A 72089-nucleotide genomic window follows, 5' to 3' on the forward strand; every position below is an offset into this window, starting at 1 on the left:
CAAACCGGACATGGTGCCTAATAAAAAAGAGGCCTCAAAATCCACTATTTTATTGCTTCGGAGGCCGGTGCTTCAGTCCATTACCACCCGAGGGCCACATGTGGGATATTTCTCAAAACTGCAGAATCTGGGCAATAAATATTGAGGTTTCTCTGGTAAAACCTTTTGTGTTATAGAAAAAAAAGGTATAAAAATGATTTTCTGACAAAAATAAATATGTCAATTTCACCTCTACTTTGCTCTAAATTCCTGTGAAACACCTAAAGTGTTCATAAACTTTCTATATGCTGTTGTGAATACTTTGAGGGGTCTAGTTTCTAAAATGGGGTGTCTAATATATAGGCCCCTCAAAGCAACATCAGAACTGAACTGGAACCTAAAAAAAATAAAATCCTAATGAGCATTGGCTACTCCAAGATGACCCCAGTTTTGACCGTTTGTATAAACGGAGACCCCTATTAGACCGTTTCAGTGCCCGGTTTTCCCAAGCATACACCCCCGAGAAGTGTATTTCTATTGATGAGTCCTTGGTACATTTTAAAGGGAGGCTTCAATTCCTCGAGTACCTGCCGGGTAAGAGGGCAAGGTATGGCGTGAAGATGTGTAAGCTGTGTGAGTGCATCAGGGTATACCTACAGATTTAGGATACATGAAGGGAAGGGCACCAGTATTCAGCCCCCAGAATGCCCCCCCCCCCCCCTTACTGGGAGTTATGCAAAAATTGTGTGGGATTTGGTGCACCCACTGCTGGACCAGGGTTACCACCTCTACCTGGATAATTTTTATACCAGCGTCCCACTCTTCAAGTGCCTCGCTTCCAGAAGTCCGGCGGCATGCGGCACTGCTAGAACAAATCTGAGAGGCCTCCCTAAGACTCTGCAGGGCAAACACTCAGAAGGGGTGAGAGCAGGGCACAATCTAGCAGCAACAGATTGTGTGTCAAGTACAAGACAAGAGAGATGCCACACCAGTACCCATGTACCTGTACGAGGTACCAGTACAGAGACCCCCAAACCAGACTGCATCCTGGACTACAATAGGTACATGGGAGGGGTGGACTTGTCAGATCAAGTCCTGAAGCCCTACTGCGCCATGCGGTGTGGTATGAGAAGCTGGCCGTGCACATCATACAGATGGCATTGTACAATGCGTACGTGCTACATCCATGTACAGGCCAGACGGGAACTTTCCTGGAATTTCAAGAGGTGGTTATCAAGAAACTAATTTTTAGGGACCAAGAAGGGGGGACACCCAGTACTTCTGGAAGCAAGGCCACACGCATCGTACCAGGGCAACACTTTCCAGGAGAAGTTCCCCAAACTGGCAAGAAAGGAAAAAGTCAAAAGAGGTACAAAGTCTGCTATAAGAGGGGGATAAGGGATGACACAATATATCAATGTGACGTGTCCCGAAAAACTAAGGCTCCGTATGAAAGAGTGCTTCAAAATGTATCATAGATCACTTGATTTTTAATCTACCCCAGTTTTACTTACCCTGATGCACTCCGCACAGATTATCCCCCTTATCTTTCCCTTCTGAGCCCTGCCGTGTGCCCAGGCAGCTGATAACAGCCACATTGAGGGTATTGCCATATCCGTGAGAACCCACATTACAGTTTATGGGGTGTATGTCCCGGTAAAAATGCTCACTACACCTCTAGATGAATGCCTTAAGGGTGTAGTTTTTAAAATTGGGTCACTTCTCAGAGGTTTCAACTGTACTGGTACCTCAGGGGCTTCTGCATACATGACTTTGCACCAGAAAATCCCCAGTTGACCAAATGGTGGTCCTTTCCTTCTGAGCCCTCCCATGAGCCCAAATGTCAGTTTATCACCACAAATTGGGCATTGCCGCACTCAGGACAAATTGGGCAACAAAATTGGGTATTTTATTTCTTGTGAAAATAATATATTTTGAGCTAAAAAAAACATATTATTGGAAAAAATTATATTTTTTTAAATTCCGAGCCCAATTCAAATAAGTTCTGTGAAGAAACTATGGGGGTCTAAATGGTCACATAACCCATCATTTAATTCCTTGAGGGGTGTAGTTTCCAAAATGGGGTCACTTCTGGTGGGTTTCCATTGCTTTGATACCTCTGGGGCTCTGCAAATGCGACATGGCACCCAAAAACCAAACCAGCAAAATCTGGACTCCAAAGAACACACAGCGCTCCTTCCCTTCTGAGGCCTCCCATGGGCTCAAACGGCAGTTTATCTCCACAAATGGGGTATTGCTGCACTTAGTAGAAATTGGGCAACAAAATGGTGTATTTTGTTCCCTGTGAAAATAAGAAATTATGATAAAAAATTACATGTTATTGGAAAAAAATTCATTTTTTTTATTTCACAGCCCAATTCAAATAGGTGCTGTGAAAAAACTGTGCAGTCTAAATGGTAAAAACAACCATAAATGAATTCCTTGAGAGGTGTAGTTTCCAAAATGGGGTCACTTCTGGTGGTTTTCCATTGCTTTGATACCTCTGGGGCCAGGGCCGATTCTAGCTTTTCTGCTGCCTGAGGCGAAAATGGAAATGGCGCCCCCCCCCCCCCCTCCACACAAAAAAAAAAAAAATTGTAAGTAAGAAACAACTTGTAAAACGAAACAAAAAAATTAAAGCTGTGTGAACAAAAAAATACATTAGGGCCTGTTCACATCACCGTTCGCTTCTGTTCCGAGGTTCTGTCGGGTGAACCCCGCAACGGAAAGTGAAAGTGACAGCACAGCTTCCGTTTCAGTCACCATTGATCTCAATGTTGATGGAAACATCGCTAATGGCTTCCGTTCGTCACCATTCCGGCTGGTTTCCGGTTTTCTGACGGAATCAATAGCGGAGTCGACTACGGAACGGAATCGAACGGTGATGTGAACAGGCCCTTATTGAACATCATTGTTATAAACTGCAAGGTCTCATAATGCTACAGGCAATTGTGTAGTAAATATCCCTATATTGCCCCAGCTATAAATACTAGTAAAATGACCAGGGCAACGTGTATCCAAAATTCAAACACAAAAATGAAAGAACAATGTCAGTGTTCAAACTTGTGTCAGGGCTCCTTTAATGGCTCTTTACAGTCAGTATAGTAACACATGCGGCACTTTACAGTCAGTATAGTAACACATGCGGCACTTTACAGTCAGTATAGTAACACATGCGGCACTTTACAGTCAGTATAGTAACACATGCGGCACTTTACAGTCAGTATAGTAACACATGCGGCACTTTACAGTCAGTATAGTAACACATGCGGCACTTTAGAGTCAGTATAGTAACGCACGCTGCACTTTACAGTCAGTATAGTAACACATGCGGCACTTTACAGTCAGTATAGTAACACATGCGCCACTTTACAGTCAGTATAGTAACACATGCGGCACTTTACAGTCAGTATAGTAACACATGCGGCACTTTACAGTCAGTATAGTAACACATGCGGCACTTTACAGTCAGTATAGTAACACATGCAGCACTTTACAGTCAGTATAGTAACACATGCTGCACTTTACAGTCAGTATAGTAACACATGCGGCACTTTACAGTCAGTATAGTAACACATGCGGCACTTTACAGTCAGTATAGTAACACATGCGGCACTTTACAGTCAGTATAGTAACACACGCGGCACTTTACAGTCAGTATAGTAACACACGCGGCACTTTACAGTAAGTATAGTAATACATGCGGCACTTTACAGTCAGTATTGTAACACATGCTGCTCTTTACAGTCAGTATAGTAACACATGCGGCACTTTACAGTCAGTATAGTAACACATGCGGCACTTTACAGTCAGTATAGTAACACATGCGGCACTTTACAGTCAGTATAGTAACACATGCGGCACTTTACAGTCAGTATAGTAATACATGCAGCACTTTACAGTAAGTATAGTAACACATGCGGCACTTTACAGTCAGTATAGTAACGCACGCTGCACTTTACAGTCAGTATAGTAACACATGCGGCACTTTACAGTCAGTATAGTAACACATGCGGCACTTTACAGTCAGTATAGTAACACATGCTGCTCTTTACAGTCAGTATAGTAATACATGCGGCACTTTACAGTCAGTATAGTAACACATGCTGCTCTTTACAGTCAGTATAGTAACACATGCGGCAGTTTACAGTCAGTATAGTAACACATGCGGCACTTTACAGTCAGTATAGTAACACATGCGGCACTTTACAGTCAGTATAGTAACACATGCGGCACTTTACAGTAAGTATAGTAATACATGCGGCACTTTACAGTCAGTATTGTAACACATGCTGCTCTTTACAGTCAGTATAGTAACACATGCGGCACTTTACAGTCAGTATAGTAACACATGCGCCACTTTACAGTCAGTATAGTAACACATGCGGCACTTTACAGTCAGTATAGTAACACATGCGGCACTTTACAGTCAGTATAGTAACACATGCGGCACTTTACAGTCAGTATAGTAACACATGCGGCACTTTACAGTCAGTATAGTAACACATGCGGCACTTTACAGTCAGTATAGTAACACATGCGGCACTTTACAGTCAGTATAGTACAGCACGCTGCACTTTACAGTCAGTATAGTAACACACGCGCCACTTTACAGTCAGTATAGTAACACACGCAGCACTTTACAGTCAGTATAGTAACACATGCGGCACTTTACAGTCAGTATAGTAACACATGCGGCACTTTACAGTCAGTATAGTAACACATGCGGCACTTTACAATCAGTATAGTAACACATGCGGCACTTTACAGTCAGTATAGTAACACATGCGGCACTTTACAGTCAGTATAGTAACACATGCGGCTCTTTACAGTCAGTATAGTAACACATGCGGCACTTTACAGTCAGTATAGTAACACATGCTGCTCTTTACAGTCAGTATAGTAACACATGCGGCAGTTTACAGTCAGTATAGTAACACATGCGGCACTTTACAGTCAGTATAGTAACACATGCGTCACTTTACAGTCAGTATAGTAACACATGCGGCACTTTACAGTAAGTATAGTAACACATGCGGCACTTTACAGTCAGTATTGTAACACATGCTGCTCTTTACTTTCAGTATAGTAACACATGCGGCACTTTACAGTCAGTATAGTAACACATGCGGCACTTTACAGTCAGTATAGTAACACATGCGGCACTTTACAGTCAGTATAGTAACACATGCAGCACTTTACAGTCAGTATAGTAACACATGCGGCACTTTACAGTCAGTATAATAACACATGCGGCACTTTACAGTCAGTATAGTAACACATGCGGCACTTTACAGTCAGTATAGTAACACATGCGGCACTTTACAGTCAGTATAGTAACACACGCGGCACTTTACAGTCAGTATAGTAACACACGCGGCACTTTACAGTCAGTATAGTAACACACGCGGCACTTTACAGTCAGTATAGTAACACACGCGGCACTTTACAGTCAGTATTGTAACACATGCTGCTCTTTACAGTCAGTATAGTAACACATGCAGCACTTTACAGTCAGTATAGTAATACATGCGACACTTTACAGTCAGTATAGTAACACATGCAGCACTTTACAGTCAGTATAGTAACACATGCGGCACTTTACAGTCAGTATAGTAACACATGCGGCACTTTACAGTCAGTATAGTAACACATGCGGCACTTTACAGTCAGTATAGTAACACATGCGGCACTTTACAGTCAGTATAGTAACACATGCGCCACTTTACAGTCAGTATTGTAACACATGCTGCTCTTTACAGTCAGTATAGTAACACATGCGGCACTTTACAGTCAGTATAGTAACACATGCGGCACTTTACAGTCAGTATAGTAACACATGCGGCACTTTACAGTCAGTATAGTAACACATGCGGCACTTTACAGTCAGTATAGTAACACATGCTGCTCTTTACAGTCAGTATAGTAACACATGCGGCACTTTACAGTCAGTATAGTAACACATGCGGCACTTTACAGTCAGTATAGTAACACATGCGGCACTTTACAGTCAGTATAGTAACACATGCGGCACTTTACAGTCAGTATAGTAATACATGCGGCACTTTACAGTCAGTATAGTAACACATGCTGCTCTTTACAGTCAGTATAGTAACACATGCGGCACTTTACAGTCAGTATAGTAACACATGCGGCACTTTACAGTCAGTATAGTAACACATGCGGCACTTTACAGTCAGTATAGTAACACATGCGGCACTTTACAGTCAGTATAGTAACACATGCGGCACTTTACAGTCAGTATAGTAACACATGCGGCACTTTACAGTCAGTATAGTAACACATGCGGCACTTTACAGTCAGTATAGTAACACATGCTGCTCTTTACAGTCAGTATAGTAACACATGCGGCACTTTACAGTCAGTATAGTAACACATGCGCCACTTTACAGTCAGTATAGTAACACATGCGGCACTTTACAGTAAGTATAGTAATACATGCGGCACTTTACAGTCAGTATTGTAACACATGCTGCTCTTTACAGTCAGTATAGTAACACATGCGGCACTTTACAGTCAGTATAGTAACACATGCGGCACTTTACAGTCAGTATAGTAACACATGCGGCACTTTACAGTCAGTATAGTAACACATGCGGCACTTTACAGTCAGTATAGTAACACATGCAGCACTTTACAGTCAGTATAGTAACACATGCGGCACTTTACAGTCAGTATAGTAACACATGCGGCACTTTACAGTCAGTATAGTAACACATGCGGCACTTTACAGTCAGTATAGTAACACATGCGGCACTTTACAGTCAGTATAGTAACACATGCGGCACTTTACAGTCAGTATAGTAACACATGCGGCACTTTACAGTCAGTATAGTAACGCACGCTGCACTTTACAGTCAGTATAGTAACACACGCGGCACTTTACAGTCAGTATAGTAACACACGCGGCACTTTACAGTCAGTATAGTAACACACGCGGCACTTTACAGTCAGTATAGTAACACACGCGGCACTTTACAGTCAGTATTGTAACACACGCTGCTCTTTACAGTCAGTATAGTAACACATGCAGCACTTTACAGTCAGTATAGTAATACATGCGACACTTTACAGTCAGTATAGTAACACATGCAGCACTTTACAGTCAGTATAGTAACACATGCGGCACTTTACAGTCAGTATAGTAACACATGCGGCACTTTACAGTCAGTATAGTAACACATGCGGCACTTTACAGTCAGTATAGTAACACATGCGGCACTTTACAGTCAGTATAGTAACACATGTGGCACTTTACAGTCAGTACAGTAACACATGCGCCACTTTACAGTCAGTATTGTAACACATGCTGCTCTTTACAGTCAGTATAGTAACACATGCGGCACTTTACAGTCAGTATAGTAACACATGCGGCACTTTACAGTCAGTATAGTAACACATGCGGCACTTTACAGTCAGTATAGTAACACATGCGGCACTTTACAGTCAGTATAGTAACACATGCAGCACTTTACAGTCAGTATAGTAATACATGCGGCACTTTACAGTCAGTATAGTAACACAATGCTGCTCTTTACAGTCAGTATAGTAACACAATGCTGCTCTTTACAGTCAGTATATTAACACATGCGGCACTTTACAGTCAGTATAGTAACACATGCGGCACTTTACAGTCAGTATAGTAACACATGCGGCACTTTACAGTCAGTATAGTAATACATGCGGCACTTTACAGTCAGTATAGTAACACATGCGGCTCTTTACAGTCAGTATAGTAACACATGCGGCACTTTACAGTCAGTATAGTAACACATGCGGCACTTTACAGTCAGTATAGTAACACATGCGGCACTTTACAGTCAGTATAGTAACACATGCGGCACTTTACAGTCAGTATAGTAACACATGCGGCACTTTACAGTCAGTATAGTAACACATGCGGCACTTTACAGTAAGTATAGTAACACATGCGGCACTTTACAGTCAGTATTGTAACACATGCTGCTCTTTACAGTCAGTATAGTAACACATGCGGCACTTTACAGTCAGTATAGTAACACATGCGGCACTTTACAGTCAGTATAGTAACACATGCGGCACTTTACAGTCAGTATAGTAACACATGCTGCTCTTTAGTCAGTATAGTAATACATGCGGCACTTTACAGTCAGTATAGTAACACATGCTGCTCTTTACAGTCAGTATAGTAACACATGCGGCACTTTACAGTCAGTATAGTAACACATGCGGCACTTTACAGTCAGTATAGTAACACATGCGGCACTTTACAGTCAGTATAGTAACACATGCAGCACTTTACAGTCAGTATAGTAACACATGCGGCACTTTACAGTCAGTATAGTAACACATGCGGCACTTTACAGTCAGTATAGTAACACATGCGGCACTTTACAGTCAGTATAGTAACACATGCAGCACTTTACAGTCAGTATAGTAACACATGCGGCACTTTACAGTCAGTATAGTAACACATGCGGCACTTTACAGTCAGTATAGTAACACATGCGGCACTTTACAGTCAGTATAGTAACGCACGCTGCACTTTACAGTCAGTATAGTAACACACGCGGCACTTTACAGTCAGTATAGTAACACACGCGGCACTTTACAGTCAGTATAGTAACACACGCGGCACTTTACAGTCAGTATTGTAACACATGCTGCTCTTTACAGTCAGTATAGTAACACATGCAGCACTTTACAGTCAGTATAGTAATACATGCGACACTTTACAGTCAGTATAGTAACACATGCAGCACTTTACAGTCAGTATAGTAACACATGCGGCACTTTACAGTCAGTATAGTAACACATGCGGCACTTTACAGTCAGTATAGTAACACATGCGGCACTTTACAGTCAGTATAGTAACACATGCGGCACTTTACAGTCAGTATAGTAACACATGCGGCACTTTACAGTCAGTATAGTAACACATGCGGCACTTTACAGTCAGTACAGTAACACATGCGCCACTTTACAGTCAGTATTGTAACACATGCTGCTCTTTACAGTCAGTATAGTAACACATGCGGCACTTTACAGTCAGTATAGTAACACATGCGGCACTTTACAGTCAGTATAGTAACACATGCGGCACTTTACAGTCAGTATAGTAACACATGCGGCACTTTACAGTCAGTATAGTAACACATGCAGCACTTTACAGTCAGTATAGTAATACATGCGGCACTTTACAGTCAGTATAGTAACACATGCTGCTCTTTACAGTCAGTATATTAACACATGCGGCACTTTACAGTCAGTATAGTAACACATGCGGCACTTTACAGTCAGTATAGTAACACATGCGGCACTTTACAGTCAGTATAGTAATACATGCGGCACTTTACAGTCAGTATAGTAACACATGCTGCTCTTTACAGTCAGTATAGTAACACATGCGGCACTTTACAGTCAGTATAGTAACACATGCGGCACTTTACAGTCAGTATAGTAACACATGCGGCACTTTACAGTCAGTATAGTAACACATGCGGCACTTTACAGTCAGTATAGTAACACATGCGGCACTTTACAGTCAGTATAGTAACACATGCGGCACTTTACAGTAAGTATAGTAACACATGCGGCTCTTTACAGTCAGTATAGTAACACATGCGGCACTTTACAGTCAGTATAGTAACACATGCGGCACTTTACAGTCAGTATAGTAACACATGCGGCACTTTACAGTCAGTATAGTAACACATGCGGCACTTTACAGTAAGTATAGTAATACATGCGGCACTTTACAGTCAGTATTGTAACACATGCTGCTCTTTACAGTCAGTATAGTAACACATGCGGCACTTTACAGTCAGTATAGTAACACATGCGGCACTTTACAGTCAGTATAGTAACACATGCGGCACTTTACAGTCAGTATAGTAACACATGCGGCACTTTACAGTCAGTATAGTAACACATGCGGCACTTTACAGTCAGTATAGTAACACATGCGGCACTTTACAGTCAGTATAGTAACACATGCGGCTCTTTACAGTCAGTATAGTAACACATGCTGCTCTTTACAGTCAGTATAGTAACACATGCGGCAGTTTACAGTCAGTATAGTAACACATGCGGCACTTTTCAGTCAGTATAGTAACACATGCGGCACTTTACAGTCAGTATAGTAACACATGCGGCACTTTACAGTAAGTATAGTAATACATGCGGCACTTTACAGTCAGTATTGTAACACATGCTGCTCTTTACAGTCAGTATAGTAACACATGCGGCACTTTACAGTCAGTATAGTAACACATGCAGCACTTTACAGTCAGTATAGTAACACATGCGGCACTTTACAGTCAGTATAGTAACACATGCAGCACTTTACAGTCAGTATAGTAACACATGCGGCACTTTACAGTCAGTATAGTAACACATGCGGCACTTTACAGTCAGTATAGTAACACATGCGGCACTTTACAGTCAGTATAGTAACACATGCGGCACTTTACAGTCAGTATAGTAACGCACGCTGCACTTTACAGTCAGTATAGTAACACACGCGGCACTTTACAGTCAGTATAGTAACACACGCGGCACTTTACAGTCAGTATAGTAACACACGCGGCACTTTACAGTCAGTATTGTAACACATGCTGCTCTTTACAGTCAGTATAGTAACACATGCAGCACTTTACAGTCAGTATAGTAATACATGCGACACTTTACAGTCAGTATAGTAACACATGCAGCACTTTACAGTCAGTATAGTAACACATGCGGCACTTTACAGTCAGTATAGTAACACATGCGGCACTTTACAGTCAGTATAGTAACACATGCGGCACTTTACAGTCAGTATAGTAACACATGTGGCACTTTACAGTCAGTACAGTAACACATGCGCCACTTTACAGTCAGTATTGTAACACATGCTGCTCTTTACAGTCAGTATAGTAACACATGCGGCACTTTACAGTCAGTATAGTAACACATGCGGCACTTTACAGTCAGTATAGTAACACATGCGCCACTTTACAGTCAGTATAGTAACACATGCGGCACTTTACAGTCAGTATAGTAACACATGCAGCACTTTACAGTCAGTATAGTAATACATGCGGCACTTTACAGTCAGTATAGTAACACATGCTGCTCTTTACAGTCAGTATATTAACACATGCGGCACTTTACAGTCAGTATAGTAACACATGCGGCACTTTACAGTCAGTATAGTAACACATGCGGCACTTTACAGTCAGTATAGTAATACATGCGGCACTTTACAGTCAGTATAGTAACACATGCTGCTCTTTACAGTCAGTATAGTAACACATGCGGCACTTTACAGTCAGTATAGTAACACATGCGGCACTTTACAGTCAGTATAGTAACACATGCGGCACTTTACAGTCAGTATAGTAACACATGCGGCACTTTACAGTCAGTATAGTAACACATGCGGCACTTTACAGTCAGTATAGTAACACATGCGGCACTTTACAGTAAGTATAGTAACACATGCGGCACTTTACAGTCAGTATTGTAACACATGCTGCTCTTTACAGTCAGTATAGTAACACATGCGGCACTTTACAGTCAGTATAGTAACACATGCGGCACTTTACAGTCAGTATAGTAACACATGCGGCACTTTACAGTCAGTATAGTAACACATGCTGCTCTTTAGTCAGTATAGTAATACATGCGGCACTTTACAGTCAGTATAGTAACACATGCTGCTCTTTACAGTCAGTATAGTAACACATGCGGCACTTTACAGTCAGTATAGTAACACATGCGGCACTTTACAGTCAGTATAGTAACACATGCGGCACTTTACAGTCAGTATAGTAACACATGCAGCACTTTACAGTCAGTATAGTAACACATGCGGCACTTTACAGTCAGTATAGTAACACATGCGGCACTTTACAGTCAGTATAGTAACACATGCGGCACTTTACAGTCAGTATAGTAACACATGCAGCACTTTACAGTCAGTATAGTAACACATGCGGCACTTTACAGTCAGTATAGTAACACATGCGGCACTTTACAGTCAGTATAGTAACACATGCGGCACTTTACAGTCAGTATAGTAACGCACGCTGCACTTTACAGTCAGTATAGTAACACACGCGGCACTTTACAGTCAGTATAGTAACACACGCGGCACTTTACAGTCAGTATAGTAACACACGCGGCACTTTACAGTCAGTATTGTAACACATGCTGCTCTTTACAGTCAGTATAGTAACACATGCAGCACTTTACAGTCAGTATAGTAATACATGCGACACTTTACAGTCAGTATAGTAACACATGCGGCACTTTACAGTCAGTATAGTAACACATGCGGCACTTTACAGTCAGTATAGTAACACATGCGGCACTTTACAGTCAGTATAGTAACACATGCGGCACTTTACAGTCAGTATAGTAACACATGCGGCACTTTACAGTCAGTACAGTAACACATGCGCCACTTTACAGTCAGTATTGTAACACATGCTGCTCTTTACAGTCAGTATAGTAACACATGCGGCACTTTACAGTCAGTATAGTAACACATGCGGCACTTTACAGTCAGTATAGTAACACATGCGGCACTTTACAGTCAGTATAGTAACACATGCGGCACTTTACAGTCAGTATAGTAACACATGCGGCACTTTACAGTCAGTATAGTAACACATGCTGCTCTTTACAGTCAGTATAGTAACACATGCGGCACTTTACAGTCAGTATAGTAACACATGCGGCACTTTACAGTCAGTATAGTAACACATGCGGCACTTTACAGTCAGTATAGTAACACATGCGGCACTTTACAGTCAGTATAGTAACACATGCGGCACTTTACAGTCAGTATAGTAACGCACGCTGCACTTTACAGTCAGTATAGTAACGCACGCTGCACTTTACAGTCAGTATAGTAACACACGCGGCACTTTACAGTCAGTATAGTAACACATGCGGCACTTTACAGTCAGTATTGTAACACATGCGGCACTTTACAGTCAGTATTGTAACACATGCGGCACTTTACAGTAAGTATAGTAATACATGCGGCACTTTACAGTCAGTATTGTAACACATGCTGCTCTTTACAGTCAGTATAGTAACACATGCGGCACTTTACAGTCAGTATAGTAACACATGCGGCACTTTACAGTCAGTATAGTAACACATGCGGCACTTTACAGTCAGTATAGTAACACATGCGGCACTTTACAGTCAGTATAGTAATACATGCGGCACTTTACAGTCAGTATAGTAACACATGCGGCACTTTACAGTCAGTATAGTAACACATGCGGCACTTTACAGTCAGTATAGTAATACATGCGGCACTTTACAGTCAGTATAGTAACACATGCTGCTCTTTAAAGTCAGTATAGTAACACATGCGGCACTTTACAGTCAGTATAGTAACACATGCGGCACTTTACAGTCAGTATAGTAATACATGCGGCACTTTACAGTCAGTATAGTAACACATGCTGCTCTTTACAGTCAGTATAGTAACACATGCGGCACTTTACAGTCAGTATAGTAACACATGCGGCACTTTACAGTCAGTATAGTAACACATGCGTCACTTTACAGTCAGTATAGTAACACATGCGGCACTTTACAGTCAGTATAGTAATACATGCGGCACTTTACAGTCAGTATAGTAACACATGCGGCACTTTACAGTCAGTATAGTAACACATGCTGCACTTTACAGTCAGTATAGTAACACATGCGGCACTTTACAGTCAGTATAGTAACACATGCGGCACTTTACAGTCAGTATAGTAACACATGCGGCACTTTACAGTCAGTATAGTAACGCACGCTGCACTTTACAGTCAGTATAGTAACACACGCGGCACTTTACAGTCAGTATAGTAACACATGCGGCACTTTACAGTAAGTATAGTAATACATGCGGCATTTTACAGTCAGTATTGTAACACATGCTGCTCTTTACAGTCAGTATAGTAACACATGCAGCACTTTACAGTCAGTATAGTAACACATGCAGCACTTTACAGTCAGTATAGTAACACATGCGGCACTTTACAGTCAGTATAGTAACACATGCAGCACTTTACAGTCAGTATAGTAATACATGCGGCACTTTACAGTCAGTATAATAACACATGCTGCTCTTTACAGTCAGTATAGTAACACATGCGGCAGTTTACAGTCAGTATAGTAACACATGCGGCACTTTACAGTCAGTATAGTAACACATGCGGCACTTTACAGTCAGTATAGTAACACATGCGGCACTTTACAGTAAGGGCATGACCACACGTGGCAGATTTCCTCCGCAACTGTCCGCATCAATGCCGCACAGAATCTGCGTTGCAGATTCTGCTGCGGATCTGCACAAAATGTGCAGTAAATTGATGCGGACTAGCTGCTGCGGACTGCAGTAAAAGTACTTCCCTTCTCCCTATCAGTGCAGGATAGAGAGAAGGGACAGCACTTTCCCTTGTGAAAGTCAAAGAAATTCATACTTACCGCCCGTTGTCTTGGTGACGCGTCCCTCCTTCGGCATCCAGCCCGATCTCCCTGGATGACGCGGCAGTCCATGTGACCGCTGCAGCCTGTTATTAGCCTGTGATTGGCTGCAGCCGTCACTTAGACTGAAACGTCATCCTGGGAGGCCGGACTGGAGACAGAAGCAGGGAGTTCTCGGTAAGTATGAACTTCATTTTTTTTTACAGATACATGTATATTGGGATCGGTAGTCACTGTCCCGGGTGCAGAAACAGTTACTGCCGATCGCTTAACTCTTTCAGCACCCTGGACAGTGACTATTTACTGACGTCTCCTAGCAACGCTCCCGTCATTACGGGAGCCCCATTGACTTCCTCAGTCTGGCTGTAGACCTAGAAATACATAGGTCCAGCCAGAATGAAGAAATGTCAAGTTAAAAAAGCAAGACGGATCCGCAGCACACATAACATGTGCATGACAGCTGCGGACTTCATTGCGGAAATTAGAATCTCCATTGAAGTCAATGGAGAAATTCCGCCATGAGTCCGCCACTGCTCCGCAACAGACAGAGCATGCTGCGGACACCAAATTCCGCTCCGCAGCCTATGCTCCGCAGCGGAATTTTACACCTCGTCTAAACGAACACTGCTAAATTAAAGTGTAAGTCAATGGACAAACGGCTCCGCTGCGGATTAACGCTGCGGAGTGTCCGCAGCGGAATTTAAGTGAAATTCCGCCATGTGTGAACCCAGCCTAAGTATAGTAATACATGCGGCACTTTACAGTCAGTATTGTAACACATGCGGCACTTTACAGTCAGTATAGTAACACATGCGGCACTTTACAGTCAGTATAGTAACACATGCGGCACTTTACAGTTAGTATAGTAACAAATGCTGCTCTTTACAGTCAGTATAGTAACACATGCGGCACTTTACAGTCAGTATAGTAACACATGCGTCACTTTACAGTCAGTATAGTAACACATGCGGCACTTTACAGTCAGTATAGTAACACATGTGGCACTTTACAGTCAGTATAGTACAGCACGCTGCACTTTACAGTAAGTATAGTAACACATGCGGCACTTTACAGTCAGTATAGTAACACATGCGGCACTTTACAGTAAGTATAGTAATACATGCGGCACTTTACAGTCAGTATTGTAACACATGCTGCTCTTTACAGTCAGTATAGTAACACATGCGGCACTTTACAGTCAGTATAGTAACACATGCGGCACTTTACAGTCAGTATAGTAACACATGCGGCACTTTACAGTCAGTATAGTAACACATGCAGCACTTTACAGTCAGTATAGTAATACATGTGGCACTTTACAGTAAGTATAGTAACACATGCGGCACTTTACAGTCAGTATTGTAACACATGCTGCTCTTTACAGTCAGTATAGTAACACATGCGGCACTTTACAGTCAGTATAGTAACACATGCGGCACTTTACAGTCAGTATAGTAACACATGCGGCACTTTACAGTCAGTATAGTAACACATGCGGCACTTTACAGTCAGTATAGTAACACATGCTGCTCTTTACAGTCAGTATAGTAATACATGCGGCACTTTACATTCAGTATAGTAACACATGCGGCACTTTACAGTCAGTATAGTAACACATGCTGCTCTTTACAGTCAGTATAGTAAGACATGCGGCACTTTACAGTCAGTATAGTAACACATGCCGCACTTTACAGTCAGTATAGTAACACATGCTGCACTTTACAGTCAGTATAGTAACACATGCGGCACTTTACAGTCAGTATAGTAACACATGCGGCACTTTACAGTCAGTATAGTAACGCACGCTGCACTTTACAGTCAGTATAGTAACGCACGCTGCACTTTACAGTCAGTATAGTAACACATGTGGCACTTTACAGTCAGTATAGGAACACATGCGGCACTTTACAGTCAGTATAGTAACGCATGCTGCACTTTACAGTCAGTATAGTAACACATGCGGCACTTTACAGTCAGTATAGTAACACATGCGGCACTTTACAGTCAGTATAGTAACGCATGCTGCACTTTACAGTCAGTATAGTAACACATGCGGCACTTTACAGTCAGTATAGTAACGCACGCTGCACTTTACAGTCAGTATAGTAACGCATGCTGCACTTTACAGTCAGTATAGTAACACATGCGGCACTTTACAGTCAGTATAGTAACACATGCGGCACTTTACAGTCAGTATAGTAACGCACGCTGCACTTTACAGTCAGTATAGTAACACATGCGGCACTTTACAGTCAGTATAGTAACACATGCGGCACTTTACAGTCAGTATAGTAACGCATGCTGCACTTTACAGTCAGTATAGTAACACATGCGGCACTTTACAGTCAGTATAGTAACGCACGCTGCACTTTACAGTCAGTATAGTAACGCATGCTGCACTTTACAGTCAGTATAGTAACACATGCGGCACTTTACAGTCAGTATAGTAACGCATGCTGCACTTTACAGTCAGTATAGTAACACATGCTGCACTTTACAGTCAGTATAGTAATGCCTGCTGCACTTTACAGTCAGTATAGGAACACATGCGGCACTTTACAGTCAGTATAGTAACACATTCGACACTTTACAGTCAGTATAGTAACACATGCGGCACTTTACAGTCAGTATAGTAACACATTCGACACTTTACAGTCAGTATAGTAACACATGCGGCACTTTACAGTCAGTATAGGAACACATGCGGCACTTTACAGTCAGTATAGTAACGCATGCTGCACTTTACAGTCAGTATAGTAACACATGCGGCACTTTACAGTCAGTATAGTAACACATGCGGCACTTTACAGTCAGTATAGTAACACATGCGGCACCTTACAGTCAGTATAGGAACACATGCGGCACTTTACAGTCAGTATAGTAACACATGCGGCACTTTACAGTCAGTATAGTAACGCATGCTGCACTTGCTTTCTGTCCACGTCTGTTGGATCTGCACTACCAATCCGTAATATTTGTAAACCGAAACTGCACAGACCAGACTAGGAATGAATGTGATCATCGAGCCAGTAATATAATCTGAAAACTATTCACTGCATGTTCAGGTCTTAAATAATTGAGATGATTCAGGAAAAAGGACCACCGGCGCTGCTATATAGGATGTCGAGGCAATGAAATAAATAAATAATATTTATTTGTAAAGACAGGGCTACGCGTTTCGACGCCGGACCGGCGTCTTCATCAGGCCAGCTTGATTTATTTATTTCATTGCCTCGACATCCTATATAGCAGCGCCGGTGGTCCTTTTTCCTGAATCATCTCAATTATTTACCTTGACAGCAAAACTATTTGCATGTGTACGGACCTGGCTGCAGCTTCATGCTTTTGTGATACCTACTGGTATCCATTCTCTAAGGTGAGCAATTTTCTTGTTGGTCATATTGCTCAATATACTCCCTCGCTTTATTGCACTATGTGGCGCCGTGTCTCCTTTTTATTTTTCTAATCCAGGTCTTAAAGAGGCTCTGTCACCAGATTTTGCAACCCCTATCTCCTATTGCAGCAGATCGGCGCTGCAATGTAGATAAGAGTAACGTTTTTTTTTTTTTAAAACGAGCATTTTTGGCCAAGTTATGACCATTTTTATATTTATGCAAATAAGGCTTTCTAAAGTACAACTGGGCGTGTTTAAAGTTATGTACAACTGGGCGTGTATTGTGTTCGTTACATCTGGGCGTTTTTACTTCTTTTACTAGCTGGGCGTTGTGTATAGAAGTGAATGATGCTGACGAATCAGCATCATCCACTTCTCTTCATTACCACCCAGCTTCTGGCAGTTCACAGACACACAGCGTGTCCTCGCGAGATCACGCTGTGACGTCACTCACTTCCTGCCCGAGGTCCTGCATCGTGTCGGACGAGCGAGGACACATCGGCACCAGAGGCTACAGTTGATTCTGCAGCAGCATCGGCGTTTGCAGGTAAGTCGATGTAGCTACTTACCTGCAAACGCTGATGCTGCTGCAGAATCAACTGTAGCCTCTGGTGCCGATGTGGCCGACACGATGCAGGACCTAGGGCAGGAAGTGAGTGACGACACAGCGTGATCTTGCGAGGACACGCTGTGTGTCTGTGAACTGCCAGAAGCTGGGTGGTAACGAAGAGAAGTGGATGATGCTGATTCGTCAGCATCATTCACTTCTATACACAACGCCCAGCTAGTAAAAGAAGTAAAAACGCCCCGATGTACGCACACAATACACGCCCAGTTGTACTTTAGAAAGCCTCATTTGCATAAATATACAAATGGTCATAACTTGGCCAAAAATGCTCGTTTTTAAAAAAAAATTTTTTTTTACTCGTATCTACATTGCAGCGCCGATCTGCTGCAATAGCAGATAGGGGTTGCAAAATCTGGTGACAGAGCCTCTTTAAAGGGGTTGTTCCAAGATTAAATGTTATCCCCTGTCTACAGGATAGGAGATAACATGCTGATCAGTGGGGCTCCCTCGTACCCCTGAGTTAATGACGCTGCAGGTCAAGCATACACCCTGCCGCTCCAGTTACTCAGGGGTACAAGGGACCACCGTTCCAGTTATCAGTGGGGGTCCCAGTGGTCAGACCCCCACCGATCAGCATGTTATGTCCTGTCCTGTAGACAGGGGATAACATTTAATCTTGGAACAACCCCTTTAACTGCAAGGGGCAAAAATGTATATTTAGAAAAAAAGGCATATGGCACAGTAGCAAAGCAAAAAATAAACTGCGCACAACCTATAAATAAATATGTACCAGCAGTGTATATACCGCACAGATCAATATATAGCAGCAGTGTATATACCGCACAGATCCATATATAGCAGCAGTGTATATACCGCACATATAAATATATACCAGCAGTGTATATACCGCACAGATCCATATATAGCAGCAGTGTATATACCGCTCTGATCCATATATAGCAGCAGTGAATATACCGCACAGATCCATATATAGCAGCAGTGTATATACCGCACAGATCCATATATAGCAGCAGTGAATATACCGCACAGATCCATATATAGCAGCAGTGTATATACCGCACAGATCCGTATATAGCAGCAGTGTATATACCGCACAGATCCATATATAGCAGCAGTGAATATACCGCACAGATCCATATATAGCAGCAGTGTATATACCGCACAGATCCATATATAGCAGCGGTGAATATACCGCTCTGATCCATATATAGCAGCAGTGAATATACCGCACATATAAATATATAGCAGCAGTGTATATACCGCACAGATCCATATATAGCAGCAGTGAATATACCGCACAGATCCATATATAGCAGCAGTGTATATACCGCACAGATCCATATATAGCAGCAGTGTATATACCGCTCTGATACATATATACCAGCAGTGAATATACCGCACAGATCCATATATAGCAGCAGTGAATATACCGCACATATAAATATATAGCAGCAGTGTATATACCGCACAGATCCATACATAGCAGCAGTGAATATACTGCACAGATCCATATATAGCAGCAGTGTATATACCGCTCTGATCCATATATAGCAGCAGTGAATATACCGCACAGATCCATATATAGCAGCAGTGTATATACCGCACAGATCCATATATAGCAGCAGTGAATATACCGCTCTGATCCATATATAGCAGCAGTGAATATACCGCACAGATCCATATATAGCAGCAGTGTATATACCGCTCTGATCCATATATAGCAGCAGTGAATATACCGCTCTGATCCATATATAGCAGCAGTGTATATACCGCACAGATCCATATATAGCAGCAGTGAATATACCGCACAGATCCATATATAGCAGCAGTGTATATACCGCTCTGATACATATATAGCAGCAGTGAATATACCGCACAGATCAATATATAGCAGCAGTGTATATACCGCACAGATCCATATATAGCAGCAGTGAATATACCGCACATATAAATATATAGCAGCAGTGTATATACCGCACAGATCCATACATAGCAGCAGTGAATATACTGCACAGATCCATATATAGCAGCAGTGTATATACCGCTCTGATCCATATATAGCAGCAGTGAATATACCGCACAGATCCATATATAGCAGCAGTGTATATACCGCACAGATCCATATATAGCAGCAGTGAATATACCGCTCTGATCCATATATAGCAGCAGTGAATATACCGCACAGATCCATATATAGCAGCAGTGTATATACCGCTCTGATCCATATATAGCAGCAGTGAATATACCGCTCTGATCCATATATAGCAGCAGTGTATATACCGCACAGATCCATATATAGCAGCAGTGAATATACCGCACAGATCCATATATAGCAGCAGTGAATATACCGCACATATAAATATATACCAGTAGTGAATGTTATCAGCCACAGTCCGCCCTTCTCCTCCTCCTCTCATCCAATAACATGTGGAGGCTGAGGAGAGGTGCAGAGTTGCCATACTCACTCGTTAGACGCGCTCTCTGTATCGTGGTCCGCAGGGGCGTGCGCTTCTCCTCTGCAAGCTCTGTTGTGAACTTGTGATATTCTGCACACAGGGGCGGATGTAGGATTGAAATCTAGGGCAGGGGTGGGTAAAACACAACCTGTCAACGGAAAAATCATCTGTCAGAAGTAAAAATGTTTCCCCGATGAGTACAAGAAAGCCCCACCTGGGAATTAGACTTTCTTGTACTCCACAATGGGGAAACATTTTTTCCCTCTGGCGGCTAACTTTTCAGTTGACAGGAAGCAGAGTTACATGAAGGGAAATTATTTTTCCTTGACCTCTAGTTTCTATTGTGGCGCAGGGGAGTATAAAAAAGTATAGGTTTTATATTTGTAATACTGCTAACTTTTATTTTTTTGCTATGTTCGGCTGGACCATTTAGACTAAGGGTATGTGCACACGTAGTGACCAAAAACGTCTGAAAATACCGAGCTGTTTTCAAGGGAAAACAGACCCTGATTTTCAGACGTTTTTTGAGCAACTCGCGTTTTTCGCGGCGTTTTTTACGTCCGTTTTTGGAGCTGTTTTCATTGGAGTCTATGAGAAAACGGCTCCAAAAACGTCCAAAGAAGTGTCCTGCACCTCTTTTGACAAGGCAGTCATTTTACGCATCGTCGTTTGACAGCTTTCAAACGACGACGCGTAAATGATAGGTCGTCGGCACAGTACGTCGGCAAACCCATTCAAATGAATGGGCAGATGTTTACCGACGTATTGTAGCCCTATTTTCAGACGTAAATCGAGGCATAATACGCCTCGTTTACGCCTGAAAATAGGTCGTGTGAACCCAGCCTCAATCATAGATTAGTTGGACTACTTCGATATTGTACGTTTTTTTTTTTTTAATAAAATGGTGAAAGAGGGTTGTGCGGGGGAGTTTTTATTTCAATAAAAAAAAAAATCCTATGTCTGTTTTTTTTAAATTATACTAGCGGCCGGCCTTAGGTTGGATGGCGCACTGTGCGGGGGACACTATTGCTGCCCTCTACAAATACAGGCAAATATACACATATATATTAGGTCGCCTTGTCGTGGCAGGTGGGCTAACACTTTTTGATCAAAATGTGCACTAAGAACCTCCCTATTTGTAAGTAGATTTAGCTTTAGTGCATATTTATTTATATTTAGTGGTTTAGGTGGCATTAGTGTCGCAGGGTGCTGTCACCATTCTATGTTTGCTATATATATATATATATATATATATATATATACACACACACACACACACACACACACACAGACACACAGACATAAAGCATGTTAACATATACAGACACATATACACACACACACACACACACACACACACACACACACACACACACACACACACACACACACATATACAGACAGACAGACAGATAGACACAAGGCATGTATACACATACCAACACATATATACACACATAGACGGACCCAAGGCATGTATACATATACAGACACATATATATACACATAGACATATATACAGACAGACAGACACAAGGCATGTACACACATACCAACACATATATACACACATAGACAGACACAAGGCATGTATACATATACAGACACATATACACACACACATAGACGGACCCAAGGCATGTATACATATACAGACACATATACACACACACACACACACACGCACACACACACATATACAGACAGACAGACACAAGGCATGTACACACATACAGACACATATACACACACATAGACAGACCCAAGGCATGTATACATATACAGACACATATATATACACATAGACATATATACAGACAGACAGACACAAGGCATGTACACACATACCAACACATATATACACACATAGACAGACACAAGGCATGTATACATATACAGACACATATACACACACACATAGACGGACCCAAGGCATGTATACATATACAGACACATATACACACACACACACACACACACACACACATATACAGACAGACAGACACAAGGCATGTACACACATACAGACACATATACACACACATAGACGGACCCAAGGCATGTATACATATACAGACACATATACACACACACACACACACATACAGACACAAGGCATGTATACATATACCGACACATATATACACACACACATACAGACAGACACAAGGCATGTATACATATACAGACACATATACACACACACATACAGACAGACAGACACAAGGCATGTATTCATATACAGACACACATATATATATATATATATATATATATACACACACACACACACACACACACACACACACACACACACACACACATACAGACAAAGCATGTATACATATAGAGACACATATATACACACACATAGACAGACAGTCAGACACAAGGCATGTATACATATATACACACTCACAGGAACTTACCATCTCTCCAGCTGCACAGGTTTCTTGCAGGTCGGACTGTGGTCGGAGCTTCCTCCTCTGCACTTGCTTCCTCTGCTTCCTCAGTGTGTGTAACGAGGAGCAGAGAATATAGAGTCCAAAGCACGGCCTGCACAGTTGCGCCCCCTACATGGTGGGAGGATGCAGCACCATGTCGCACACATCTAAGGCTGCCCAATGCAGTCAGTCAGATGTCCCCCCTCTTGTCAGTATGGTAGCAGCCCATCACTTTTAAATTAGTGAGGGCAGGAGGCTGAGCGCAGTAATTGGCACTCTGCCGCTCTAGTCTTTATCAACGACTCAGCCTCCTGTCCTCAACTCATTACTTACCAGCTGCTTTTCTTTTCTTCAGGAGAGAGCGTTCGGCCGCTCCTCCCGAAGTCCTCCAGGTTCCCTATGCTCCTCTCTCGCGGCGCGTGCAGCGTCACAGAGGGGGAGTGTACTAGCAGACGTGCGCCTATCGTGCTGCACGTCTACTAGGTAAAGTACTCTCCCCTGCCTTCCCCACGCATCCCCCCTGGCCCTGCCACAATATGCCGCCCCCCATTTTTAGCTCGGTGGTGCCGCCTGAGGCCGCTGCCTCACCTCGCCTAATGGCAGGTGCGGCCCTGCCTGTCGTCACTGTCCATATATGTACAATTACATCAAGGTCTCCTCCTGGAGTGCGATCCCTGGCCACAGCGTGGCCGACGCTCTGGACAGGGATTCTGCTCCTATAGGGAATGCCTTACGTCACTGTCCATATATGGACAGTGACAGCAGGGGCTCCTCCTGGAGTGGAATCCCTGGGGTGTGTGGCACCATCTACATGGGCACTGTGTGTGACACTATCTATATGGGCACTGGCGCTTTATATCAGCGCACTGGTACTAGGGGCAGCTAAGGGGGCATTAAACTGTATGGGGGCAGCTATTTGTCATTACACTGTGTGGGGGGTCCTATGGGAACATAATACTGAGTGGGCTGAACCGGTTATGTGTGGGCAGAGACTACTTAGATTAGATACTTGAAAGTTGGTAGGTATGTTTACTGGTGTGTGCTGGGGCAGAGCGAGTGTGTCTACTCCAAATTTGCAGCATAAGGCAATGAGGTTGCTTTACCACATGCCAATGCTGCAATTTTGGGATTTGCTCCCTCTAGTGACCAGCACATGGAAATGTTATAAATTAGAATCTAATTTATAATATTTCCTGAATTGTGAAAAAATTAAAAAAATTAAAGCAATGTGTAATCACTTATATACTAACTGTTTAACTGAAAAAAATAAAAATAAATTCCTAGCGACACATTCCCTTTAATACTGGCGTTTCATACACCAGTCCTATTAAACAGTTTGCTGGAGTAAGATGCAACACATTTATTAACAGGCGAACGACTCTTAATAAATGTGTCGCATCTTTTAGCTGCAACGCGGCCTGTCATCAGTACTTTCTACGTGCTTCGGCCTGCTGTACAGTTAAAGTAAATTTTTACAATTTATTTTATTGTCTGATTGGGGGGGCATACAGTCTGATTGGGGGGAGGTATGGGTCTGGCACGGACCTTTGCCTTGTTACGCCCCCCAGAGATAAATCTGGGCCGCACTATACATATAGATTTCTGCTATAATTTACATCAGTTACTGGCGTAAATTATAGTAAAATTGTTGGCCATTTCTGCTAAGCCCCGCTCATTTTTTGCCCCCTAAAATTTCAACATTTGCGCATTTTGTGAATTTTCTACGCTAGTAAACTGTTGTAGAAAGGTTAATATATTCCCCCCAAAGACTACAAACCGTAATACAATATCTTAATGTAAGGATGTGTACACTTAATTGTGCTGCAACGCTTGTTGTCTCCATTCTATGTCAGTGTGGGAAGTAGATGTCCGGCCTTATGATTTTGTGATATGTGATAGACCCAGAATCCCAATCACGAAAACCAAAGAATGCAAAATAAAGACACAAAACATTATAATTGGGTGTTAAATGGTCAAAACTTTTATTATATTATATGACCAAACCCAAAATGGCAAACCTCCGACTCACGAAGAGTCACCCTCCAGCACGCAGGAAAGGAAAAACCCCCTGTGGGGGAAACCTCTAGGGAAACCATGGCTGGAGGATTGCCCTTCCTCTGGGCTTAGAAGGTGCCAAAATAGAATTTGTAACAGAATTTGTACATTTTCTCAGATTTTCAAGGAAAGACATTACAATGAACGAACGACATAAAACACATAAATCGGCTGATCTGGTTGGCTAGGCGGATGTCTCTCTTCCTGGGCACCCATTAAAATGAATGGGTGATCCACGGATGAGACGGGTCCTCCAGATGCCTCCTTGTAGCACCTGTCTCTGCTCTGGCTAATAGGGGGGGATCTCCTGCTGGAAACCTCCTCTATTACAGACAACCCATATGAAGAGGATGGCATCACTGTGATGAAGAAGTGCTCTTGGGTGAAGGGTTTCCCTGCTAGAACCTACAAATTACATCAGGTCGACATTGGTGGGGAAGTCAAGCTCAAGGTCCTCAGTCCCATCCAATATGGCGCTAAATGTGGCAGTAAAACCTTCTAATATGGAATCTTCTTTATGTCATAAACATTTGTGTTTATGACATCAGCGCATTCATCATCATTGCTACAGGAGTTTCTTACCACTGCTGCCTCGTTCATTGTGACATCACCCACAGTGGTCTGAAGTGTTAACCCTTTAATGACTGGCAGTGTACTTACCACAGAGGCCATAAAGCTGAATAGTACATATCAGCGGCCATAAAGGAAAAGGGAAAATGCAGGGAGCATCTCCGCACAAGAACAATGCATGACAAAGAGTTCTCCAGGATAAGATAACTTGTCTGCTTTCTCCAAAAACCAGCACCACACCTGTCCATAGGTTGTGTGTGGTATTACAGCTCATTACCATTCACTTCAATGGAGCAAACCTGCAATACCAAATACAACCTGTGGATAGGTGTGGTGCTGTTTCTGGAAGAAAGCAGCCATATTTTTCTAATCCTGCACAGCCCCTGTTAGAAATAGTTCAAAAAAAGGGGGAGAGAAGAAATTAAAAAAAGGGAAAAAGAGGAACTCTGAGGTAAAATAAATCAAACTAGACTGAAAGGAGTCTGCTGGAGGTGCCAGATGGAAAGACATGTTTCTGCCATGGGGACCAGATTAGTTGAAAAACTATGCAGTTCATCTTCGAATGCAGGGTCACAAAAACAAATTATTTTGTAAAAAAATTAAAAAGTGTTTTTATTGTGCAAAACTAGAAAAACTTTTACGTACATGTTGGTTCAGGAGTCCTGGTGGTCCTCCATGGGCTTTACCCATGGAGTGTTTGGAGACATGTTGGAGCTGTGGGGGAATGGTAGGTACGCTTACTGACATCTGATGGGATTGTAGGCACATCGCACCATTTTGGTTGGCAATAAATGCTCTCTTCGAACATGCCCTCTCCGCTCCATTCTCTCCAGATCTATTTCTTTCCAGAAGAAGGTTCTCCTCCATTTATTCAGACTAGGTTGTGCCTAGACATTGGAAGTCTACAATTCCCCGGTACAAATCTAAATGTTTGGCCACATTCACTGATATTCAGAATCCAGCAACTCTGCCGATTGTTGAAGTAATCTCAGGCATTTTCTGAGTAGTTGACCGCTAACTCCCTCCACTCTGCTACCTCGCTGTAGTGCCCGACCATTCAATTTTTTTCTTCTCTCTCTGTAATTGTCGTCTGTCTATTGCTTGTTGTTTTAACCTTTCTCATTGATAAAAGTACAGATTTGGTAAAGACGACGCTTACATTGTTTCCTAATTGTCTTTTGGTGAGCTGCATTTTTTTTTTAACATTTTGTACTTCTTTATGGTTTTAATAAAGATTGAGCAGAGTTACTGCAGTTAAGCGGTGATAAATATTCTTCTACGTCCTGCTCCTGAGATGACCTCAGGGAGAACAGAAGCCTCCCATAAAGCAGAAGGAGACCGGGGTGGTGGACATTGTTAGGTAAAAGTTAAACAGACTTACCATCAGGGGTGCTCAGGGATATGCCGCTAATCCCCAAGTCAAGACTAGCTAGGAGGTCAAGGCTTCCTGAGCCCTGCTCACACCATAGTCAGGAGCCCCCCAGCTTGACTGTGTCTGATTTGGGACAGGTAGTGGCTCAATTACTGGCTGGTGTTAGAGAGGCTTTGGTGCAGCGTGAGGTCCCACCACCTGTGGTCCCCCTTGCTCCTTCTCCTGATGCGGCATGGTACGGTTCGGTATCTGGGGCTGCGGCGCTAGGTTCTAAAGTCACTGGGAGTGCTGGTGGGTCTGGGGCTCCTGTTGCGGTTCAACTGCATGGGGTTCGGTTAGCCAAATGTTTGTTTTGAGAGCTCCCTTAAGACGGAGATTAGAGATCGTATTTGGCGTGATGAATATGTTGAGATTTTCTCTCTTTTGCCGTTAGAGAAATTAAATTTGAATAGAGGAATGTCTGACGAGAGTAAGGCTGGATTCACACGAGCACATTACGTCCGTAATGGACGGAACGTATTTCGGCCGCAAGTCCCGGACCGAACACACTGCTGGGAGCCAAAATAAGTGTCAGACAATATTAGCATCATACAATACAATACTGCTGTAGTACAGCGCCCTAATAATACAGTGTACTTAACACTAAATGAAATTTACTACATATTTCAAGGAGTTTTCCAGGAACATTTAAATGGGTTTATATGGCCACAAAACATAAAAAAAAAAAAAAACCTTTACAATATACTGATGTTCTCCATTCCAGGCTGTATCACGTGCTTGTATTGTCAGGTCAGTTTGATCGCTGTTGTATCTGATCCCATCAGAGGAAAGCAGGAAAAACCTTCCCACATCTCTCCCTTATGGAAAAGTTTTCCCTTCATTCCACTAATGGGAGCCATATAAAAAATACACAATGCTCACATTGCCTAATACGACAGAATACATACAGGAGAAAATAAGAAAACAGTGTCTAAGCTTTACAATATAGTACCGGGGGGGATTGTGTCCAAAAAGGAAAAATAAGTTGTACGGCCACCAAGACGAGCTGGAGATCCTTCAGCTTCAATTAGAGTCTGTTCACATGTGGATTTTCACCACATTTTATTAAATTGGCATTAGAATTTTAGTGATCTGAATAGTAATCTGAAAATTGTTAACTGTTTTCCTGCCATTTTTTTTTTCACTTTTCAAAGGTTTAATTTATAATTTTGCAAAAAAAAAACGGACAAAAAAACTACAAAGCATGAAAAGCAAATAATAACACATTGAATTCTATTTAACCAACAAACCCAACCAGTCACACAGAGAGGCGTCCATTTCCTCATCTAAGGCTTCATTCACATCTGCATCAGGACTCTGTTCATGGGTTCCGTCGAACCTTTCCGTCAGAGGAACCCATGAACGGAATCCAAACTGAAACAAACAGAAACCATAGGTTTCCGTTTGCATCACCATGGATTTCAATGGTGACGGATCCGGTGCAAATGGTTTCCGTTTATCACCGTTGTGTGAGGGTTCCATCGTTTTGACAGAATGAATAGCAGAGTCGACTATGGTATTTATTCCGTCAAAATAACGGAACCCTTACACAACGGTGACAAATGGAAACCATTTGCACCGAATCCGTCACCATTAAAATCAATGGTGATGCAAACGGAAACCTATGGTTTCCGTTTGGAGTCCGTTCATGGGTTCCCCTGGCGAAAAGGTCCGACGGAACCCATGAACGGAGTCCCAACGCCGATGTGAACGAAGCCTTAGTTGTAAGGATAGATAATGATTTCCTTCACATTTGAGCTACAAGTTACGTAGCCGTTCCTTTCAGCTTAACCCATCGGGACCAAATCTTTTCTAATTTGTAGGGACATTTCCTACTCATATATAAAATGTTATACAGGAGGACATATTTATTGACAAGTTGTAACTAATGAGAAAGGGCAGGGGGGAAGGGTCTGTGGATGTCCAGGTCATATTTTCCTGTGTTTTTTAAATGTTGTAAGAATCCTCGAAGGAAACACCACGTTTGTTACATATCGTATAATATGTCCCTGAAAAAATCTGAGAAAAGCTCAAAATATGCATGAAAAGATTTAGGCCTCGGTCACACAGTGCAGAACATGCACTTCTATTAAATACAGGATTGCTGACAACATGTTGCCAACTGCAATTTCGCCATAGCAGTTTCTTCTGGGGCCAGTGTGAGGAATGGGGGGAACCACTTTGTCCATTTTGCTGCAGGTGGAGAGAGACTTTTTCTGTTATTTGCCCCTTGTCCTGAGCTCAGGAGTAGAGATGAGCGAACTTATCAAAAGTTCGGTTCGGCTAGTTCGCCGAATTTCACAAAAAAGTTCGGTTCGGACCGAACTAGTTCTGACCGAACCTGTCACTTACGTGCGCCGAGCATGCTACTGTCCAGGGTGCTGATAGAGTTAATGGGCTGCACTAACTCTTTCAGCACCCTTCACAGTACATGCTCGGCGCGCGGAAAATACCATTTAAATGTAATAAAAAAATAAAAATTATACGTTCGTACTTACTTTCCTCCTGTCCGGCCTCCAGCGATGACGTTTCATCCCTTTCGCCGCTGCAGCCAATCACAGGCTGTAGTGGCGGTCACGCACGTCAGGATGACGCTTCATCCCACGTGACCGCCTCTGCAGCCAATCACAGGCAGCAGCGGCGACATGGATGAAACGTCATCGCTGGAGGCCGGACAGGAGGAAATTAAGTATGAACGTATTATTATTATTTTTTGGCATGTATGTATGTTGGCATGTATGTATGTATGTATGTATGTATGTTGGCATGTATGTATGTTGTCATGTATGTATGTATGTATGTATGTATGTATATCTGTGCATGTATGTTGGCATGTATGTATATATGTGCATGTTTGTATGTATATTTGCATGTATATATTTGCATGTATGTATGTATGTTTGCATGTATGTATTTTTGCATGTATGTTGTCATGTATGTATGTATGTATGTATGTTGTCATGTATGTATATATGTGCATGTGTGTATGTATATTTGTATGTATGTATGTATGTTTGCATGTATGTGTGTTTGCATGAATGTATGTTTGCATGTATGTATGCATGTTTGTATGTATATTTGCATGTGTGTATATATATATATATATGTATGTATGTTGTCATGTATGTATGTATGTGCATGTATGTTGGCATGTATGTATATATGTGCATGTGTGTATGTATGTATATTTGCATGTATGTATGTTGTCATGTATGTATGTATATATGTGCATGTATGTTTGCATGTATGTTGGCATGTATGTATACATGTGCATGTTTGTATGTATATTTGCATGTATATATGTTTGCATGTGTGTATGTATGTTTGCATGTATGTATGTTTGCATGTATGTATGTTTGCATGTATGTATGTTGTCATGTATGTTTGTATGTATGTTGTCATGTATGTATGTATATATGTGCATGTATGTATGTTTGCATGTTTTTATTTTTGCATGTATGTTTGCATGTATGTTTATATATATGTGCATGTATGTAATTATGTTTGCATGTATTTATGTTTGCATGTATATTTGTGCATGCTTGTATATATGTATGTATGTATCTTTGCATGTTTGTTTGTTTGTATGTATGTATGTTTTCATGTGTGTGTGTGTGTGTGTGTGTATGCATGTATGTATGATAGTTTGCATGTATATATGTGTGTATGTTTGCATGTATGTATATTTGCATGTATATATGTGCATGCTTGTATATATGTATGTATGTTTGTATATATGTATGTATGTATATTTGTATATATGTATGTATGGCCATGTATGATACTGTCTGCTGGCGCCCTGTATCTAAGTCAACTTCACGGGAGGCTTCTATACATGGTATAACAGTCAGTATCACACATTAAACTGAATCTAAGCCTACGACATGTTTTATTTCATTATTTTATTTTTTTACAGGTTTGGTGTTTGGACTACGTCGGTTTCGAGGACTACTTAGATGACGTTTTTTTTTCTACAATAAAATGGTTAATGAGGGTTGTGTTGGGGGTGCTTTATTTCAATAAAATATTTTATCTATATCTTTGTCTTTTTCTTTTCAAATTTTATTATTACCACTTTAGTAATGGCCGCTGTCTGAGTGACAACATCCATTACTAATGCGAGGCTTAGTGTTAGCCGGTGCAGAGGCTAACACTAACCACCATTATTACCCCGGTACCCAAAACCACCAGGGGTGCCGGGAAGAGCCAGGTACGATCCAGTACCCGACCATCTGTTGTGATGGTCGGGCCCTGGGGCGGCCGCAGGCTGGTATTATGAGGCTGGGAAGGGCCAAAAACAGTGGACCTTCCCACCCTTGTAATGCTAGGCTGCTGCTGCTGTGTTGTATCTGGCTGGTTATAAAAGTGGGGGGGACCCCACGTCATTTTTTTAAATTATTTATTTATTTACATTTTTTTTTTTTAAAAAGACATGGGGTTCCACCCAATTTATCATAACCAGCCACATACAACACAGTGTTATTAGCCTGGGAATGGACAAAACCAGTGGCCCTTCCCACCCATGTAATGCCAGACTGCTGCGGCCTTGTATATGGCTGGTTATTAAAAATGTGGGGGACCCGTCTATTGCTAAATTTTTTAAATTCCAAAAAAAAAACGACGTGGGGGTTCCCCCCATTTTTATAACCAGCCCGATACAACACAGCAGCAGCAGCCTAGCATTACAAGGGTGGGAAGGTCCACTGATTTTGGCCCTTCCCAGCCTCATAATACCAGCCTACGGCCGCCCCAGTACCCGACCATCACAACAGATGGTCGGGTACTGGATCGTACCAAGCTCTTCCCGGCACCCCTGGTGGTGGTGGGTACCGGGGTAATAATGGGTGGTTAGTGCTAGCCTCTGCATCGGCTAACACTAAGTATCGCCTTAATAATGGACGCTGTCAATCAGCCAACTGCCATTATCTAGGCACTAATAAAGTTTGAAAAAAAACACAAAGACAATTCTTTTTTATTGAAATAAGAAATCCCCAACAAAACCCTCGTTAACCATTTTATTAAAATTTGAAAAAACGCAGATCTACGCAGTAGTCCAACGAATCGAAGATGTAGTCCAATCGGTACATCAAAATCTGCAACAACATAAAAAAACAGTTATCAATGTGAACAATACCAATACTTCTACTCACCTACACACATATATACACGCACACACAAACAAACAACCATACACAAACACACACATATACACAAATACACACATATATACACGCACACACAAACAAACAACCATACACAGACACACACATATATACACAAACACAACAAGATATACACACACACATAAACAGACAAACACACACATATACACGAACTCACACATATACAAACAAAAACACACATATCCAAACACACACACACACAGTTATACACACATACACGAACACATATACACAAACACATATACAAACAAAAACACACATACCCAAACACACATATACACAAACACATATACACAAACACACCCATATATACACACAAACACACACTCATATACACACATATACACATATACAAAAACACACACAAACATCTACACACAAACATATACACAAATACACCCATATATACACAAACATATACACAAAACACATATACACAAACACACCCATATATACACACACACATATAAAAACAAAAACAGACAAAGTCACATACCCAAACACACATATATACACAAACACACACATACACAAACACGGTTTCTTTTAAATGCTGCTGGGGAACCCGCTCGATCCACTATATAAGGCTGCGCTACAGTGCAGCATTTAAAAGAAACAGGATCCTGACCTGTCCATAGAGTTTAAGGCAGCACAGAGTATTTCAGGAGATGAGCGTGCAGATTCAGTGCTGCTGCGAACTCTGCTCTTACCATTACGTAGCTCTCAGTCTGTTACCTCTCCTCCACTCCTGTCCTCCAGAACACCTTCACATGATTGGCAAGTCACCACGTAATGGTAAGAGCAGAGTTCACAGCAGCACAGAGTATTTCAGGAGATGAGCGTGCGGATCTTGTGCGGGGTGGTGACTTGCCAATCATGTGAAGGTGTTATTGAGGACAGGAGTGGAGGAGAGGTAACAGACTGAGCTACGTAATGGTAAGAGCAGAGTTCACAGCAGCACTGAATCTGCACGCTCCTCTCCTGAAATACTCTGTGCTGCTGTGAACTCTGTTCTTACCATTACGTGGTGACTTGCCAATCATGTGAAGGTGTTCTTGAGGACAGGAGTGGAGGAGAGATAACAGACTGAGAGCTACGTAATGGTAAGAGCAGAGTTCACAACAGCACTGAATCTGCACGCTCATCTCCTGAAATACTCTGTGCTGCCTTAAACTCTGTGGACAGGTCAGGATCCTGTTTCTTTTAAATGCTGCACTGTAGCGTAGCCTTATATAGTGGATCGAGCGGGTTCCCTAGCAGCATTTAAAAGAAACAGGATCCTGACCTGTCCACAGAGTTTAAGGCAGCACAGATTATTTCAGGAGATGAGCACGGGCAGCCGTTCGTTTTTCCGAGCCGTGCTCCCATCATGCACACGACCGTAAAAACACCCGTTATTGCGGGTCGTAATTACGACCCGCAATAACGGGCTCATAGACTTCTGTTACCCACGGGTACCTTTCCGTATTCTCACGGGAAGGTGCCCGTGCCGTTAAAAAAATAGAACATGTTCTATTTTTCTATTTTACGGGCCGTGCTGCTATAATTATAATGACAGCACGGTTCGCAAAAGCGGCTGGCTGCCCGTGGCCGGCCGTGCTCGTAGTTACGAGTCGTAATTACGAGCACGGCCCGTAAAATAAAAAAATAGAACATGTTCTATCTTTTTAACGGCACGGGCACCTTCCCGTGAGAAAACGGGAAGGTACCCGTGGCTAACAGAAGTCTATGGGCCCGCTATTTCGGGTCGTAATTACGACCCGTGATAACGGGTGTTTTTATGGTCGTGTGCATGAGGCTCCGTAATGACGGGTGGCTACATGTGTGCACCCGTCATTACGGCAGCGTTGCTAGGCGACGTCAGTAAGGGTATGTGCACACACACTAATTACGTCCGTAATTGACGGACGTATTTCGGCCGCAAGTACCGGACCGAACACCCCGCAGGGAGCCGGGCTCCTAGCATCATATTTATGTACGATGCTAGGAGTCCCTGCCTCTCCGTGGAACTACTGTCCCGTACTGAAAACATGATTACAGTACGGGACAGTTGTCCTGCAGAGAGGCAGGGACTCCTAGCATCGTACATAACTATGATGCTAGGAGCCAGGCTCCCTGCACTGTGTTCGGTCCGGTACTTGCGGCCGAAATACGTCCGTCATTTACGGACGTAATTAGTGTGTGTGCACATACCCTAAATAGTCACTGTCCAGGGTGTTGAAAGAGTTAACTGATCGGCAGTAACTGTTTCAGTACCCTGGACAGTGACTACCGATCACAGTACCTGTAAAAAAAAAGACGTTCATACTTACCGAGAACTTTCTGCTTCCTCCAGTCCGGTCTCCTGGCCGTTGCCTTGGTGACGCGTCCCTCTCGACATCCGGCCCGACATTCCTTGATGACGATGCAGCCCATGTGAGCGCTGCAGCCAATCACAGGCTGCCGCGGCCTCTGCAGCCAATCACAGGCTGCAGAGGCCTCTGCAGCCAATCACAGGCTGCCGCGTCAGAAAAGGTCGGACTGGAGGAAGAAGAGGGACTCGTCAACAAGACAACGACCGGGTACGTATGAAATGCTTTTTATTTTATTTTTAATCAGCAGCCTCTTTTCTCTATCAGTGATTGATAGAGATAAGTGGCTGCCGATTTGTATAATGTTTTTGACCGGGTTCGGTCAAAACGGGTTCGGCCGAACCCGGTGAAGTTCGGATTCGCTGCGAACCGAACTTTACCGGAAGTTCGGACCGAAACCGGGTTCGGTTGTCCCGGTTCGCTCATCTCTACTCAGGAGGTTCTTAATTCAAATGAGACAAGCAGCCGATCAAACTGAGAAACCAGTGAACCAGTCCAAACCAGTGTAGAAGTGTCTGAAAATAATCCTCTCCACTGTCACCTTCAGACTGTCCGACCACAATGGTGAGGATATGCGTAGCAGCAGCCGCAGGTGGGCATGGATTATAAACTTATAGTTGATGATACTTTTGATTGTTGTGTTTTTATTTACAAGTTGAGCACCAAGCGCGTCACCTATGTAAACATGTATGCCACCTATGTAAACGTGTATGTGTATATCATTTCAGTGCTTTGCTGCCATCTAGTGAACAAACTGCATAAATAGTTTGTGTAGTGCTGTTGTGTTATGTGTGCAGGACCTGTGATCACATGACCAGAGAGGCAAATTCTCAAATTCGTGCAGGTGCTGCACAGCTACTCAAGTAGGGGAGAAGCTGAATCTTTATTTAACAGGAGTTTAGCACCATATTTAAATATGCAATATTTAAAAAACAAATCGCCATAAAAGTCATCAAACTGCATATTATGAGAGGAAAATGACTGTTATGCTATGTCGTTGATATATACATTGTGTATTAAGTGTTATTCCACTTAAGTAAACATATATCAGATCATTCCTCCAATTAAGACCCTTCGGGAATCTTGTATGAAGCTGCAGATCGCAGAACGCCTCCCTATTCAGGAAGTGTCTTCTCCAATATCCACCCGTCTTTGGTTTCTTCACTACTTCAAGGCCATAAAAACATTGGGGGGAATTTATTAAGATGGCATTTCATATGCCAGTCTTAATATAAAGAAAGTTGGAGTAAGATGCAATACATTTATTAAATGTGTCACATCTTTCGGCCGTTCTTGCGCCACAATCGTTATGCAGCGACCGCGACCATGCTCCATCTATTCCCCCTACCCATCGGACAAAATGTAAAATAAAAAATAAGTATAATCTTTTTTCTGCTTCTCTTCTTCCCCCTTGATCCCCTAAGGCTCCCTGCTGCCCATACAATGCACTGACACCGAGCAGCGTCAGGTACTTTATATGCGACACAGCACTCAACGTCATCAGTGCATTGTTTGAGCCGCAGGCTGCGGAGAGAACATGAGGGGACCAGAAGAGGAGTGGTGAGGTGAGCATTCATTTTTTATTTAATTGTCCGATAGAGGGGACGGAGAGGAGCCTGGCATGGGCCTCTACCTTGCTACGCTCCACATAGTGACATTTTTGCCAGTTATTAGCAGGAGTAGATTTCGACTATAGTTTACGCCAGGTGTAAATTATTATAAATTTGTTGTGCTGCTGTCACCTTGCCCCCTTTTGGGAAGCCCCCTTTTAGAAAACTGGCGTAGAAAGGTTAATACATTTCCCCCATAAGCTTTAAAAATTACCATTATGTGTTTCTAAGAAGTGTTTTTCTGCATCGGGAGGCATTAGTGGTTTTTTTGTTTTTGTATCTGAAATGTGTTCTACAATGCGCGTTTTGAAGTTTCTAATCGTGCGCCCTACAGATGTAGCCGGCTTTATCTTGACTTTCAACGCCTTAAAGAGGCTCTGTCACCACATTATAAGTGCACTATCTTCTACATAATGTGATTGGCGCTGTAATGTAGATTATAGCAGTGTTTTTTATTTAGAAAAACGATAATTTTTGACGGAGTTATGACCTATTTTAGCTTTATGCTAATGACTTTCTCAATGGACAACTGGGCGTGTTTTACTATATGACCAAGTGGGCGTTGTACAGAGGAGTGTATGACGCTGACCAATCAGTGACAAATCAGCGTCATACACTTCTCTCCATTCATTTACTCTGCAGATAGCGATATATCTATATCGCTATGTGCAGTCACATAAACACACTATAACGCTACTCATGTGTCATGACCATGAATATACATTACCTCCAGCCAGGACGTGATGTGTATTCATTCTCCAAACCACTTCTCTGCACGTCTCTGTGATTTACAGCACAGCACAGCGAGATCTCGCTGTGAATGACAGTTTACAGCGTAATCTCGCGAGACTACCCCTGCTATGCTGTAAATCACAGAGACGCTACAGAAGTGGTCAGGAGAATGAATACACGTCACGTCCTGGCTGGAGGTAATGTATATTCATTGTCATGACACATGAGTAGCGTTATAGTGTGTTTATGCGACTGCAAATAGCGATATAGATACAGTATATCGCTATCTGCCGTGTAAATGAATGGAGAGAAGTGTATGACGCTGATTGGTCGCTGATTGGTCAGTGTCATACACTCCTCTTTACAACGCCCACTTGGCCATATAGTAAAACACGCCCAGTTGTCCATTGAGAAACTCATTAGCATAAAGCTAATAAAGGTCATAACTCCGTCAAAAATGATAATTTTTCTAATTAAAAAACACTGATGTAATCTACATTACAGCGCCGATCACATTATGTAGAAGATAGGGCACTTATAATGTGGTGACAGAGCCTCTTTAAATACACAGTGGCTGTGTTTTTTCAATGACTTTTTAACGACTTTTGTTGTGTGATATCACGCTTCAGCAAGTTATCCGAGTCAAGATAAAGATGGCTACATCCGTACATACACGCGATCACATTGTTTGCATTTAATGGCATAAATTACATGATGCTTAGTACAATTTTTATAAACGCATCAATATCGTAAGTACTTTTGAAAAAATAAAAAACTTTTTGGGAAAGTCAAGTTTTGTTGTTAGCGACACTGTAGAAAAGACTTGTAACAACATGTAACTAAGAGATCTCATCCTCTAGGTGACCCAGGGGCTGCCTTTACCCACAATTTGTGTCAGGACTGGATCCGGATTTAACATGGGTTCATTTTTTCTGAATAATGTTTTGATATTTCTCCAAACTTTTGGCTCTATGCCGTTGAAGAAACTGGTAATTGATCTCTCGTGCTTCAGTATTTATTATTAAACAAGATGGATTATTGTGTCCTTTGTTTTGATGCCCTTCTTAACATCCATTGTTAACCCCTTCCCGACATTTGCCGTATAGGTACGTCATGGAAAGCATTGACTTCCCGCGTCTTGACGTACCTATACGCCGAATGTTTGGGACCGGCTCAGAAGCTGAGCCGGTGCCTTCCATCACCGGATCTCAGCTGTATCTTACAGCTGACATCCGGCTGTAACGGCGGGGACCGAAATTAGCTTCGATCCCCGCCATTAACCCCTTAAGTGCAGCGCTCAAACGCGATCGCTGCACTTAAGGTGTTTGCAGCTCATCGGAACCCCAATAATGAAATTGCCGGGGTTCCGGTGGCTGCAATGGCAACCGGAGGCCTAATACTGGCCTCCCGGTCTGCCTAGCACTGAAGCCAGTCAAGATCTGCCCGGCGGCGGAGCCTGATAGGCTTCCGTAGCTGCTAGCAAGATGGCGCCGGGTCAGGAGCTGATCCGGCGCCATCAGCGGTGGAAGTCAGCTGTACTGTACAGCTGACATCCACCTGTAACGGCAGGAACCGGAGCTAGCTCCGATCCCTGCCATTAACTCCTTCGAGGCAGAAATCGAAAGCGATTGCTGCATCGTAGCGGTTACTAGCAGATCGCCAGCCCTGACAGGCAATCAGGACTTGTGACTGCTGTTATGGCAACAGGAGACACAATGGTCTCCTGCTCTGCCATTACGGAAGCCGATTTAGGCCCTGCCGGGAGGCGAAGCCTAATCGGCTTGCTGTCAGTGAATGACTGACAGATCTAATACATTGCACTACATAGGTAGTGCAATGTATTAGAAAAAAAAAATATCTGACCGTTGGACCTTCAAGTCCCCTAGTGGGACTTGAGAAAAAGTGTAAAAAAAAGTATAAAAAAGTGTAAAAAAAAGTGCAAAAAATAAAAGTTTGAAAACAATAAAAGTTTCAAGTAATCAAATAAAACACAATCCCCCTTTTACTCTTATCAAGTCCTTTATTATTGAAAAATAACAATAAACCATATGTATTTGGTATCGCCACGACCGTAACGACCGGAGGTATCAAAATATTATATTATTTATTGCACGCGGTGAACAGCGTAAAAAAAACCCGTAAAAAACGTTACCAGATTTTCTGTTTTTTGGTCACTTTGCCCTATAAATATTAGAATAAAAAGTGATCAAAAAGTCGCACGTATCCAAAAATGGTACCTATAAAAACTATAGCTCGTCCCGCAAAAAACAAGCCCTCATACAGCTCCGTCGACAAAAAAATTTAAAAGTTATGGTTCTCACAACTTGGCGACAGAAAAAATACATTCTTTTTACAAAAGTAATTTTATTGTGCAAAAAGTTGTAAAACATGAAAAAGTTCTATAAATTAGGTATCGCCGGGATCGTACTGACCCGCAGAATAAAGTTAACATGTAGTTTATAACGCATGGTGAACGCTGTATACAAAAAACGAAAAAAGCTGTGCCAGAATTGCGTTTTTTGGTTTACCTGGCATCCCAAAAAATAGGATAAAAGGTGATCAAAAAGTTGCATGTACCCCAAAATGGTACCAATAATAACTACAGCTCGTCCCGCAACAAACCAGTCCTCATACCGCTACGTCTATGAAAAATAAAATTAGTTATGGCTCCAATAAGTCAGGAAATAAAAAAATATGCAGTTGTGTCCGAGGGGAACATTTCTTCTGTTTGAAGAGGCGATTTATCAAGGACCTAAAATTAGGGAACCAGGAAAGGGAGGGCCCAAACATATCAGCTGGAAGCGAGGGTGCCCGTATTATACCAGGACAACACTTCCCAGCAAAATTCCCCAAACTGCAAAGGCGCGGAGTGTGGACCAAAAGGGGGATAAGAAAGGACGCCATATATCAGTGCGACACTGGCCTGTGCAGAAAGGATTGTGTCACAGCGTAACACACATCTATGGATCATTTTATTGTTTTTTTTTACCCCATTATTATACCACCTGACTATGCCCCTTTTATACCCTGCCCGGCTTACATATGCCCCCACATTATAAACGGAAACACCAGTAAGACTCCAAACAAAACTACTACCAAGCAAAATCCACGCTCCAAAAGCCAAATGGCATTTCCTCCCATCTGAACCCTACAGCGTCCCCAAACAGCAGTTTCCTTCCACATTTATGGCATCGTCATACCCGGGAGAACCCTTTTAGCAATTTTTGGGGTTTGTCTCTCCAGTGTCATAAGCTGGGCACGACATATTTGCTACTGAATGGCATATCTAGGGAAAAATATAAATTTTTAATTTGCACCATCCACAGCGCATTCATTTATGGAAAAGACCTGTGGGGTGAAAATGCTCACTACACCCCTTAATAAATGCCTTGAGGGGTGCAGTTTCCATAATGGGGTCACTTCTCAGGGGTTTATTTTTATTATTTCACATCAGAGCCTCTGCAGTTGTGAACCAATACTTTGTAAATCGCCAAATTAGGCCTCAATTTTAAATGGTACGCTTTCACTCCTGAGCCTGGTCGACTGTCCAGGCAAGAGATTAGGGCCACATGTAGTGTGTTTCTAAAACCAGGAAACCCAGCATAATAATTAGAGAGCTGTCTTGTTATGATGGCACAAGCTGGGCACCGCATATTGGCATATCTATGGAAAAAAATCCCATTTTCACTCTGCAACATCGAGTGCACACCAATTTCTGCCAATCACCTGCAGGGTTAAAATGCTTACTACACCCCTAGGTAAATGCATTGAGGGGTGTAGTTTCCAAAATGGGGTCACTTCTGGGGGGTTTCCACTGTTTTGGGCCCACAGGCGCCCAGAAACCAATCCAGCAACATCTGCACTCCAAATGGCGGTCCTTCCCTTCTGAGCCCTGCCGTGTGCCCAAACAGCAGTTTATGACCACATATGGGGTATTGCCGTACTCGGGAGAAATTGCTTTACAAATGTTGGGTTCTTTTTTTTCCTTTATTTGTTGCGAAAATGAAAAAATTTGAGCTAAAGCTACGTCTTATTGAAGAAAAAGGATTGTTTTTATTTTCACTGCCCGAATTCTAATAAATTCTATGAAAAATCTGTGGAGTCAAAATGCTCACTACACCCCTAGAGGAATTCCTCAAGAGGTGTAGTTTCCTAAATAGTGTCACTTTTTGGGCGTTTTCATTGTTTTTTCCCCTCAGGGGCTTTGTAAATGTGACATGGCCTCCGCAAACCATTCCTGCTTAATGTGATCTCCAAAAGCCAAATAGCGCTCTTTCCCTTCTCAGCTTCGCCGTGTGTCCAAGAAGCCGTTTATTACCACATGTGGGGTATTGTTTTACTCGGGAGAAATTGCTTTACAAATTTTATGGTGCTTTTTCTCCTTCAGTCTTTGTGGAAATGAGAAAAAATTAGCTAAACCTACATTTTCTTTGAAATAAGTTAGATTGTCATTTTCAGGGCCTACTTCCAATAATTTATGCAAAAAACCTGTGGAGTCAAAACACTCACTATACCCCTAGATAATTTCCTCAATGGGTGTAGTTTCCGAAATGGGGTCACTTGTGGGGGTTTTCCCCTGTTTTGTCCCCTCAGGGGCTTTGTAAATGTGACCTGGCCTCCGCAAACCATTCCTGCTAAATTTGAGCTCCAAAAGCCAAATAGTGCTCTTTCTCTTCTAAGCCCTGCCGTGTCTCCAAACAACCGTTTATTACCACATGTGGGGTATTTTTTTACTCGGGAGAAATTGCTTTACAAATTTTATGGTGCTTTTTCTCCTTTAGTCCTTGTGAAAATGAGAAAAAAAATCGCTAAACCTACATTTTCTTTGAAAAAATGTTGATTTTAATTTTCATGGCCTACTTCCAATAATTTCTGTAAAAAACCTGTGCGGTCAAAATGCTCACTGTACCTCTAGATAATTTCCTTGAGGTGTGTAGTTTCCCAGATGGGGTTACTTTTGGGGGATTTTGACTGTTTTGGAACCGCAAGAGCCCTTCAAACCTGACATGATGCCTAAAATGTATTCTAACAAAAATAAGGCCCCAAAATCCACTTGGTGCTCCTTTGCTTCTGAGGCCGGTGCTTCAGTCCAGTAGCATGCTAGGGCCACATGTGGGATATTTCCTAAAACTGCAGAAACTGGGCAACAAATATTGAGTTGCATTTCTCTGGTAAAACCTTCTGTGTTATAAAAAAAATTGTATTAAAAATGTATTTCTGCAAAAAAATATGAAATTTGTAAATTTCACCTCTACTTTGCTTTAATTCCTGTGAAATGTGTAAAGGGTTAAGACATTTTCTAAATGCTGTTTTGAATACTTTGAGGGGTGAAGTTTTTAAAATGGGGTGACTTTTTGGGGGTTTCTAATATATAAGGCCCTCAAAGCCACTTCACAACTGAACTGGTCCCTGTAAAAATGGCCTTTTGAAATTTTCTTGAAAATGTGAGAAATTGCTGCTAAAGTTCTAAGCCTTGTGATGTCATAGAAAAATAAAAGGATGTTCAAAAAACAATGCCAAACTAAAGTAGACATATGGGGGATGTTAATTAGCAACAATTTTGTGTGCCCGAAGAGGGTTCACAAAATTATTCCTTTTCTGTATTACAATTCCCCTGTAACATAATCTCAAAGAAGGTAACAGAATCCATGGATGCCGAGCCTGTAACATTGTAAATTAAATATATTGGTTTTATTGTATTCCATAAATGGTGGTACAGGCGCCACATCACGACCCCTAAACAAAAAAAAAGTCATCGATGTATCGTCCATCCCACACAATCCACTCGTAAAAGGGATTATTGGCTGAAAAAATTTTGTTCTCCCACCATGTCATAAACAAATTGTCCATGGAGAGGGAGAATTTTGACCCCATCAGGGCGTCTTCTATCTGCAATAAAATAACACTATCAAGGCAGAAGTAATTATGTGAGCGCAGATACTCCACTCACATTAAAATAAATTCTTGTAGATATTTGGAATACCTGGTGTATTTCCGCAAATGGAATTCCATTGCCTTGATTGCCGGAATATGTGGTATGCAGGCAGGCCCGCCATCAGAAATTTCTGGGCTTCATACAGTCAGTGGAATCCATTTGAGGAAATACATCTGGGTCCCCCATTATTAGGGGATTTGGAGAGGTGGCAACGGAAAGTCGTGGGATGGGAGCAGGACGCAAAGTGCCAGGGACTCTGTGAGCGGGCGGAGGAGTAGGCTAAGAGAACGGAAGGTGGCCGAGGCGGGAGTTGGGCCAGAGTGGATATGACGCTTGACCGGGGTCTGGGGAGGGGAAGGGGAGAGAGACCGGTGGAAAGGGGAGTGAGGCCGGTGGGAAGGGGAGAGAGACCGGTGGGAAGGTGGGAGAGAAGGGGCAACATAAAAAAATAATTAAACTGAATCTGCTGCTTTAAAACAGAGTCACTCACCAAGTTGCAGAGCTGGCCGCTGCTTCTGGCCCCTGCATGGGTCCCATTCCTTTCTACAAACCAATTACCGCTGATCATAACCTTGATGAGCGGCAGCTGCCCCCTTTATTTTACTTTTGTGGCCAGGCCCCTGACAGTAGTACCAGCGGTACTACCCTGATGGCAGGACTGTTTGCAGGAGTACTAGCCAACTATGTCACAGATAACCCAAGTTTCAAGACCATGAAAAGTTATGGATTTTTGGCATCCCATGGAATATGGGAACAATAGGGAATTCTATCAGTAAGTATTCAGCCTGTTTCTTGGCTAATACTTCTAATTCAATTCCTTCTTCTAGCATATTTTTTATAGGTTCTTTACATGTGGTGCTTGGTTTCGCCACAAGTTTGCGATATGTCGATTCATTGTCTAAAATGGTATGAACGTGTCTGGGATATAAACAGGAATCTAGAACAACTCCTGCTCCATGCACTCCTAAGATTTGGAGGACACAGTTATACGCTGGATATATGGTGAGCACCTCTGTGTTTTCACCTTTAGCCCTTATGTGTATATAGTGAACCTTTTAGATGGTTAATCTTTACCCGCTAAGGTGGAAGGGTTGGTTCCAATGCCTAATTATGGTGGTGTCTGAGGAAATAAAGGTCCTTTTAGATGTCCCGATACTGACCATTAAAACCAGCGCCAATCGACGATACAGCGTATCACAAGGAGCAATCATCAGTAATGTATGGGGAAAACAATCGTTACTACACGAGACCCCGCACCGATCTGCCAGTCCAGCTGCCTCCGGGCACTGGACAACACTGCCGGAAGCAGATAGTTCCGACTACTGCATAGCGGCCGTTCAGCAGAACTGCAGCTCGGCCTCTATTCTTGTGTACCTTTTGTACCATTTGTGACCCGCTTAAAAACCTTTTACGATATGAATCTCAGTGTAAAAAATTCAAGTATCTAGTCTACAATAAAAAACAATGAGTGCTCTATACTTTTTATTAGCTTCAGTCACTTGCAGGCTGCACACCCATTAATTTCAATATAAAACAGAGTAGACTTTTATTTTTTGACGTGTCATTACATCTGTATATTATATGTGGAGTTGTTATTATACACCGTCTCTATGATCTGATGACGGGCATATTCCCCAAACTGCACCACCATGCTGCCCATACACTGACTGTATAGTCTGTCTCGCCAGCTAAGTCCTTGGTCTCCGTCATCTAATGTTGACGGATAACTGGCATCGCTGGACTCCACCGGCCGGTGAGTCTGCACCTTGTTCACACTCCTCGATGTAGGCCTGAGGCTCGTTCGCAAGTCAGACTGCTAGCTCTGCCCCCTAGATGTTAATATTGATGTTCAAGTCTTGACAGCTGATATTGATGTTCACAACCATTGGATAGTACATGGGGAAGTGATCTACAACCTTGATGTCTCTGTCCTCAGCGGTTCATCCCTGATAAATGCATTTTATTTGTTGGCACTGCCGATGTAAAACCACTTGGTGGCCAGAATGGAGACGGCCCTTTCATTGGCTTTTCTGATATTACATGAGAAGCCTTCGCAGTGCAGTGTGGCCAGAGCTAGGCTGAGACTATATAAGTCCAGGTCTTACATGACATCATGGTTGATGGCATCTTTAAGAAATTCAACATGTCTGACTACAGCCTCCTTGTCCTCTGAGTTGACCAGATAGCTTGGGATCTGGAGGAGCATGGTCTTCATCAATTTTGGGTGGTTATGAGCCAGACAGCTGTAGATGGATTTCAGGTCATTGATGTTTGGAGAGATTTCCGTCCGGAAAAATCCCCGAATGTTGGCTCCTTTGATGTAGGAGAGGCAGCTCTGCAGAGATGAAGTACTGGCTGCTACTATCTCCTGGTTGTCACTATGTAATTTCAGGAGTAAAGTTGGTATACAGCTCCTGACGTTGTCTGTAAAATATCCAAATAGCAGAAGGCGGCAGCTCTCTGTCAGATCCCTTAACAGGTTTATGGCCGCAATCTGGACTTCTCCATCCGGATAGTCCATATGCTCCCGGGATATTTTAATGAATTGTCTACTGAGGACAGAAAGCTTCAGGCGTCTGATAATGGAGGACAGCGCCCTCAGTGCCGCCATGATGATCTTGATGCTGCTGGTTTTTGATAGTCTAAACTCCATGTGGGCAATGATCTTATTCTTGTAGCTCTCCACCAGTCTTGTAGCTCCGGTGGTGGCATTCCCCAGTGCCTCCATGGCGATGCTGCACAAGATGTTATCGTCCTCTTCTATGATCTTCAGCAGATGTTGGATTGCGCACTCTTGGTATTTCTGCTTTATAAGTCTTGGATGCTTCAAAGCCTCATTGAAGAACATAGCTGCTGTCATTTTGGCCTTTGGGTCCGCATTCTTCAGGGCATTGAGCAGAAACTGAAGGAAATCTTTTGTTATTTTCCTGCCAGATACCAGAGATGTCACAAGCATGTTCATCCCAATACGCTGCTTCTCTGTATCTTCCAGTTCCTTATTCTCCGCAGCAAATTGCTCCCTGTACTTTTCTAGGAGCTCGGCGTGAGGAAGGGTCTGTAACTCGTTATTGCCTGGCTCGGTCGGCTGGTTTTCCGATGATTCGGGTACAGTAAAGAATTCCAGGGCAACTTTGGTGGAGTCTTGAAGCTCAGCATGGACATCAGGCAACCAGGTGGAAATGTTGGCCTTCATGTTGCTTATGGCCTTCATAAGTTGCACTTTGCAGCTGCCACCCTTCACAATATATTCTTGGATGCTGCCGCATAAACGTCTTATAGCATAGCACAACGTCTCCTTAGATAGTTGGTCAGGAGCATTTTTGACCACTTGGCCCAGCACTGGCAGCATGTCCAAGATGTGTGGCATGATGACTGTAGCACACAGAGATGTCACTTCTGTCAAAGTGTCGACAATGGCAGCATTGAAATCCTCATAAACGATGTTGTATCTCAGTTCCCCGACCACCGCTTCAAGATGGAGGATGCTCAGCCAGACAATAACCTTCTTAGTCATGGCGTAGGAATAGTATTGTCCCTTCATGTACTCCACCTTCAAGTGCTCACATAGCACATTGATTATATATTCCTTCAGGTAGTGTGCCGCGTCTCTTCTGTACTGAATGACTCTGATGAAGAAGCGGCACATGGCGGCGTTGTATTGAGATGGTAACAGGCTACTCAGAATGGCTTTCTGAAACACATCCGTATAAGTGAAGAGATCTTCAGCCACCTTCTCCTGGATGAAATAAGGGACACAGGCTCCTAAGACGTCTTCTTCCACCAAATCCCAGGTGTCCAAAGCATTTCTGAGCTCTTGATTTGTGTCCACACAGAATGTCTGATGTTTTCTATTCATGATCTTCATATCCACAAATCTGCTGAGGCGAGAAATCATTGTGTGGTTACTTGTTTCTAAATCATCTTCCAAAAAGAAAATAGATTCTAGACTTCTCTGTCCTCAATTATCAGCCCCCTCCCCAATAAACATGTGATAACTGCATGAAGAGCGCCCTCCCAAGGCAGAGACAGGACAGTGCAGCCAGAGGAGACAGCGGCACTCCTCTACACTGCGCCCTCTGGTGGTGTAAGAATTTAAAGGTTTCAGAAAATGAAAGCCACATATAAGGTTATATGTAATATTATATAGGGTATTTTATTTGGGTAAATCAAAGATGGAGGATCATGGGTATAGTTGCGTTTCTTAATGAAATGTGTCTCATCAGTTTGCAAGATTCCTATTGTTTACCCTGATTCTCACAATAAATGACCCCGAGGTTCACAGGTATCTCTTACAGGTGCTAACCAGTAGTGTGAACCCAGTCTTACCCATGGACAAACTCAGGATGTCATAAATGCTAAAGGTGGTTGATAAGTGGCACCAGTATTCTATATCCGCATGTTACATGAGGGGGGAAGTTCTTTTTATCAGGAAGGTCACACTATTTGTCTCTAAGAGGGGCAGACAAGGGGGCATAAAAGACCCAAGCATGACATGAGGGCAGCCACTTGGGAGGCCACTTGAGGAGGGACATACTGGAAAGGAGACTTCCTGGAGTGTGGGGAGACCATGGATGGTAACTATAACCTGCCATGTAATTATTGATGATAAGGAAAAAGTGTCTCTGTAAAGTTCCTTGTTTATGGCTGTCGCTATGTACAAATCTCCATAGAAGTCTCAGAATAACTAACAGTCATTTCACTCTTTATACAATATACATTTTCATACACTCAATCTTGTATTTCATTTATTGCGCCTGACCTTAGAATCTAACCCAGTAAGAGGGTGAAAGAGAAACATTCTTACAGTGGCAGCACATGGAACTCGCTGCAATACTTCACAAGAAACATTCTACATGTTCTCCTCTTACCTCTGAATCGTGGATCTGAAGCTTCTGGATAAAGCAAGACTTCTAGAAGTCACAGGACTCAAGAAAAAGTCAAGTGAGAGCGACGTACCAAAAAGTAAGAAACTATTGGTCTATAGCGGCTCAACGGAATGTGACTGATCTGCAGCTTTTATAGAGAAGGTGAATTATGACATCACTGATGACCTCACACTTACCTTACATTCTAACACACATCTAATGTTTTTTGTTTTTTTTCACATATCTTTATTGAATTTCAGTAATAAAAACATTACAACATTTCAATATCCAGTGATTATAAATATCATAATGCTCAACAATTTATCTGCACAATTTACATCAGGCAACATATATCTCCCCAATCCCATCCCCCTCCCACCCCAAAGATCATTAAGTACCATAAAATTATAACCTTCTTATGATAAAATAATAATTATACCTTCCTATAGAACACCAATCAATTCCATATCCCCAATATTTCCTCCCACTTTTTTATACAATTTTTCTTGTCTGCTCTTATTTTCTCATATTCTTTAATTGTCTTAACCAACTTCAACCAATCCATAACAATTGGGGATTTACCAGCCATCCAATTTCTTGCAATTATTATTTTTGCGTAAAAGAGAACATTAACCCCTTTGTGCACCGTGACGTGCTATTACATCCGGGTGCGGGTGGTGATGTTTGGAGTGCGCTCCATATGCTGCGTGTGTCGGCTGTGTTTTACAGTGGACACCCGGGACTAACAGTCGGGAGCAGTGATCGTGCTGTTCCTAGCTGTTTAACCCCTCAAATGCTGCGGTCGATCGCGAGCATCTGAGGCATTGAAAAAAGGGGGGCGGCCCCCTCTGACATTTCATCACCCCCCCAGTTAGATCAGGGGGTGACAATGATTGTAATGGCAGCTCATGGGCCTAATGATGGCACCCAGAGCTGCCTTCACTTAACTTAAGCCTGTAAAAATGACAATATACTGCAATACGTTAGTATGATCGCTGGTTCAAATCCCCTAGGGAGGCTAATAAAGTGTGTAAAAAAAGTGCAAAAAAGTTTTTAGTAGTGAAAAAAATTAAAAACAAATAGTTAAAAAAACCTTTTCCCATTTTCCCCCTAAAGTAATGTAAAAAATAAAAAAAGTAAACAAAATTGGTATTGCTGCATGCGTAAAAGTCTGAACTATTACAATATAGCGTTATTTAATGGGAGGCGCGAGAACAGCACCGGCGGACGTCATTGCTCATCAGCGCATGGGTCGGCAGCCCGCGCTGATGCGCTCCCCTCCCCCGCTCCCCTCTTAGACGATGGGGATACAGCGGTGGGGGGAGAGCTGTTGATGTCTGCCCCTGCTGTAATAAAGCAGAGGGCTTCGGGGGGAGCGGCGGCTGCTCAGGCTAGGTCACCCCGCCGCTCCCGTAGAACTCGCCCACCAGAGCGCCTTAGTCCAGACATGGCCCCGCGGGCCCGGCGTCGCAGGGGGAGCCCTTCAAGGGACGCTGCAGGCCAGGCTGCTGGGACGGGCGCTTCCTCCCAGGGCCTGCGTCCTGGCAGGAATCCCCAGCCGCGACGGGGCTCGGCGGTTACCAAGGAGTCGCAGGCCGGGCTCCATGTCACACCCCCGCCTTCAGCTGCTGTGTTCGGAGGGCAGTAGACGGCCGCCCCGCATGGTGATGTTCTGGAGCATCGGTGAGGACGCCAAGATCAGCGAAGACGACGAGGCAACAGGTCTGGTCGGAAGTCTGGGTCCCTGCGGTCGGGCGGCAGGTTGCCGGCCCATCGGTCAGCGTGCCGGGATCCCCGTGTCGTAGATGTCGGTGCGAGTACCAGTCGGCGGCGAGAGAGGATTTGGAAGATTGAGAGCTGGATGAGTCGCATCGCGGTCAGGATTTTCCGGCTGGCGGGAATACAGCGCCTGGGCAGCCTGGTGAGTGTGTAACTCCTACGTTACCGTACCCAGCAATTTTCATGTCGGGTGTTGGGGGTGGGTCAGCGAGCGGGGTAGCGGCTGTCGGTAGTGGCGTTGCCGGGCGCGATGGTTTAACAGATTTAGTGGGTTGTTTGCGCGAGCTAGTCGGGCGCTTAAATAGGACAGCGGCGCCGGTAGCGCCAGCGGGGTCTCCTGTGTTGGTATGGGAAGGGCCTCGTGAGGTACAGTCGCGGTCCATGGTCGGGTAGGTCCCGGGGGTGGCAAAGGAAGCGGTAGCAGTGTCGGTCCAAACCGAGGCGCTGAAGGATGGGGATAGGATTCGGCTTGATGATCGCGCTCGGGGCGAGGTTTACGTCTGTTTCGAGGGCCCGTTAGGGGCTCACCTGAAGCAAGAGGTACGCAAATGGATTTGGAAGGATGAATACGTGGAGATATTTTCTCTTCTGCCGCTTGCAAAGTTCAATTTGGATAAGGGCAAGCGGGACGAGAGTAAGAAAGAGGAAGAAGAACGCCGGCGGTATAGGCTTATCCCGCAGACGTTCGCCAACTGGTCGCAAGCTTTCGCTATTTTGGCAAGCGTGATCGGGGAAAAGGCGCCGGAAAATTGCTCGGCGTTGTTTTGTTACTTTGATGCCATCGGGGAGGCCTATCGGGCGTACAGGGGCCAGGCGTGGTTGCGGTATGATGAGCAATTTCGCCAGCGGAAGGCGGTCCGGACGGCGATCCGGTGGGATCAAAAGGATATTGCGTTGTGGTTGCGGGTTACGGCGCAGGCTAAGCAGTCCTTTCCCGGGAGTGTTGGCCAAGGGGGCCAGTCTAGTCAATCCGGGCAAGGTTCCGGGTCAAAACTGGGGTTCTGCTGGCAATTCAACGATGGCCAGTGTAAGTTCGGGGCCACCTGTAAATTTAAGCATGTCTGTTCGGAGTGCAATGGCTCCTCACACGGGGCCTCAAAATGTATGCGGAAGGGTAGGCGGTCAGGCCCTCAGTCCGCTTCAGTTGGTCAAGGGGCGGTCGCCGGTGAGGGTGGAAAGGATGCCCCCGTATCTAAGTGAATATCCGGATAGGGTTGCGGCCACGTTAATTTACGAGGGGTTTTTGTTTGGTTTTGTTATCCCCCTCCTCCATATGAGGTTCCGGTGACACGGCGCAACCTTAAGTCAGCTTATCTGCACTCGGCGGTCGTTTCAGAAAAGCTTTTGAAAGAGGTGTCTTTGGGTCGGATGTCCGGTCCTTTTGATGAGCCGCCGATTGAGAATCTAGTGGTATCACCCTTGGGAGATGTGCCAAAGCGGGAGCCTCACAAATTCCGGTTGATACAGCATTTGTCGTTTCCCAGGGGAGCGTCGGTGAACGATGGGATAGATCACGAGTTATGTTCGGTTATTTACACTTAGTTTGACAAAGCGGTGGCGTTAGTGCGGGAGGCGGGGCCCGGTGTGTTGTTTGTAAAAACTGACATTGAGTCGGCCTTTCGCTTGCTGCCGGTACATCCAGATAGCCAACGGCTGTTGGGTTGCTTCTGGAACGGGGGGTTTTATGTTGATAGGTGTCTTCCAATGGGGTGCTCCCTTTCTTGCGCATACTTCGAGGCGTTTAGTATCTTCGTGGAGTGGGTGACGAAGGGTGTGGCCGGGGTCGATTCCTTAATACATTATCTTGATGATTTTTTGTGCGTAGGCCCTAGCGGGTCCCCGGTTTGCGGGAATTTATTGTATTCCTTGCAGAAGGTTGCGACGGATTTCGGATTCCCTTTGGCGCCTGGAAAGACAGAGGGCCCAATATCTACCATCTGTTTTTTGGGGATCCAAATCGATTCGGTGGCAATGGAGTGCAGGCTGCCTGAGGATAAATTATTGCCATTGCGACAGGAGGTCAGGCGGGCTTGTCAATTGAAAAAGATCACGTTGCGCGATCTTCAGTCGCTGCTTGGAAAGTTCAACTTTGCCTATCGAATTATGCCAATGGGTAGAGTTTTTAGCAGGAGGTTGGCGTCAGCGACGGCGGGGATTCGGGGGCCCCATTATTTTGTGAGGATTGGTGGGGATCACAGGGCGGACCTGCGGGTCTGGGATGAGTTCCTTGGGCAGTATAATGGTAGATCATTGTGGATGTCGCAGGTACAGGAAATGGGAGAGTTGGAACTGTTTACTGACGCGGCAGGGTCTGGTGGTTTTGGCGCGTATGCAGGAGGACAATGGTATTGCTGATGCTCTTTCTCGCTCGCAGTGGGATCGTTTTCGGCAAATGGCACCGGGAGCGGAGCTGGTCGGTTTGGCTTGCCCGGAACATCTCTGGGGTCTGATTTCGGTCCCGTGGAACGGTTGATTGAAAGGTTATTGGCTAGCGCGACGTTGAGCGCTTATTCGGCGTGTTGGCAGCAGTGGGAGGAGTGGGTAAGAGTGTTGGGTAACGTCAGCACGGCGCAAGACAGGTTGGTGGCGTTATTGTACTGGTTGGGGGATGCTGGGGAGGCGGGGTTTTCCCCGGCAAAAGTGAATCATTTTGTTGCTGGTTTGGCGTTTGGATTCAAATTACGGGGTTTCCAGGATGTGACCAAACATTTTTTAGTACGGCAAGCTTTAAAAGGTCTGCGTTGGGGTAGGGCGGTAGCAGATCAGAGGCGACCCGTTTCTTTTTCCCTGCTTGGGTCGTTGGGTGCATCGCTGGGGGCTGTTTGTAATTCGCCTGATGAGGTAGTTTTGTTCCGGTTGGCTTTTTCCCTCGCGTTTTTCGGAGCACTCAGAATTGGGGAGTTGGTTTCTCCTAGTGCGGCTAGAGCTGGGGGATTGTGGCAGGCTGATGTGGGTCTATATGAGGATAGATTTGAGTTGTTTTTGCAGCGGTCCAAGACTGATCAAGCAGGTCGGGGTAAGCGGATAGTGTTGTTTGCCCTCCCAGGGTCGGCAATGTGTCCAGTCGCTTGTATGGCAGTTTTTAAGCCACTGGTTGGGGGGCCTGAGGCGCCATTGCTCCGTCATAATAATGGCTCGTTTTTGTCCAGGTATCAATTTGGTGCAGTGTTTAAAAAATGCTTGACTGCGGTTGGCGTAGGGCAGGAGTATTACTCGTCTCACTCGTTCAGGATTGGCGCTGCTACTGAAGCGGGGCGGTGGGGGCTGGATGACGAGGGTGTGCGGCGCATAGGCCGGTGGGAGTCCAATAGGTTTCGGACTTATGTGCGCCCTCATTTGTTGTGAGTCGGTCAGGTGTTTTGATTGTTTGACATGTGCGGTTTTGTTTCTCTTTTCAGATCATCAACCTTGCTTAGTGTGGATTTTAGGACATTCTTTTGTGCACTGGGGGGCATTGCGGGCGCACGTTCGCCCAGATGGCCGCCAGCTTCGCATTCCGCGGCACGATGCGGTTGTACACTGGCTGGGCTTCCGAGGTATGTTGTGGAGCCGGGTACTTGCTGAGTTTCAGACATACTCTCAGTTAGACAGGGTTCCGGAGGTTCTGGTGTTACATGTGGGGGGGAATGATCTGGGGGTGCGCCCGTTTCGCGAGTTAGTGCGGGATATTAAACACGATCTATTGAGTTTATGGGTATCTTATCCTCAACTGGTGATTGTTTGGTCGGACATCGTTCCGAGGAAGTTTTGGTGTTTGGCAAGATCGGTCGAAAGGGTTAACAAAGCCTGCATTAAGGTAAACCGGGCGGTGTCACGTTTTGTTGCTAAGCATGGGGGCATTTGTGTTCGTCACAAGGATTTGGAGTCAGGGTTCGGTAATTATTGGAGAAGTGATGGGGTACATTTGACCGAGGTTGGAATTGATATGTGGAGCCTGGCTTTAGCAGAAGGAATTGAGAGGGCGGTGGTGGTTTGGAGGGACTCACAGGCTTGAGGTGGTCAAGGCCTGTTTCGCTGTGGCGGGGGGAGTCCTTGAGGTTGGTCAGTACAAAATGGTGGGGGGGTCGCATCGGGGGTATGCGTCCCCCAAAATGGTACATCATTTGAAGACTTCATAGGGTGTTATCTCTTTGAAGTGGTCTTCTGGTGGTTGGAGCCATCTGCAGGGGTGAGCGGTGCTTCCGAGCTGGTTTACGGCTGGAGGTAAATAGTTGGTGGTGGTTTGCAGATGGCTAATTTAAAGGAAATCTGAAAAAATGGCTTCAAGGACTTCCCCTGCTCTGTTTAGTGTTAATTGACCCACGTTGGGTCATGTGAATTATAGTAGGAATTCTCTGGTCGAATTCCTAAAAGAGTTATCCGAATGTTTCGGATTAAATTGCATTTAATTTATGTTAAATAAATAAACGGCTGCTGTAGCCATTTCACATCCAACCTCGGTTGTCACGTGTCTTTATTGGGAAGGGGGCGAAAGAAGGGGAATAAAGGTAAAATGGTTAATCAGCACATGACTCTACTTAGGCTAGTCAAGCAGAGGCTGGACGGCAGCACGGAGGGCTTAACGGGAAGCCTCCATGACTGCCGTAGGAGGGAGGGTTCAACCAATAGGAAGACAGGTGGGTGAAGTAGGAGGGGGAGTGGGCAGGAGCCGGGGTGTGGTAACTGTTCCTCCCGCTGTTTTCGGCATTGAGCCGGAAGCAGCGGGAGGAGAAACAAGAAAAATTAGTTCCCACCCGCCCTGAATTAGGTCCGGTTATGAGATCAGGGTGTGGGTTTATCTGTTTTCGTGTTTTGAAGTATGCTTATGTAACTTGTGTTTGTTTTACTTCTTTTAAGCAGGTCCGGGTGTCATGGCAGGTGGCGGGGGGAGTCCTTGAGGTTGGTCAGTACAAAATGGTGGGGGGGTCGCATCGGGGGTATGCGTCCCCCAAAATGGTAGATCATTTGAAGACTTCATAGGGTGTTATCCCTTTGAAGTGGTCTTCTGGTGGTTGGAGCTATCTGCAGGGGTGAGCGGTGCTTCCGAGCTGGTTTACGGCTGGAGGTAAATAGTTGGTGGTGGTTTGCAGATGGCTAATTTAAAGGAAATCTGAAAAAATGGCTTCAAGGACTTCCCCTGCTCTGTTTAGTGTTAATTGACTCACGTTGGGTCATGTAAATTATAGTAGGAATTCTCTGGTCGAATTCCTAAAAGAGTTATCCGAATGTTTCGGATTAAATTGCATTTAATTTATGTTAAATAAATAAATGGCTGCTGTGGCCATTTCACATCCAACCTCGGTTGTCACGTGTCTTTATTGGGAAGGGGGCGAAAGAAGTGGAATAAAGGTAAAATGGTTAATCAGCACATGACTCCACTTAGGCTAGTCATGGTTTGCGGAGGCCATGTCACATTTACAAAGCCCCTGAGGGGACAAAAGAGTGGAAACCCCCCACAAGTAACCCCATTTTGGAAACTACCCCATTGAGGAAATTATCTAGGGGTATAGTGAGCATTTTGACCCCACAGGTTTTTTGCAGAAATTATTGGAATTAGGCCCTGAAAATGTAGGTTTAGCTAAATTTTTCTCATTTCCACAAGGACTGAAGGAAAAAAAAGCAGCACAAAATTTGTAAAGCAATTTCTCCCGAGTAAAACAGTACCCCACATGTGGTAATAAACGGATGTTTGGACACACGGCAGGGCTTAGAAGGGATGGAGCGCCATTTGGCTTTTGGAGTTCACATTTAGCAGGAATGGTTTGCGGAGGCCATGTTGCATTTACAAAGCCCCTGAGGGGACAAAACAGTGGAAACCCCCCCCCCACAAGTGACCCCATTTTGGAGACTACCCCCATTGAGGAAATTATCTAGGAGTATAATGAGCGTTTTGACCCCACAGTTTTTTTGCAGATATTATTGGAAGTAGGCCCTGAAAATAAAAATCTACATTTTTTTCAAAGAAAATGTAGGTTTAGCTAATTTTTTCTCATTTCCACAAGGACTGAAGGAGAAAAAGCACCGCAAAATTTGTAAGGCAATTTCTCCCAAGTAAAACAATACCCCACATGTGGTAATAACCGGCTGTTTGGACACACGGCAGGGCTTAGAAGGGAAAGAGCGCTATTTGGCTTTTGGAGATCACATTTAGCAGGAATAGTTTGCGGAGGCCATGTCACAATTACAAAGCCCTGAGGGGACAAAACAGTGGAAACCCCCCACAAGTGACCCCATTTTGGAGACTACACCCATTGAGGAAATTATCTAGCGGTATAATGAGTATTTTGAAACCACAGTTTTTTGCAGAAATTATTGGAACTATGCCCTGAAAATAAAAATCTACATTTTTTCAAAGAAAATGTAGGTTTAGCTAATTTTTTCTCATTTCCACAAGGACTGAAGGAGAAAAAGAACCACAAAATTTGCAAAGCAATTTCTCCCGAGTAAAACAATACCCCACATGTGGTAATAAGTGGCTGTCTGGACACACGGCAGGGCTTAGAAGGGAAAGAGCGCTATTTGGATTTTGGAGATGACATTTAGCAGGAATGGTTTGCAGAGGCAATGTCACATTTGTAAAGCCCCTGAGGGGACAAAACAATGAAGACGCCCAAAAATTGACTTCATTAAGGAAACTACACCTCTTGAGGAATTAATCTAGGGGTGTAGTAAGCATTTTGACAGCACAGATGTTTCATAGAATTTATTAGAATTGGGCAGTGAAAATAAAAACAATCCTTTTTCTTCACTAAGACATAGCTTTAGCGCAAAATGTTTCATTTTCCCAACAAATAAAGGAAAAAAAGAACCCAACATTTGTAAAGCAATTTCGCCCAAGTACGGCAATACCCCATATGTGGTCATAAACTGCTGTTTGGGCACACGGCAGGGCTCAGAAGGGAAGGACCACCATTTGGAGTGCAGATGTTGCTGGATTGGTTTCTGGGCGCCTGTGGGCCCAAAACAGTGGAAACCCCCCAGATGCGACCCAATTTTGGAAACTACACCCCTCAATGCATTTACCTAGGGGTGTAGTGAACATGTTAACCCTGCAGGTGTTTTGTAGAAATTAGTGTGAACTCGATGTTGCAGAGTGAAAATGGGATTTTTTCCACAGATATGTGGACAATATGTGGTGCCCGGCTTGTGCCACCATAACAAGACAGCTCTCTAATTATTATGCTGGGTTTCCTGGTTTTAGAAACACCCTACATGCCTGGACAGTCGACCAGGCTCAGGAGTGAAAGCGTACCATGTAAAATTGAGGCCTAATTTGGCGATTTACAAAGTATTGGTTCACAACTGCAGAGGTTCAGAGGTTATTTTTCCCTAGATATGCCATTCAGTGGCAAATATGTCGTGCCCAGCTTATGCCACTGGAGACACACACCCCAAAAATTGCTAAAAGGGTTCTCCCGGGTATGACGGTGCCATATATGTGGAAGGAAACTGCTGTTTGGGGACGCTGTAGGGTTCAGAAGGGAGGAAACGCCATTTGGCTTTTGGAGCGTGGATTTTGCTTGGTAGTAGTTTTGTTTGGAGTCTTACTGGTGTTTCCGTTTATAATGTAGGGCATATGTAAGCCGGGCGGAGAATATAAGGGGCATAGTCAGGTGGTATAATAATGGGGTAAAAAAAAAACAATAAAATGATCCATAGATGTGTGTTACGCTGTGACACAATCATTTCTGCACAGGCTGGTGTTGCACTGATATATGGCGTCCTTTATTATCCCCCTTTTGATCCACACTCCGCGCCTTTGTAGTTTGGGGAATTTTGCTAGGAAGTGTTGTCCTGGTATAATACGGGCACCGTCGCTTCCAGCGGATATGTTTGGGCCCTCCCTTTCCTGGTTCCCTAATTTTAGGTCCTTGATAAATCGCCTCTTCAAACAGAAGAAATGTTCCCCTCGGGCACAACTGCATATTTTTTTTATTTCCTGACTTATTGGAGCCATAACTAATTTTATTTTTCATAGACGTAGCGGTATGAGGGCTGGTTTGTTGCGGGACGAGCTGTAGTTATTATTGGTACCATTTTGGGGTACATGCAACTTTTTGATCACCTTTTATCCTATTTTTTGGAAGGCCAGGTAAACAAAAAAACGCAATTCTGGCACAGCTTTTGTCTTTTTTTTTATACAGCGTTCACCATGCGTTATAAATTACATGTTAACTTTATTCTGCGGGTCAGTACGATTCCGGCGATACCTATTTTATAGGACTTTTTTATGTTTTACAACTTTTTGCACAATAAAATTACTTTTGTAAAAAGAATGTATTTTTTCTGTCGCCAAGTTGTGAGAACCATAACTTTTTAATTTTTTTGTCGACGGAGGTGTATGAGGGCTTGTTTTTTGCGGGACGAGCTATAGGTTTTATAGGTACCATTTTTGGATACGTGCGACTTTTTGATCACTTTTTATTCTATCATTTGTAGGGCAAAGTGACAAAAAAACAGAAACTCTGGTAACGTTTTTTACATTTTTTTTTTTACGCTGTTCACCGCGTGCAATAAATAATATAATATTTTGATACCTCAGGTCGTTACGGTCGCAGCGATATCAAATACATATGGTTTATTATTATTTTTCAATAATAAAGGACTTGATAAGAGTAAAAGGGGGATTGTGTTTTATTTGATTACTTGAAACTTTTATTGTTTTCAAACTTTTATTATTTGCACTTTTTTTTACACTTTTTTATACTTTTTTTTACACTTTTTCTCAAGTCCCACTAGGGGACTTGAAGGTCCAACGGTCAGATTTTTTTTTTTCTAATACATTGCACTACCTATGTAGTGCAATGTATTAGATCTGTCAGTCATTCACTGACAGCAAGCCGATTAGACTTCGCCTCCCGGCGGGGCCTAAATCGGCTTCCGTAATGGCAGAGCAGGAGACCATTGTGTCTCCTGTTGCCATAACAGCAGTCGCCAGTCCTGATTGCCTGTAAGGGCTGGCGATCTGCTAGTAACCGCTACGATGAAGCAATCGCTTTCGATTGCTGCATCGAAGGGGTTAATGGCAGGGATCGGAGCTAGCTCCGGTTCCTGCCGTTACAGGTGGATGTCAGCTGTACAGTACAGCTGACTTCCACCGCTGATGACGCCGGATCAGCTCCTGACCCGGCGCCATCTTGCCGGCAGCTACGGAAGCCGATCAGGCTCCGCCGCCGGGCGGATCTTGACCGGCTTCGGTGCTAGGCAGACCGGGAGGCCAGTATTAGGCCTCCGGTTGCCATTGCAGCCACCGTAACCCCGGCAATTTCATTACTGGGGTTCCGATGAGCTGCAAACACCTTAAGTGCAGCGATTTGAGCGCTGCACTTAAGGGGTTAATGGCGGGGATCGAAGCTAATTTCGGTCCCCGCCGTTACAGCCGGATGTCAGCTGTTAGATACAGCTGAGATCCGGTGATGATGGCACCGGCTCATCTTCTGAGCCGGTCCCAAACATTCGGCGTATATGTACGGCAAGATGCGGGAAGTCAATGCTTTCCATGACGTACATTTACGGCAAATGTCGGGAAGGGGTTAAAGGTTATGAACACCTTTTGAAACTTTTTTTTTTTTTTAAATGTCAGTCAGTGTGTTTTGTGCAACTTTATAATTAGTTTTTATTAAAAAATCTTTTTACTTTTTGAGATACAGCTGCTCTGTTACCTGTATACAGAGAAGCTGTATCCTACGCTGAATCCTGAACTTGTCAGGTCTGTGGGACTGATGGGTTCAGTGTCAGCGGGTCCTGTGTGTCCTGTGTGTCTGACATGCTGGATCCACCTGTAATACATCACATCTAAGTTAGATGTGATAGATTATAGGTGGATACAGTCGACTACTCTATTGATACCGCCAATAAAACGAAAACCTTGTGAAACGGAGACAAACAGAAACCATTAGCAACGGAAGCGTTACCATTGAAATGGTAACAGAATGCTATGGTTTCCGTTTGGTTTCCGTTCGTAGGTTCCCCTGACGGAAAGGTCTGACGGAACCCATGAACGGAACCACGATGCAGGTGAGAACGAAGCCTAATTATTACTGTATGATCTTTACAGATGGTGGAGGGTACTATTTTTTGGGGTATAAGCAACTCCCAGAATATGATTACCATAATTCTGGTCATACTGGAAGCTGCTAACCTGACTTTGCAAATGATCTCTGTACTGAAATGTATTTGTACTGAGCTTTGTTCTGGTCCTGTATTCATGTACTGAGCTTGGTTCTGGTGCTGTATATATCTAATGAGATTTGTTCTGGAACTGTACATATGTAATGAGCTTGGTTCTGGTGTTGTGTATAGAACTATATTGCTTGTAAAATGTACAAATGTTTTTATGCTCGGGTTACATAAAAAAAATTTGGAAAATAAATGACACGTCATTGATTGGTAGAGAAAACAAACATGGCGAGGGTGGAAGGAGATGTTGGGAAAGAGGTTGGGGGGGCGCCAAACTGAATCTTTGCCCCGGGTACTGGAGAACCTAGCTACGACCTCTGCTATGTGTGTTGTATGTATGTGTCTGTGTGTGTGTGTGTGTGTGTGTGTGTGTGTGTGTGTGTATATGTTCCAGTATGTGTGTGTATATGTGTACATATGTCTCTATGTTAGTGTATATATATTTATGCCTCTGTGTGTGTTTATATATGTGTGGGTATAGTCAGGGCCGTCGTCAGCACCCGGCGAACCCGGGCAAGTTCCAGGGCCCATTACCCTTGGGGGGGCCCACTCGGCCGCCGGGTGCTGTCGCTGCTGTCATCACGGCATCACTGTCCATATATGGACAGTCCGTGAAATTCGTGGACAGTCCGTGAAATGAGAGGACTTTTGGCAACTGTCCGGAATAAAAAGAATGCGTCCGTGATTTCTATATTTTTTTGTTGTGCAAGGAGCTGCACATATGCCAGTTGTGGCTGCGTGATAACCTCTCATGTAGAACATTGTTAGCAGCCTTCCCAGCCTCCGCGCACCACGTCTGGTCTGTAGTACTAGCAGGGGCCTCCTACCCGCCAGAGAGGACAACGGAGAGGAGGAAATCCTACAGCGGAGAGAGTGCGGCTTGGCTGGGACCTGACAGGTGACACAGGAGAATCTATGCAGAGCAGGACGCTGGGCTGCCGTTACTTCAGCTTGTACTGCTGATATGTGAAGCCCCTGCCCGGTGGCTTGCTCTGTATCTAATTCACTGCCCAGCAGCTGTACAGGTCAGCAGCACCCGGCTCCTTCACTGTGTCTGCACCACTGACCTGCATAGCTGCTGCTGCTGCTAAAATGTCTACTAAACCCTGTACAGCCCAGTACTCCCTTGATAGCCCCTTCAGTTCCTAATCTCCCTCTGTACACCCCTCCCCCCAGCACTGGAGCACCACCCCGTGCTGAAGAAGTCAGAGGAGACAGAAGTTGCCGAAGAAGCAGTCTACAGGAAGGAGATAAGTGTCAATGTGTCTAAAGACAAAGAGGTGACTGGAGTGTGACTCAATGTATGTATGTATGTATGTATGTATGTAGTGTGTGTGTAATGGCTCTATATGTGTGTGTATATGTAGTTTGTGTGTGTATGTAATATTTGTGCGAGTGCGTGTGTATATTTGTGTGAATTTTGTATATATATGTAGTGTGTGTGTAGTGTATGTGTGCAGTATGTATGTGTGCAATGTGTGTATATGTAGTATGTGGGCAGTATGTATGTATGTATGTATGTATGTATGTATGTATGTATGTATGCAGTATGTATGTGTGCAGTATGTATGTGTGCAGTGTGTATGTGTGCAGTGTGTATGTGTGCAGTGTGTATATGTGCATTGTGTGTATATGCAGTGTGTGGGCAGTATGTTTGTATGTGTGCAGTATGTATGTATGTATGTATTTATTCAGTATGTATGTGTGCAGCATGTATGTATGTATGTATTTATTTATTCAGTGTGTATGTGTGCAGTATGGATGTGTGCAGTATCTATGTGTGTATGTGTGCAGTATGTATGTGTGTATGTATGTATGTATATGTGCAGTATGTATATGTGTGCAGTATGTATATGTGCATTGTGTGTATCTGTAGTGCATGGGCAGTATTTATGTATGTGTGCAGTATATATATGTGCAGTGTGAGTATATGTAGTGTGTGGGCAGTATGTGTGTGTGCAGTATGTATGTGTGCAGTATGTATGTATGTATGTATGTATGTATGTGTGCAGTATGTATGTATATATGTATGTATGTATGCAGTATGTATGTGTGCAGTATGTATGTGTGCAGTATGTATGTGTGCAGTGTGTATGTTTGCAGTGTGTATATGTGCATTGTGTGTATATGCAGTGTGTGGGCAGTATGTTTGTATGTGTGCAGTATGTATGTATGTATTCAGTATGTATGTGTGCAGCATGTATGTATGTATGTATTCAGTGTGTCTGTGTGCAGTATGGATGTGTGCAGTATGTATGTATGTATATATGTATGTATGTATGTGCAGTATGTATGTGTAATATGGATATGTATGTGTCCAGTATGTGTATGTGCAGTGTGTGCAGTATGTATGTGTGCAGTATGTATGTGTGCAGTGTGTGTATATGTAGCGTGTGGGCAGTATATATGTATGCATGTATGTCTGCAGTATGTATGTGTGTGCAGTATGTATGTATGTATGTATGTATGTATGTATGTGTGCAGTATGTATATGTGCAGTATGTATATAGGTATGTATGTGTGCAGTATGTATGTGTGTGTGTGCAGTATGTATGTGTGTGCAGTATGTATATGTGCAATATGTATGTATGTATGTATGTATGTATGTATGTATGTATGTATGCGTGCAGTATGTGTAGTGTGTGCAGTATGTATGTGTGCAGTATGTATGTGTTCAGTGTGCATATATGTAGCGTGTGGGTAGTATATATGTATGCAGTGTGGGCAGTATGTATGTGTGCAGTATGTATGTGTGCAGTATGTATGTGTGTGTGTGCAGTATGTATGTGTGTGCAGTATGTATATGTGCAATATGTATGTATGTATGTATGTATGTGTGCAGAATGTATGTGTGCAGTATGTATGTATGTATGTATGTATGTGTGGAGTATGTATGTGTGTGTTTGCAGTATGTATGTGTGTGCAGTATGTATGTATGTATGTATGTATGTGTGCAGTATGTATGTGTGTGCAGTATGTACAGTGAAGGAAATAAGTATTTGATCCCTTGCTGATTTTGTAAGTTTGCCCACTGTCACAGACATGAACAGTCTAGAATTTTTAGGCTAGGATAATTTTACCAGTGAGAGATAGATTATATAAAAAAAAAAAAGAAAATCACATTGTCAAAATTATATATATTTATTTGCATTGTGCACAGAGAAATAAGTATTTGATCCCTTTGGCAAACAAGACTTAATACTTGGTGGCAAAACCCTTGTTGGCAAGCACAGCAGTCAGACATTTTTAGTAGTTGATGATGATGGCCCACTCCTCTTTGCAGATCATCTGTAAATCATTAAGATTTTGAGGCTGTCGCTTGGCAACTCCGATCTTCAGCTCCCTCCATAAGTTTTCGATGGGATTAAGGTCTGGAGACTGGCTAGGCTACTCCTTGACCTTAATGTGCTTCTTTTTGAGCCACTCCTTTGTTGCCTTGGCTGTATGTTTTGGGTCATTGTCGTGCTGGAAGACCCAGCCACGGGCCATTTTTAATGTCCTGGTGGAGGGAAGGAGGTTGTCACTCAGGATTTGACGGTACATGGCTCCATCCATTCTCCCATTGATGCGGTGAAGTAGTCCTGTGCCCTTAGCAGAGAAACACCCCCAAAACATAATGTTTCCACCTCCATGCTTGACAGTGGGGACGGTGTTCTTTGGGTCATAGGCAGCATTTCTCTTCCTCCAAACACGGCGAGTTGAGTTAATGCAAAAGAGCTCAATTTTAGTCTCATCTGACCACAGCACCTTCTCTCAATCACTCTCAGAATCATCCAGATGTTCATTTGCATACTTCAGACGGGCCTGTACATGTGCCTTCTTGAGCAGGGGGACCTTGCGGGCACTGCAGGATTTTAATCCATTACGGCGTAATGTGTTACCAATGGTTTTCTTGGTGACTGTGGTCCTAGCTGCCTTGAGATCATTAACAAGTTCCCCCCGTGTAGTTTTCGGCTGAGCTCTCACCTACCTCAGGATCAAGGATGCCCCACGAGGTGATACTTTGCATGGAGCCCCAGATCGATGTCGATTGACAGTCATTTTGTATGTCTTCCATTTTCTTACTATTGCACCAACAGTTGTCTCCTTCTCTTCCAGCGTCTTATTTATGGTTTTGTAGCCCATTCCAGCCTTGTGCAGGTCTATGATCTTGTCCCTGACATCCTTAGAAAACTCTTTGGTCTTGCCCATGTTGTAGAGGTTAGAGTCAGACTGATTAATTGAGTCTGTGGACAGGAGTCTTTTATACAGGTGACCATGTAAGACAGCTGTCTTTAATGCAGGCACCAAGTTGATTTGGAGCGTGTAACTGGTCTGGAGGAGGCTGAACTCTTAATGGTTGGTAGGGGATCAAATACTTATTTCTCTGTGCACAATGCAAATAAATATATAGAATTTTGACTATGTGATTTTCTGTTTTCTTTTTTATATAATCTATCTCTCACTGGTAAAATTAACCTAGCCTAAAAATTCTAGACTGTTCATGTTTTTGACAGTGGGCAAACTTACAAAATCAGCAAGGGATCAAATACTTATTTCCTTCACTGTATATGTGCATTGTGTGTATCTGTAGTGTGTGGGCAGTATTTATGTATGTGTGCAGTATATATATGTGCAGTGTGTGTGCAGTATGTATGTGTGCAGTATGTATGTGTGCAGTGTGTGTATATGTAGCGTGTGGGCAGTATATATGTATGCAGTGTGGGCAGTATGTATGTATGTATGTATGTATGTATGTATGTATGTATGTATGTGTGCAGTGTGTGAATATGTAACATGTGTGCATTATGTATAGGTATGTATGCAGTGTGTAGATGGTGTGTGCAGTATGTTTGTATGTATGTATGTATGTATTAGAAACAGGGAGAGAACCTCCAGCTCACTGGTCTGCGGCTCCAGCAGCGTCACTCGGATCCCCGCGACGGCCCCCAGGTAAGGAACAGCAATGTAGGAGAAAAAATGATCCAGCGCTGATAGTAATTTAAAAGGGAAATGAGAGTCCCATGTTTATTGAAGAAAGATCTTAAAATCGGAGGGGAGACGCAGTCCCAAGGTGCAAGTAGTCAGGGTAGATACCCAAGCCTACGCGTTTCGAACGCGATCTGCGTTCTTAATCATGGCAAGTATGTAAGTATGTGTGCATTGTGTAGATGTAGTGTGTGCAGTATGTACACTACCATTCAAAAGTTTGGGGTCACCCAGACAATTTTGTGTTTTCCATGAAAACTCACACTTATATTTATCAAATGAGTTGCAAAATGACTAGAAAATATAGTCAAGACATTGACAAGGTTAGAAATAATGATTTTTATTTGAAGTAATAATTTTCTCCTTCAAACTTTGCTTTGTGGGAAAGGACACAGAGACATAAGAGACTTTCTACGCCAGTTTTCACACTTTTTAAGAAATGGGGCGTGGTAAAGGCAAAGGGGCTGTGAGCCAACAAATTTATTATGATTAACCCCAGAAAACTGGCGTCAATTATAGTGAAAGTCTACGCCAGCTCCTCGCTAACATAGATTTCACTCCATGGGGCATAGCAAGGTAGAGGCCCGTGCTGGACCTCATACTTTGCCCCCCCCCTTCATCTGACCAAACCCTGGCCTCCCATTGGACAGTTAAATTAAAAAAATATATATACACTACCGATCAAAAGTTTAGGGTCACTTAGAAATTTCCTAATTTGCACAGTTTTTTTCAATGAAGATAACATTAAATTAATCAGAAATACACTCTATACATTGTTAATGTGGTAAATGACTATTCTAGCAGCAAACATCTGGTTTTTAATGCAATATCTACATAGGTGTATAGAGGCCCATTCCCAGCAACCATCACTCCAGTGTTCTAATGGTACATTGTGTTTGCTAACTGTGTTAGAAGGCTAATGGATGATTAGAAAACACTTGAAAACCCTTGTGCAATTATGTTAGCACCGCTGTAAACAGTTTTGCTGTTTAGAGGAGCTATAAAACTGACCTTCCTTTGAGCTAGTTGAGAATCTGGAGCATTACATTTGTGGGTTCGATTAAACTCTCCAAATGGCTAGAAAAAGAGAGCTTTCATGTGAAACTCGACAGTCTATTATTGTTCTTAGAAATGAAGGCTATTCCATGCGAGAAATTGCCAAGAAACTGAAGATTTCCTACAACGGTGTGTATTACTCCCTTCAGAGGACAGCACAAACAGGCTCTAACCAGAGTAGAAAGAAAAGTGGGAGGCCCCGCTGCACAACTGAGCAACAAGACAAGTACATTAGAGTCTCTACTTTGAGAAATAGATGCCTCACAGGTCCTCAACTGGCAGCTTCATTAAATAGTACCCACAAAACGCCAGTGTCGACGTCTACAGTGAAGAGGCGACTCCGGAATGCTGGTCTTCAGGGCAGAGTGGCAAAGAAAAAGCCATATCTGAGACTGGCTAATAAAAGGAAAAGATTAATATGGGCAAAAGCACACAGACATTGGACAGAGGAAGATTGGAAAAAAGTGTTATGGACAGACGAATCGAAGTTTGAGGTGTTTGGATCACACAGAAGAACATTTGTGAGACGCAGAACAACTGAAAAGATGCTGGAAGAGTGCCTGACGCCATCTATCAAGCATGGTGGAGGTTATGTGATGGTCTGGGGTTGCTTTAGTGCTGGTAAAGTGGGAGATTTGTACAAGGTAAAAGGGATTTTGAATAAGGAAGGCTATCACTCCATTTTGCAACGCCATGCCATACCCTGTGGACAGCGCTTGATTGGAGCCAATTTCATCCTACAACAGGACAATGACCCAAAGCACACCTCCAAATTATGCAAGAACTATTTAGGGAAGAAGCAGGCAGCTGGTATTCTATCTGTAATGGAGTGGCCAGCGCAGTAATCAGATCTCAACCCCATAGAGCTGTTGTGGGAGCAGCTTGACAGTATGGTACGCAAGAAGTGCCCATCAAGCCAATCCAACTTGTGGGAGGGACTTCTGGAAGCATGGGGTGAAATTTCTCCCGATTACCTCAGCAAATTAACAGCTAGAATGCCAAAGGTCTGCAATGCTGTAATTGCTGCAAATGGAGCATTCTTTGACGAAAGCAAAGTTTGAAGGAGAAAATTATTATTTCAAATAAAAAACATTATTTCTAACCTTGTCAATGTCTTGACTATATTTTCTAGTCATTTTGCAACTCATTTGATAAATATAAGTGTGAGTTTTCATGGAAAACACAAAATTGTCTGGGTGACCCCAAACTTTTGAACGGTAGTGTAAGTGAATACAGTGCAGTGAAATTCAGTGACTCACAGGTGACATCTTCTCAGAATGGAGTCGTTCATGTTCTATTTTCTTCTTCATCCGACCCAGAACACCATGTTGACTTCCAGTCTTCTTCATCTCCAATGCCCAAGCGCGAACCACAAGATATGTCATGAAAGTGTTGATGTAACCTGTATACCACGTTCACGTGACCCAATGTGCCACGTCACAGCTTATTCAAATCATGGAAGCGTTCAGTCTACTTGACTACCGCCCGTCACGGTGCGCATACCTTAGATCAAAATTTCGACATATAACTAACTCTAAACCTCATAAGCTAATTTTCTTTAGCTATTATACTGGGATGTACAATTCTATATTAAAATATTATCATATTAGTCATGTGTCCTAGTATACCCACATCCAGCGATGGGTGGGATGGGTGAAACATAAAATAGTTTTCCATGAGTTTTGGACTGCGATGTGCTGCTGATCTCCCCTTTTGGGGGTAATATACAGGGAATATGGGGGTTATATAAGGGACTCCCATCATCCCTGTATATACCAGCCATCATCCCCATATATAACCACCATTATCCGTGTATGAACCAGCCTACCATTATCTCAGTATAAAATCTCCATCACCCCTGTATATACCATTAGGGCGGGCACTGTCAGCTTGCTGTGGCGTGCGGGCATTGTGGCTAAAGAAGAAGTAAATGGGGTGGGCATTGAGGACACCGTGGACCAATAGGATGCCTGAAATGCCGGTATATGGGAGAAGTCCAGCAGAATCTGAAAATATGCCTCCTGATTGCTTAGGCTGGGTTCACACGACTTATTTTCAGACGTAAACGAGGCGTATTATGCCTCGTTTTACATCTGAAAATAAGGCTACAATACGTCGGCAAACATCTGCCCATTCATTTGAATGGGTTTGCCGACGTACTGTGCAGACAACCTGTCATTTACGCGTCGTCGTTTGACAGCTGTCAAACGACGACGCGTAAAAATACAGCCTCGTCAAAAGAAGTGCAGGGCACTTCTTTCAGACGTAATTTGAGCCGTTTCTTCATTGAACTCAATGAAGCACAGCTCAAAATTTACGGCTGTCAGAGAAGCCCCGCAAAATGCGAGGAGGAGCATTTACGTCTGAAACAAGGCAGCTGTTTTCTCCTGAAAACAGTCTGTCTTTTCAGACGTAAAAGCCTGCTATTGTGTGCACATACCCTTAAAGGCTATGTACACCTTTGCACAGTTTTTTTTTAATTGCCTTGTATGTATTTTGTAAAATAAATCACATTTCTAATTGGTCTACCATTTGTCTTCTGTACCTGCAGTGTATTTCAGTTCATGGCCAGCTGCTGTATTCAGTTATCTCTCTAAGGCCCTGTTCACACCTGCGTTGGTGTGTTTCGTTGTTCTGCTCCATCAGTGGTGCAGAACAAAGGAATAACGTAAGCAACTGTTTCGTCGCACAACGGACACCGCCACCTGCCGACAGAACCCATTGACTTTAGTGGGTTCCATTGGCTTTCCGTCAGGCGGGGGACCGTGATTTTACCAGAGACAATAGTGCAGATGTGAACGAGGCCTTATCCGTCAGTCATCACCCTAATGGCAAACTGAGCAGCTCCTCCTTTGCAGGCTCATGAACAAGCATTTACTGTGGAATCTGCGCATGTGCATGGTCCTAATTACTGCATACCTCCTAACCGTCCCGGATATAGGGGGGTAGTCCAGGATTCTGGGCGCTGTTACGCTGTCCCAAGCGGCCGGTGGTATGTCTTGGTGTCAACTGTATCTGCGTCCTCAGGATGCAGATACAGTTTAATCCAATGCTAATGAAAGGGATCGTCAGCTCCCTGCTTCTGTATTAGTACCACTCGCCGAGGAATTTCCGGGCACAGCGCTACTTTAAGTGCGGAGCCCCTTGTCTCACTATCCATATATGAACATTGACGTCGGGGACTACTCCTGGAACGCAATCCACTGCCTTTGCATTGCCGATGGTCTGGCCGGGGATTCCGCTCCTAGGCGGAACCCCTGATGTCACTTTCCATATATGTACAATTATATCAAGGGCTCCTCCTGGAGAGCAATCCTTGGCCACAGCGTGGCCGACGCTCTGGACAGAGATTCTGCTCCTATAGGGAATGCCTTACGTCACTGTCCATATATGGACAGTGACGGCAGGGGCTCCTCCTGGAGTGGAATCCCTGGGGGAGTGGCACCATCTACATGGGCACTGTGTGTGACACTATCTATATGGGCACTGGCACTTTATATGTGCGCACTGGTACTAGGGGTAGCTAAGGGGGCATTAAACTGTATGGGGGCAGCTATTTGTCATTATAATGTGTAGGGGGTCCTATGGGAACATAATAATGAGTGGGCTGAACCGGGTATGTGTGGGCGGAGATTACTTAGATTAGATACTTGAAAGTTGGTAGGTATGTTTACTGGTGTGTGCTGGGGCAGAGCGAGTGTGCCTACTCCAAATTTGCAGCATAAGGCAATGAGGTTGCTTTACCACATGCCAATGCTGCAATTTTGGGAATTGCTCCCTCTAGTGACCAGCACATGGAAATGTTATAAATTAGAATCTGATTTATAATATTTCCTGACTTGTGAAAAAATTAAAAAATTAAAACAATGTTTAATCACTTATATACTAACTGTTTAACTGAAAAAAATAAATAGTTCCTAGCGACACATTCCCTTTAATACTGGCGTTTCATACAGCAGTCCTATTAAACAGTTTGCTGGAGTAAGATGCAACACATTTATTAACAGGCGAACGACTCTTAATAAATGTGTCGCATCTTTTAGCTGCAACGCGGCCTGTCATCAGTACTTTCTATGTGCCGCGGCCTGCTGTACATTTAAAGTACATTTTTAAAATGTATTTTATTGTCTGATTGGGGGGGCATACAGTCTGATTGGGGGGGAGGTATGGGTCTGGCACGGACCTTTGCCTTGTTACGCCCCCCAGAGATAAATCTGTGCGGCATTATACATATAGATTTCTGCTATAATTTACATCAGTTACTGGCGTAAATTATAGTAAAATTGTTGGCCATCTCTGCTAAGCCCCGCTCATTTTTTGCCCCCAAAAATTATGACATTTGCGTATTTTGTGAATTTTCTACGCTAATAAACTGTTGTAGAAAGGTTAATATATTCCCCCCAAAGGCTACAGACCGTAATACAATATCTTAATGTAAGGATGTGTACACTTAATTGTGCTGCAACGCTTGTTGTCTCCATTCTATGTCAGTGTGGGAAGTAGATGTCCGGCCTTATGATTTTGTGATATGTGATAGACCCAGAATCCCAATCACCATACCAAAGAATGCAAAATAAAGACACAAAACATTATAATTGGGTGTTAAATGGTCAAAACTTTTATTATATTATATGACCAAACCCAAAATGGCAAACCTCCGACTCACGAAGAGTCACCCTCCAGCACGCAGGAAAGGAAAAACCCCCTGTGGGGGAAACCTCTAGGGAAAAAATGGCTGGAGGATTGCCCTTCCTCTAGGCTTAGAAGGTGCCAAAATAGAATTTGTAACAGAATTTATACGTTTTCTCAGATTTTTAAGGAAAGACAATACAATGAACGAACGAACGAACGACATAAAACACATAAATCGGCTGATCTGGATGGCTAGGCGGGTGTCTCTCTTCCTGGGCACCCATTAAAATTAATGGGCGATCCACGGATGAGACGGGTCCTCCAGATGCCTCCTTGTAGCATCTGTCTCCGCTCTGGCTAATAGAGGGGGATCTCCTGCTGGAAACCCCCCTCTATTACAGACAACCCGTGATGAAGAAGTGGTCTGGGGTGAAGGGTTTCCCTGCTAGAACCTCCAAATTACATCAGGTCGGTATTGGTGGGGAAGTCAAGCTCAAGGTCCTCAGTCCCATCCAATATAGCGCTGAATGTGGCAGTAAAACTTTCTAATATGGAATCTTCTTTATGTCATAAACATTTGTATTTATGACATCAGCACCTTCATCATCATTACTACAGGAATTTATTACCACTGCACAACTCATACATTGTGACGTCACCCACAGTGGTCTGAAGTGTTAACCCTTTAATGACTGGAAATGAACTTAGTACAGAGGCCATAAAGCTGAATAGAACATATCAGCGGCCATAAAGGAAAAGGGATAATGCAGGGAGCATCTCCGCACAAGAACTATCCATGACAAAGAGTTCTCCAGGATGAGATAACTTATCTGCTTTCTCCAAAAACCAGCACCACACCTGTCCATAGGTTGTGTGTGGTATTACAGATCATTACCATTCACTTCAATGGAGCTAACCTGCAATACCAGATACAACCTGTGGATAGGTGTGGTGCTGTTTTTGGAAGAAAGCAGCCATATTTTTATAACTCTGCACAGCTCCTGTTAGAAATAGTTAAAATAAAGTGGGGGGAGAAGGAGAAGAAGGGGAGAGGGAAAGAAGAAAGTAAAAAAAGGGAAAAAGAGGAACTCTGAGGTAAAAGATATCAAACTAGACTGAAAGGAGTCTGCTGGAGGTGCCAGATGGAAAGACATATTTCTGCCATGGGGACCAGATTAGTTGAAATGTATCTTGAAGGGGGGCTTCAGAGAGTGGGTTTTAACCCCTTCCCGCCCTATGAAGTGCTGTTGCATTGAAAAACTATGCAGTTCATCTTCGAATGCAGCGTCACAAAAACAAATTATTTAGTAAAAAATAAAACTATATAACTTTGGTATCGCCATAATCGTAACGACACGCAGAATCAAGTTATCATGCAATTCATGCCACCCGATGAACACTGTAAAATCAAAACAGAAATGGCGGAATTACAGGTTTTTTG

The sequence above is a fragment of the Rhinoderma darwinii genome, unplaced genomic scaffold (genome assembly GCF_050947455.1).
Source record: "Rhinoderma darwinii isolate aRhiDar2 unplaced genomic scaffold, aRhiDar2.hap1 Scaffold_69, whole genome shotgun sequence".
NCBI lineage: Eukaryota > Metazoa > Chordata > Amphibia > Anura > Rhinodermatidae > Rhinoderma > Rhinoderma darwinii.